At 34.5% G+C, this 70,036-nt stretch overlaps 4 protein-coding genes across 6 annotated transcripts in view; 2 read left to right on the top strand and 2 right to left on the bottom strand.

The window, feature by feature from the left end:
• The first annotated feature begins 91 nt into the window (after positions 1–91).
• LOC110740324 lies at positions 92–3,583 on the top strand. Of its 3 annotated transcripts, none has more exons than XM_021920810.1 (11): positions 92–459; positions 956–1,033; positions 1,136–1,826; positions 1,918–2,058; positions 2,160–2,234; positions 2,336–2,577; positions 2,668–2,716; positions 2,791–2,856; positions 2,939–3,046; positions 3,127–3,267; positions 3,349–3,583. In XM_021920810.1, exons 4-11 carry the CDS (start codon positions 1,990–1,992, stop codon positions 3,433–3,435), a joined length of 837 nt encoding a protein of 278 aa, XP_021776502.1. In that variant the 5' UTR covers positions 92–459; positions 956–1,033; positions 1,136–1,826; positions 1,918–1,989; the 3' UTR covers positions 3,436–3,583. The 3 variants fall into 3 exon arrangements, with proteins under 3 accessions (XP_021776502.1, XP_021776501.1, XP_021776503.1); XM_021920809.1 differs by having other exon boundaries at positions 92–455; XM_021920811.1 differs by lacking the exon at positions 956–1,033 and having other exon boundaries at positions 92–455.
• A 471-nt stretch (positions 3,584–4,054) lies between these two features.
• Positions 4,055–5,709, bottom strand: LOC110740264. Its single transcript, XM_021920746.1, has 2 exons — positions 4,506–5,709; positions 4,055–4,403 (listed from the first exon to the last, which is right to left on the bottom strand). Exons 1-2 carry the CDS (start codon positions 5,469–5,471, stop codon positions 4,296–4,298), a joined length of 1,074 nt encoding a protein of 357 aa, XP_021776438.1. The 5' UTR covers positions 5,472–5,709; the 3' UTR covers positions 4,055–4,295.
• A 24,588-nt stretch (positions 5,710–30,297) lies between these two features.
• Positions 30,298–42,365, bottom strand: LOC110681622 (FK506-binding protein 3-like). The gene is made up of 6 exons (XM_021857776.1): positions 42,351–42,365; positions 38,747–38,886; positions 31,940–32,180; positions 30,951–31,223; positions 30,712–30,849; positions 30,298–30,363 (listed from the first exon to the last, which is right to left on the bottom strand). The coding sequence occupies exons 1-6, from the start codon at positions 42,363–42,365 to the stop codon at positions 30,298–30,300; spliced, it is 873 nt and encodes a 290-aa protein (XP_021713468.1).
• A 24,211-nt stretch (positions 42,366–66,576) lies between these two features.
• LOC110740325 (L-ascorbate oxidase-like) overlaps positions 66,577–70,036 on the top strand; it is a 12,076-nt gene continuing 8,616 nt past the window's right edge. The window contains exons 1-2 of the mRNA XM_021920812.1: positions 66,577–66,967; positions 69,111–69,203. Coding sequence (XP_021776504.1) covers positions 66,668–66,967; positions 69,111–69,203 — 393 coding nt within the window. The 5' untranslated portion in view covers positions 66,577–66,667. The remainder of the gene's footprint in view (positions 66,968–69,110; positions 69,204–70,036) is intronic.

The raw sequence follows: 70,036 nt of genomic DNA on the forward strand, positions 1-70,036 counted from the left end.
TGAAAAATAAAGTGCATGGCTGAACTTGTAATTTCAAACGTTCACGGCAATAATAGAGGAGATTGGCGTTTAAAGTTTGACTAATGGTCAAGCACACTCACTAACGACTGTTAAACCAGCCAAGCCTTAGGAGAGAGAGAAGGCAAAATTCTGAGCTCGAGCTCGAATGGACGAATTGCGTCAACTTGAGTGGATGATCTGAGCTGAGTTGAATGGATAATTTGAGCTGATGATATGAGCTGAGCTGACTTGAGTGGATGATCTGAGTATCGTCAGTTGGAAGATCTGAGTATAGTCGGGTGAGCCTGGACTTGAGTGGATGTTTTAAGTATCGTCGGCTGAGTGGATGATCTGAGTATAGTCGGCTAAGCTGATTTGAGTGGATGATCTGAGTATCGTCGGCTGGGTGGATGATCTGAATTGATGGAGCAATTGATTATTCAATTTGTATCATTGTAAGTATGTGTTCTGCTATTATGTGATTTTATTACATACTGGACTGTTTTGTATTCAATTTTGAGCTTTTAATTCCATATTGAACTGATTTGTATTCAATTTTTCCCTTAGCTAATAAACAATTATATTTTTTATGTTTAAATTGTTCTCTTTATTCTATGCTGCACGTTGATTGATAATGTGCTATGTCAAATATGGATTCCATTAAGTTTATTCTGAATTATAGGAGATAATGTGCTCTGTCAAACATGGAAGAGGCATGTCATCAATGGTAAATTAGAAATAAATTTCTGTTGTATAGACTTCGATCAATTTAGCAGAACTATGTAGGAACTTTGTACATAATTGGCCAATTATAATGTTAATAGGGCAAAAATGGATTAGCAGATACGTGGGGGAAAGTAATACCAACTGAACTTTTTTGGTAAGGATTTATAAGGAGGGATGTATTGTATTGAAATATTGAATTAGTTTTGTTAATAATGTTGTTTTTGTGAAGGATGATCTTATTAACGTAGGCGGTCGAATTAAGAGAAAGGGTGAGGTAATCAAGAAGCAAGGGGAATTGTTTGGAAGGGTATGTGTGACTTTATTGATGAGTTTTATGCTATTTTGAAGATAATCTGCGTTTGTATAAATGAGTGTGTTTGTTATAATTTTGTGTTCTCTCCCATTTCAGCCTCCAAATATGAACTGCCGTATTGAGACCTTTTCTCGAATATGCCACACATTCGATGAGAGAAGAACTCGTTGGGTTAATGAAATGGGGTTAGGTGGGTTATTAACTATTCCAACTGACATACACTTGCCTCGACAGTTAGGGTATTGGATAATGACTCGGATTGGTCCTGTGAATAAGGTGCTTATTGATCCAGATGGCAAACAATTTAGGCTATCTGCTAACCAACTGCATTGGGTATTAGGCATTCCTAATGGGGGCTTAACTATCCCCACTAGTAAAACTATGTCACCTATGTTGCATGATAAGGTTATTAACATCCAGGACAAATATGGTCAACCATCTAAGGCTAGGTCAAAGATGCTTGCCGGAAGAGTTTATACATCTATAGGCATTCCTGTGAATTCCAAGATTATGGAACGGTTGGAGGAAAAATGGGAGGAAAATGAGGAGGAGAAATTTAAGACAATATTCTTGTTGTTGTCACTCGAAATGGTGTTATGTCCAACACAGTCTCCAAGGTTGGCCTGTGATCTGTTTCCTGCTCTTACCTGTGCAATGAATGCTTCCTGTTACAATTAGTGTGAGTTGGTGTTGAATAAGTTGATGGAGAGTGTTGCCAGTTTTGCATGGCGTTTTTTACTCCACTGGTGTAGCCGACGAATGTGGTGGTTGTACAATATTTGTTGTGGTATGTAATTAAAATTTCAAAACAAGCCAATTTATTTTTTGTTTTGTTATGATGCAATTTTTATTGATATTTCATTTGATGGTTGTGATAGGTATTTTATCTTGACAAGTTAAACCAGTTTCCTCTGCAATGGGGTGAATTTCCTAGAGTTAAGGTGTGGAACATGAATAATATTGGTGTTGCAATTAAGCGTGATCGGTTTGCAAGCGGAGGTGACTATGGAAAGTTAGGGGTTAGTGTACAGTTTCAGTGAAAATATTACTATGGTTGTGGTAACAATATTTAATTGTGATTATGTGTGTTAATTGTGATTATGTGTGTTAATTATTGTAGAGTTTAGATGTAACATATGGCGAGAACCATCCCAAGGATGCTAGGGATAGTAATGGCCCTTTGTCTATGGCTGAGGTATATTAATGTTTATTATAATGTTCTTATATTGTTCTACCTTTATTCTGTTTATTATAATGTATTATAATGGAGTTGTATATTGTTTAAATTCATGTTAGGGTTTTGTTCATGAGTTTGTTCAACATCATGGATATGACTATAACACGAGGCGAAGGAAGCGTGGTGATCCAAAGAACTCAATTCCAAATCAAGTAAAACGGAAAAAACATCGTTCTCGATCGTCCTCTGAAGCAGGCCTTGTGGCCTCTGAATCAAGCAACTCCAATACTCATGTGCCATGTGCTGAAGAACCTCACCTCTGTCATGTTATTTCTGCTCGTGATGTCTATTCATTGAATTGGTTGGTAACCATGCTAATTATTATGTACATGTTTTTTTATTGTGTTGTTTGTTTTAACTGATTTTGCTCTCCCTCTGATCTCAATTGAAGGACCATATCTTTAGATTTGGTGTGTCTATTAACTCGACTTGTTACATGGGTAATGTTAAAGCAAACTCAATTGTCATAATACCTTTTTTTTACATGTCACAACGCTTATGGTTTTGTAAACAGTTTCATAATGTATGTATGGGAATACGTGAAGGTTGTACTCTTGTGAGAATGCCTCTCAGTGCTCAGGTTTGTTGTTGTCCTTACCATTAATTTTTAGATGATATTCTATTTGTTTGAAGAGTACTTACTCATTCTGCTGTTTATGCAGACTGAAGAGTTGTTCTGTGGTGGTGGTAATGGATTTCAACTGCTATTACATAGCCTAAACACCTTTTTCCAATCTCCATATAGTCAGTATTTGGCAATTGTTGCACAGGTTAGTTTTGGTTTGTTTTGTCTCAATTTGGTCAGAAAATTGGTTGATTTGGACAAATCTGATTGAAACTTATGGAACAGTTGCATGATGGAGATGTTGGAAGAAGTTGTACTTGGCTTGTTGCAAAATCAGGAACGCTAACAAAAAATGGAGAGCCTACTGAGTTATGTGTCTTGCAAGCTGACTATCCATCACTGTCCCTTCATGTTATAAAGAGCCTTGTAAGTCTGTTAATCGTGTCATGTGTCTTCATAAAGGAGGATGATATTGGAATGCATTATGAATGAATGTGTTTTTTTTAGGGAGGAGCTTCAAAAGAATTCATTGCTGCTATTTATGAGGAATGGTTCAAACAGCTCCCATGTAAATTTCTTGTACTAGCTAAATAAGTTCTTCCCTGTATTCGATAAGTTGAAGGCATTTTTTATCTTGTTTGATAGAATACTATGTTTATTTGTTGTATTTGTTGTTAGAATAACAATTATTGGGCTACTATGTATCCATTCAATGACTAAATTATAGAGTATTGTTACATATTTTGGTTGGGGTTACATTTTTGGGGTGCACCAAATTATAGGTAATTTTGACCAAATTTGGGCTGCTGTTACATATTTGGACTAGCCTGTTACATATTTGGACTGCTCAAATTATAGGTAATTTTGACCAGAATCATTCTATGTCAAAGAAAAAAAGAAAATAGATTTTGACAAATAATATTGATTAAATATGAAATTATTGACAAATACCATTGATTGGCTAAAATCTGACATAATTTAGTGTGATCTTTTTGAGTTTATTTAGCATGAAATTTTTTTTATATTAATCTTAAAATATTGACAAACAAAAATTTAATGACAAGGATTGGTCATTTTGTCTAAAAAAAAGAGTCTACCAAATTTTTTTTTTTAACAAGTTCATATTTTGACCCTTCAAAATTAATATAAATCTTAATTTTTGTATTCTAATTTTTTGATTTGTTAATTCCACCAATTATACAGTCCTATTCCCATTCCCATTATGCTATTATACTAAAATTCATTCAACTAATACTATTATAGTAATGCATAACACACAATGGCAATTACATTGCCTTAATTCATACATTAAACAAATTACTCGAGTCACATAAGTCTTAATTAATACAAACCGTCTACATACGAATTACATAAACTAAAAACGATAATAATTAAGACAATAAGTAGCATCAACACTTCTTTTGAAATAACACCTCCCCCAACAGCAACAGATCCTAGGCATCAGCAGCGGGAGCTGAAGAACCACTTCCCTCGCCAGCAGTGGTAGCCGAAGAACCACTTCCCTCGCCAGCAGCGGCGGATGAAGAACCAGCAGCAGCAGGCTACATCATTATAGATCACACAAAATAATTAGTACTAGGCAACATTTAGATAACAATTTATATTACAGAGTAAAAAAAGGGAAAATTATAGAGTATACTTACCATAAGAACACCTAGGACCCTCGAAGGGCAATCCCCTATTACAGCAACAACAAACTCTCCCGAAGAAACCTTTCTTTCATTCCAAATCACAGCCACGCCACCACATATCCCAATACTCTCGTCAAGGGACCAGTCAACCTCGTTACCTAGAACCTTAACAACCTCTTCAAAGTTCTTCCTACCAACTCTAAGTTCTGTTTTAATGTAAATGATTGGGTTGTGTACAGCAACAACATCAATAAGATTCCCCTTAAATGAAGGACGGGTAACACCATGTGCATTCCATACAACAATGCTCGAGCCTAAGTCAAATGATGGACTACCTTTTTTGAAGCTACAATCAAGTGCAACATCCATGAACCTAAGAAAAGGGTCAATCTTAATCCTACCAACACACGTAGTAATCACTATTTCACTCAATTTGGCATGAAGATAGTACACTTGGAAACCATCACTGTAGCAAGCCAAAGATGTTTCTACCTTCTTAGCAGTTAGGGGGTACACCGGACCTGCTACATCTATGTCCGGGGTAGGGTTAATAAGACTCTCAAGGAAACAAGGAATGACCTCACTAATGAGGCTAGTATCATAAGACACATCTACACTATCACCTTTGTTTAGTTTTTTAAAAACATCAACAATGTTAATTCTACCAACAATGTCAACTAAATTTGGTAAATGTGCGGGAGCAGGGATACCTGATGGAACAATCATCTGCTTTCCATCCAATTCCGATTCCCACGGGCTTTCTGGACTTCGAATGATGTCTCTGATGCATTGATCACTCAGCAATTGGAGTGTGCCACCTTTACCCGTAGGGCCAAAGAACATGTAATTGTTGAAGTTCAATTCAGGAACACCAATGTTGTTGGGATCACGAAAGATAACTTTGTTTGGAGGTGAGGTTACTTCGAAACAACCAGGTGGGTAAACAGGGTTTTTGGGGTCGAATTGTTGTCGAGCCATTGAAAGGAGAGTGTAAATGTTTCGACTGAGAGGGTAAATAAAAAGAGAATTGGAGCACGGTTGTTGCTCAGGTCAATGTTTCAATTTATACTTACAACATGTTCTTCGTTTTAAAATAAAAATTAAAAAAAATTAAAAATATAAAAATATAAAAATAAAATAAATAACCTCAAGGTCTAAGGACACTTGTCCATAATTCTTGTTCATCTCAACTGACACTTGGACACTTGGCTTTTACAAATAAATAATTCCAATGGCCATAAGAAATTTATTATAGTACACATTTTAAATAAAAACCTAAAAACCTTATGAGACAACACAATGTAGCTACATCTACATCTAATTATAATTAAGTACACAAAATTTAGCTCACATATAGGTCACATATTTGTTTTGGCTAATTAGCTACAAAACAACACTAATTTACTAAATAATTTACATAATTTAATTATGGTAATACATTTGGAAACACGGGGTGCTTTGGTGGTCATAATATTCTACAATCATCTCTTGTTTGATGTCTTGGGGACGAATGGTACTATTCAAACCATCCTTTATGTGACAATGGCTAAGATTATTGCTTTCGTCCCATACAAATTTCAAAATTGCATTCCATTCGGTCTCACCCAACCGCATTCTCACTGGCATGTCATTCTGAAATCTAGCTAGGTGTTCACGTGCAAATTGGAGTGGCACATACTACATTATAAATAGTAAGCTAGATATTAAGTTAAAATATTAACAAATTTAAATTAAATTCAACTATATTAAAGGACAGGACAACATTTCGATTTTTGTGTTAGGTGAACATGTTAATATGTGACCAATATGAAACTTGTGCAAAAATAATAGTATTATAAGGGTTTTATTTCAAAACAAATTAAATTACCATTAAACCAAGATCAGTGTAATATCGTTCTACGGATGCCTTAAACCATAGGACCTCTTCATCGTTATATGTCGAGTCGCTACTAATTTCTTGTGGTTCATTATTGTTTATTTCTAACCCGGACCTATATACTCTGACACGAATGGCTGACATGTCACACAAGTAAATCTTCAGATGGTCCCCGATGATTATCTGATTATCGTTTACAAAGCCTTCCCAACCATCTTCAATAAAATACTTTCATTGATCACCCATTTCCACGTTTCGAACAATACAATTCCATGGTTGAGCACCTAGACCTCGGTACACATTAATGTTCCCATTGTGTGTACGAAAGAATTGGCCAACGATGCTGGAATTCGCTGTCATTTATAACATATCAAAACATTATATTGATACTTAATTTATCATTTTTATGTTATATTAGTAAGATAAAGAATTCTGTACTTACCACACATACTCTGCGTGTTTGGTTGACTACTATTTCGAAGCTAGGGTAATTCCAAGTAGCCATCATATTCGCAATTGCCATTAAAATTAAAATTATATGTTATTACAAAATTATAAGATATACAAAAAACGCTAGTAAATTAAAAGCAAATTAAGTTACTATTAATGTATAACCTGTTCCACTCTTACTAGAATTGATTGATGTAGTTGTTGAATTTCAGCTCCCAAACCTCTTATTATAGGCGTAAAAATGAGAGTGTATCGTACAATTATTGCCTTTATCAAAGTTCTTGTACGAGGTGACAATACATTCAGGATAGCTATGTAGGTGGTTTCAATACATACTCTATACCCGAGTATATTTAGTTGATAGTGTTTTTATTCATCTCATGTATAAATCATTTTCTATATTTTCGTAACAATTGATAGGTCAATGTTTCAATCAATTTTATTTTCGAATTTAATTGGTTCAATTAATTTTATTTTAACAATCTTGTGCATCTGCATTGTTCATTATGACCAGAATTTTGAAAAAAGAAAATCATTTAGAAATTTTAACTGCTACCTTTGTATTTGTTAATTTTTGTCGACAAATTTTTTCTTTCACTATTAAGCAAATGGATGTCATTTTAAATCACCGAATGCGAATTTCACCCTCAATCGGTTTACTTTAATAAATATTTGAAATAATTATTTATTGTGGAATTTTTAATCCAATTTTTATGAAAATTTAAAGTTTTAGAAAACAATTAGTATAAGGAAATTTTAATAGTAATATTGTCTTGTAAAATAGCATAGCAACTAACATTTCCTTTTACATTGCTCCTTAATTAGTTTTCTTTCCCCAATTCCCCACCATAAGTTTTCCTTTTGTAAGAAATTTTATTTTTTTCACTCATTAGATATGGTGGGAATCCGACTGAACTTGCTTGTGAATAGACCCAACATAGCATACTTTCCCAAGGCATAGGTCACAATATGACAAAAGACTTGTTGTCCCTCCAAATCTTATCCATATCTTTGTAGATTTTAATTAACATATCCAACTTGTGTACAAAAAATTGAAAATGGTTTTATAAAAGATTTTCTATTCATTGTTAAACAATCACAAATATATTGTAATTTAATTATACACATTGATTTCTTATAATAGGGAGTGAAATCCACCAAACATGTTTTATAATATGTTTATACAAATTAAGTCTTTTAATCCTCACAACCTCCCCCCATCCCCCAAAATTTTTTATTTATTTTTTCCAATTTCAATTGCATAATTTATTAAATCAAACTAATTATTTACATTTTTATATTCCATAATTTTCCTTCCTAAGTAGAATAATATATGTTGTAATTTTTTTGTTTTGGTTTTCAATACCTAATTGATTATTTAATATTTTTGGTCTTTGATTTTTCATAGTACAATTGTACATAATATGTGACGGCTAAAAAGAAAAAAAAATTGGGTAAAATGATGATGCATCCTTTTTTGTTTTATCCACCGGGCCTTACATAAAGCAAAGATGGGAATTGATGAAGTTGGCTAAGAGTGTAATTCAGCTGTATAAAAGGTGATGACATATTCTTGTGAATTGTCATCTCATGACATTTTTTTTAAAAAAAAAAAACAGCAAAATGATTCCATAATTTTGGTGATGGTACATGCAATAGGGATGGTACTTTCCATTGTTTGGCATAAAATTAAGTTAGGGCTTTGAGTTGCAAATGGATTGCTAATATTTTAACTCTTAACATTATTTTTGTTTGATTTTTTTTTAAAAAAATGGCACCTCTCCAATTTTGGTTTTTTTTATTTCTTTATTCATATTTATTAATGTCAAAATACCCTAGAAGATAGAGCAAATTCAAGCTGATTTGTGTTTTTTTAATTTTAATTTATTCAAGCTGATTTGTGTTGATTTGTGTTGATTTGTATACACTAACGAAAGTTAATTGAGATATTACATTAGAAGACAAAACCCTAAAGAGGAGTGATACTGAAAGTGAAAAATCAAGTACTTTAAGCTTTCTTTTAGAGCCAAGCCTTGTCTTGTCATATCAGTACAACGTTGGGGAAGGGCATGCCAACTGAATTTTCTTCTGCATAGGCTCAACCTATGACCTAAAATCTGGATATGTGCTCCCAAGATTTTACTATAGTACATATTCAGATAAGGATTGAAGCAACAATAAAAATAACGATGCGTAATAATTTCATTGACATTTGTTACGTAATATTTTAAATGTACGAAATTTATTTTATATATACAAAAAAACCCCAAAAAAATATATAATATGATATCTACATTTGATCATTAAAAAATATTTTAATGAACCAAATAATATGTATTTTTGGCAATACAAATTATATGCTCAATGTAAAAAATAAAACAATGATTACTTAGTCAATATATTTAGTTTCCAAATTATTTGCCTAGAACTTTTTTTTTTTTTTTTGAGGAATTGTAATATCTCCAAATTATTTGCCTAGAACTGATTTTGTTCATGTTGCACCTTTATATTTAATTTTATTTTTTTAAAAAAAAAAATATTTGTTTTAAGTTGTTAGGATAAGTAATGGTATGATATTAACAGTTAGAGTAGTTATAGGCCACGAATTTTTATTTTTTTAAATCAAGTACTATATGCTTGGTTTTTAAGGCAACACATGGGGTTATAGTTAGATAACAACTACATGCAAAAAGTTGTCCAAGCTGGGAATCCTTGTATCAAACATTAGCAAATAAATCTACAGCATGCATCATTCCTTGGTGGCAATCCATCCATTCTTGAAGTGTAATGATGACCATTGATGAATTATGCTCAGCTTTGTTGATGAATGCTAAGTTCATATACATATTGAGATTTAGGACATGTGTAATCAGTTACTAATAACAAGATGTTAAGTTTGCATTGACCTATTAAAAATGTCATTGACTCAATAATTGGTTTTAGGTTGACAAATCCAAATTTTAAAGTTTATGTTATCGATTATTGATTGTACACCATTAGTTCTGATTTAAAATTGCTTTCATAAACAAGCACGTCAATCTATGTTAGGTTTAGGGTTTAGGGTTTGGATTTATCGACGTTGAACATTTATCAAACAACGTAGAATTCTTTCAAAACTAATAAGGTTAAGGTTTACAATTGTATTAATGGTTTAATGACCAAACATGCAATAACCCAGGGTTAATCGATCGTTTTAATGTTGGTATCGGCGTTAGGGTTTAAAATGTCATTGACCGAGTTAGAGTTCAATTAATTGAAAGATACAATCTAGGGGTAAACGATCGTACATGTTATTAGTTTAAGATACTGTTAGAGTTAAATTAATAGAAATTGTCTTATTATTTGTAATTTAACCCGGGTTTAAAATCTCATTAACCCAGTTACAGTGAAATCAATCGAAAGATACAATCTCAGGTTAATCGATCGTATTAATAGTTGATGTGGGTTTAAGATTTATGTAGTATTGTAATCGTCTTATTAGTTATGATTAAAGGTTTACGGTTTAGGGTTTAGGGTATCGGGGGTAGGGTTGTAGGGTTTAGGGATTATGACTTAGGGTATAGGCCTATAGGGTTTTTGGTCTAGGGTTTAGGGTATAGAATCTAGGGTTCGGCTCATCTATGTTTTAAGGTTTAATGTCAAGTGTTTAGGGTTTTTAGTTTAGGGTTAATGGTCTAGGGTTTAGAATCTAGAGTCTAGGGTCTAGGATGTAGGGTTTAGCGTTTATGGGTTTAGGGTTCAATATCTAGTGTCTAAGGTTTAGGGTTTGTGATATAGGGTTTATAATTTAGGGTTTATGGTTTAGGATTTAGGGTATAGGGTGTTAGGGTTTAGGGTTTACGGATTAGGGTTTAGGGATTAGGGTTTATGGTTTATGGTTTAGGGTTTAGGTTTAGGGTTTAGGGTTGTAAATAAAAGATTAGGAGGTTGTGAACAACATCTTGTTTGCCATGTGGTTGGATGACATTACATTGTTATAATGTTAAAATAAAAAATAACAAGTATCCTTTATATACATACTTTTAAATGAAGTGAAGATACTAGAGAAACTCAAATTCCTCAACACAAATTTGAAAATGGATACAATTCTAGATTCCATTTATTCAAAACTTGCAAATTTACAGATACACATAGCATGAAATTCCACCCTTCCAATGTAACATTGTATTTTGATCCTCTTTTCCCTACCGACGAACCCAAAATGGATTTTAATTCAACGACATATTTCTTTGACGACTCAGACTTATCCATGATTAATCAATGTCCAGTAAGCATGTTAGTAGATGAATTGTGCAGTACCCCAGAAACAGGTGTTATGTACGGGTCACCAAACCGAGTTATGAAATTGTCAGCTACCGATGAGGCCCAACCAGCCTATACGCCTGTTCTGAGGGATATGGATTCTTATGGATGATGGGGCGCCTCCATTTTCATGAAATGGTATTTCAATCAAACCTCCGAGTTAACGCCAGGTTTAATACCAAGGGATTTAGTCCATGTGTTTGATTTGAAAATACTAATTAGGCCAGAAGAAATCCCAGTATACACCCTCCCATTGAAAACGAAAGAAATTTTACTTGGTGCCAATAGACACGCTGTCCATGTAATGAATGTAGAGCATGGAATTTTACACATTCAAATTAACGTGCATTCATGCATAATTGATTTGAATGATATTAGATTTTTCAGTGTCTCTATTAGTTCAGAAAAGGCAGCGTTTTTGAACTCAAATAGAAGCTTCGGAAGGGATCAAAGGTCATTTTCTGGAACGATAGGAGTGTCCACAGACCCTCCTTTGCTGAGAATGTTGCAATTTTGTTGGAAACTTACTCCCCTATGATGGTTATTGTAACCGAGGCTAGAACTAGCAAGATGCAATTGGCCTACATCACGAAGCAGATTAAGGGTGGATATCTGGTTGAGGCAATTGGGCCGATTAAAGGGCTGGGTGGAGTTCTCGTTGTATAGGACAATCGTACAATACCGCTTTACCGTCATAAACAATCTAGCCTATATGGACACGTGTTATCTACAAAAATAATTGTACGTTAATATATGGACACATGGTATTTACAATAATAGTTGTCCGGTTTTACTTGAATTTGCATGAACTAATCCTTTTTTATTTTTTTGTTGTTGTTTAATTAATGTATCCCGATTTGATTTCGAAGCCCAATGTAGGAGGCGTACACGGTGAGGAGGACACGGACAACGATGAGTACGAGTACTTCTAGTATGTCATTAGGTAGATTTAATATAGTTGTACCTTTAAGCACCTTTTGAACAAGTACGGTGTCTTAAAATAGTTGTTGAACTTTTTAATATTATTTTTAATATCAATGTTAGTTTTAATATCTAGTTTTAATAACAATATTAGTTTCAAGAAGTTTTTGAACAACTACGGTATCTTAAAATAAATAGTCATATTAATAAATATGGTGTCTTAAAATATTCATATTAATATGAATATGACTATGGTTAAATTTACAATTAAATCTTTTGATATTATCTTTTATACTGTACAACTATTTGATAATATTGGTAGGTCTCATACAGAACCAATTACACATGCTTACAATTTAAAAGGTGTAAAAGCATTTTCAATTCAAAAGGGAAATTATTAATTGTAATGTAACATTTACATCAGTTTCGCAAATAAAGATGATGGATAGTTTTATCCATTGGTTTTTAAGTTGAGCAATAAAGCAAACAAATGAGAAGATAAAGTTGTCAAGGGTCAAATTCAGCGGGAGACAAGGTGATGACATCTAATTGTGAAAGGTCAAATCCATCAAAAAAATATATATATATATATATATATATATATATATATATGTATATATATATGTATATATGTATATACATATATATATATATATGTATATACATATATATATGTATATATATATATATATATTTGTAAAAGAGATAAATAATCCAAAATTTAGGGGATGGAGGTAAGTACCTATTTACATGCAATTCTCGAAGTTGTAGTTTCCAATGTCTAAACAAAATTTGTAACTATATGCTTGGTATAAATTTTACATTTATATTTTCAGCTTTAGGTTAGGGAGTATAAAATGAAATGGAAATGACCCAAACTCCATACACCAATTTGGCTATTGATAAAATACATACAGATTATAATGTACATAAAGATTGTAATGTTCTTTTTAGTTACTTAAATGATCAATTAATATGTTTTAATTCATAAGTTACTTATAAATTGTAATGTGCCGGTAACAATATTTTAATTCATAAATTACTTATAAATTGTAATGTGCCGGTAACAATATTTTTACTTAAAGTTAAAAACACGACGTTAGGATTTAAATTTTCGTAAAATTTTAATAGATTTGAATGATTTGCAAAATATTGTAATCATCAAAGAAATAATTTTCATTTGGCTTCCAAACATATTATAGTGTTGCTAATATTAGATCGATAATAAACAATAAATTTAAAGTTTGATTTATTGAACTAATAATCTTAGTTAAAGGGACCCAAAGCCAACGCCATCCAGACATATTATAGTGTTGCTAATATTAGATCGATAATAAACGATAATTTTAAAGTTTAATTTAATGAACTAATAATCTTACTTAAAGGGACCCATATCCAACGCCTTCCAAACATATTATAGTGTTGCTAATATTAAATCGATAATAAACGATAATTTTAAAGTTTGATTTATTGAACTAATAATCTTACTTAAAGGATTTAGTCATTTGTTTCAACAATCTTTAGTAGGCAGTAACACTGGAACTAATCTTAACCGTACCCTACGCTAATGTCATTAAATTAATATCATTAACCCTACACTAGTATCATTAAATTAAGTATTTCAATATAAAATAAATCAATGAACCATACAGTAATAATTGTATTGTGAAAATTTTCCCGCCTTTAACCCTCCAATGTGTCAATTGGTCATTGGATGTCCTTTACTATAAAAGTCATGATGGTGGGAAACTTTATATTCACCTCCAAAATATGAAAAAATCCTCCACATCTCTCCTTAGTGTTTCCATGGCTTCCCAAAACAAATCCTTTTCTTCTCATTTGGGACCCAAATCAAATCAAACACCCAAATTTTCAAAGCCTCTTGTACCATCCAAATCAAAACCAAAGCCTCCGCATCCTACCAAAAAGAGGAACACCAAGCGTTTCCCTCGGAAGCAGCAAAGTCTGAGGGTTTGGAGCTTGAATCATAATGCCTCTATGAGGATTATGGAACATGCACCAACCCACCAGTCTTCCTAAGCTGCTAAAGCCAAGGTAAAGCAACAGATGGCTAATGGCTTGGTAGTCGTCCAGGAACTGAAAGCAAACAATGATGCTGCTGTAGATGGGAATGCGGGTCTTGTGGTTGAGCAAGATGTGATGCAACATGAAGTCGAGGAAGAGGGAGCTGTAAACTGCCACACAATTATTGTGAAGAGTAAACAACAGTATGACATGGGAGTTGTTTATGAGGTGAGGGATGATGAAACATTTGAAGCCATTTATGGTGATTATGCTCCCCGTTTGGATCTCACAATCCCGGAGATTATTCTGAAGAAACAAGGCTTGATAATTGCACCAACGGATACCGCTGCTAGTGTCAGGATCCGTACTGGTGACATCATTTCTGTGTAGGGAGTGGTAAAAATGAATTAATTTGTTTGTTTTTCTTTAGATATTATGTTGTTAATTTTTATGAAGTTGTTTAATTTTTGTTCTTTTTTTATTGCGAAAGTAATTGTTATTTAATTTTTTTTGCTAATTTTTGTTTTTTTTATAGTCAAAGTAATTGATATTTAATTTTTTTTCCTACTGTGAAAGTACTGGATATTTATTTATTTATTTTTTTTCAATGTTTGAAGGATCCCACGAAGAATATAAACACTAGGTTTAAGTTCTCCTACATCAGGAACACTTGTACTCCTCCCCACGAGGTGAGGGTGTACGGGAAGCTCACTTCTAAGCTATGGAGGTTGTTTGACAAATGGGTTGCTGAGGTCAACAGAGACCCGAACTGCTTGAAGTTAATGCATCAAGACAGGAAATTGAAACGCAATGCCACAATTGGACAAGCAGGGATTAAGAATGCGGACTATGTTTATGCTTTCCCAGAGTCTTATTAGTTGCATCTGTGCATGGTAGTATGTACTAGTTATTGGTTAACATTTTTTTTAAGGATTGTGTTAGGAAGAGGCCATTCCTATTTGGCCCAATAGGTTTCCGCAGTTCTTTAGGTCTGGCGTTATTAGCCTTCTTTTAGGGATGTTTGGGTTTAGGTTTGATTGGGGATGTTAAGGTTGATTAGTTGCAGCAGTGGAAGCATGTTAATGTATTTTTTTTAAAATGTATTGCGAATGCACCATGACCTTGTAATGAAACATGACTAGAATGATGGGTATTTTGATCACTAATCCAGCGTATATTTTTAAAGTATTCTTATTAAAAATATGAAAATAAGTCGTGTGTGAAAATTAATTCATATTGCATGCTAATTAATTCTAAACATAAAATTAATAGTGGAAATAAAAATTCAATAAAAATTCAATAAAAAAAAAAAAGGTAACGGCTCAAATACGATATAAATGACTAAGTGTCATATGGACCTAATTAAACAATATGTCATGAATAATTAAACAATAATTGCAGAGTAAAGCTAAAAGCTAATTAACTTTACTATTTTTATAAATTAAACACAATAAGTCATAAAGTTTGCAAAATAGAGCCATGGACTAAATCACTCGACACAGCGAGATTAGTCATTAAACATCCCAAAGTACACATCCCAAAGTTTTAAGACTAATATAAACATACACTGCTGTGACAGAGTAAAGCAAAAAATTCGTCCTCCTAGTCCTTCCATACTTCTAATTCCAAGTGTGCCACATTCTGTAAATGGAAATATCTTCTTGTTAAAGAAAACATATGCAAATAATTAGCTACATCCGTATAGAAGCATTGCATTATAATACCTTAAGTTGTTCTAATTCCAAGTGTGGCCATACAACTTGTCATATAAAAATTATGATCAATGTTGGGTTTGGATTCATGCCATACAACTCAACGCGAACTTTGTCATCGACTTCAACCTCCTCATCGCGAACGAACTCTAGCATTCCTTTCTTGATGCTGCAAGAAACAATCTTAAGATTTCGATCCCTCCTAATGTGCATTGTGGCTTCATACTTCTTAGTGTTATTATACAATGCAACTTTGGTTTCTTTTCCAAGGCCATTGAAATATGCTCTGGCAAAGGCTAGAGGGACGTTCTAAATCAATTAAATAAATAAGAAAGTAAGATAGGATTGTGTAACAAAAAATTATCAAACATGTTCAAATGTAACAAGAAATCAATTAAAACTTACAAGTGTTGGTTTCCAAACATAACTGTACAGGAACTGGAAATTGAAGTGCGGTTCTTCAACGTCCGTACTCGATCCCACTCCATTTCCAGTTATTTCCATGTCATCCCTTCAAATCCTAACCCGATATATCATGTCCACAATGTTGTGTAAGGTCAACAAAATTCGATCTCCAAGTTGTAAGTTGTTTGATCTTACAAAATCGCCCTAACCCTTGCTTTAAAACGTCTCAACACTGCCATCACCCCAAACAATTTCTTTTAATTGGAACATGTGTTTAGTATTATCACTTCCGCGTTGTAGAGTCAAAACCATCTCTCCACGGTTCTTATCCCACGTGGTCCACAGCTCATTAACCCCACGAGTTACACGATTCGGAAGAGGCTGACAAAGTAAATAGCAAAGGAATCACAATTCACAACAAAGGATTATAATTAAAAACAATTTAACACAATTAAATCCTTTGTTTTTATGATAATTTATATAGAAAAGCTACATATTATATGTTAAATTACATAGCAAATCAACTCACCCCATTTTTTAACCGCCTACGAGTGTCGATCTCGAATTCAAATCGGTTAACGGACATTGTAGCTCCTACTTAAATGATCATAATTGAACATAATAAGAACAAAGGATTAGTCCAAAAAATGGAGCAAAATTGAAAATAATAAGAACAAAGGATTAGTCTAATTTCAAACAAAGGATTAGTCCATATACAAAGGATGTACTCTATTAAAATTTAAAAAATAGTAAAAATAAATCATAGTATGTCCTTTTGTTAAAATTAAAACGAACAAATCAAATTAAAGAACAAGGGATTATAATTAACAACAATTGATAAGGACGCACAAATTAGATGTCATTTTCTAAAAGTTTAAAATTACATATGTCATTTTCTTAAAATCAAAGAACCACTAGAACAGAATTATACTACCAAAAATAGCAAAATAACTGACAAGTCCTTATCAATTTCCCAAAACAGATCTAATAAAATACCAATTCAAGATAGGACAAGAGTGTCTTTAAACAAAATAATGTCTTTAAACATATAAATTGAACTATCACAAAGACGGAAAGCACAAAATACGACTTCAAACAGGACAAATTCTCAAGAAAATTAAACAAAAATAACAATTATTCATAGGAATATGTCAAATGTAGAATTGATCTCATATGGGTTAATTAAAATCAGCGTGAAACTACAAATTAAAGCAAATACATAATTAGAGCACTTCAGTCGCATAATTAAAATCAATGCATGTAAATAAAGTAATACAAGAATGAAAAGGCTTGAGAAATCGGCGTTATACCTGCTTGAAGTGAACTAAAATTAAGAAGCAAATTGTATTTTGAGAGAGAGATATATTTGATGATGAACAGGGGTTAGGGTTTGGATTTCTAAGTGTAGTAGTGTTGGTGTTATGTTTGAAAGGCAATGAAATTATAAGAGGGAGCTGAATAATTAATTGTGTAATAGAAACGTTACTTTTTTAAAAAAAAATATTTTAATTTAATTGAAACACAAGAAGTTGCGAACAGAGGTAATAAAATTTTTTAGGACATTGAATTACGGTTGTGGCACTGTCCCAATGGTCCTTACATAGCATAACTCTCTTGACATTACCAACAGCGAAGGTTCGATTCCCCCCAACCCCCTCCTTCCATTTTTTTTGCCATTTTGTACTTCAATTTCGCAAATATTCTTCCAAAATGGAAATTTGCTTCTTTTAATTTGTAATAGTACCAAGCATGAATGAAGGTCTCCATTTTAATATTTTTAAAAGATTTATGACCTAACCCCGAATACGTTCACCCAAAATGAACCGAAACCTGAAGTGACCCGATCCAATTTCACCCATATTGATTGAGCCGAATCGACCCAACCCGTAGTGACCCGACCCAAATTCACCTGTATCCTAAGTGAAGACGGTGAAATATCGAATTACTAAGTTTAGGGCTTCTTTATTTCCTACGTAATTGATACTCATGTTTTTTTCCTTTTAACGATTTTACTATTTTGGTGACCCGACACAATCTTAACCCGAAAAGTCCAGATTCGAATCGACTACCCGACCCTAAGTTTGATTTTCAAAATCTTACCCGATCCGAACATACCCGATCGGAATTGACACGACCTGAACTTGATCTGACCCGACCCGAACATGACCTAGACCCGACCCGAACATGACCTGAAGTGCTGACCCTATTTTGATCTGATTCCCAAATCAACCTGACGCGACTGGAACCCGACCTGAACATTTGCAGGCCCGAACTTGAGCTGAGTTGAATTCACCCGACCCGAACCCAACCTGAATGACCTGTGTGCCAGGTCTATCCCACATCACATTAATATCTTTTCGTATGATCATTGCCCTACAGAGTAACCTTTTACTGTGTAAATTATGACTGAGTAACCCCTGATTGCGAATATCTATTGATTAACCCCCAACTGATTGGGTCGTGTCGGATAGACTCAAATCTTGGTTGACTAATTTCAATTCAATTCAATTCCTTTCTGTTTGGTTAATGTGGATCGAGTTGGCCAAATAGATATCAAAATAAGGTTATTATTAAACTAGAGTTTTTAAACTAGAGTTTTTACCTTTAGTTGGTTAATATCAGATCATGATTAATTATTACGATATAAGTAGTTTTGCTTCTCTCATTTTGTAATTTTTATGTTTAAGACAAATTGAAATTGAATAATGAGGTAGCCATATATTTGCAATGGTGGTTTATTTAGGTCGATAATTAATGGTGTGTGAAATTCAAATAATGTGAAAATCAAATCGTTTTAAATTATGGTAGGTATGATGTAATTCCGGGTCAGACCATATCGGATGGGAAGCTTTAACTTCTAGGATGGTATGTGTGTTAAGCTGGTTTGCAGGGATTGGAGAAGGTTGTGGTATAGGAGGACTTGGGATGCTGAGACAATTCCGAAGGAGCTAACCACAAAGGACTGGGCCTTGGACTCTCTGATTGACAGTGACGGGAGTGAGTTCTGGAAGGGGATGTCCGGGAAGTGGTGGGCTTACTGTGATGGGTTCCCCTTGTTGTTTGGGGAAGAAAAATGTTGATCAGGGTTGGATAGGACTAGTAGGAAGGGGCGTAATCGTAGTGAATTCATGAATTCTATTTTCTGTAGTTTTTATATATATATTCTGATTAGTTATTTTGTTTTTATTAAACTGTTTTTCAGTAATTAATCTGTTTATAAACTTATTTTGTTGAGCTTTATTTGTATATGTAATTAATATTTTTATAATAAAAAATTAAGGATTTTTTTAATTCTGTAATATTTGTAATTAATTCTATATTTTTAAATTATATACTACCTCCGATCCGGTCCAAATTAATTGCAACTTTGGGGTATTATTTGTGAGATATAAAATTTTCCAAAGTTGCGAGTAATTTGGACCGGAGGTAGTTTGTTACTATTTCTAATTAATATTTTAAAATAAACAAAATATTAGTTTAAATTAAAGTGTACATACTATACAGTCACAAAAAAACTTATATTTGAATTTTTTAAAGGACTTCGTATCACCGTCGTGGCACCGTCCCAATGGTTTGTTACTATTACGACTTTGCTGTTGTAGGGAATATTTCAAGCGTTAACCCTAGCTTGAACCCCAATGTGATCATACACTAAAGTACGGTGGCGTCCAAAGGGAAAGAAACTAGAGCAAAAGAGTCGCCAACAAGTTTTTTTTAGGAACTTGTAAACCGTTCATGAGGTGAAGGTTACACCCCTTAACGATCCAAGAGATTGTCAACTCCATAAGGTCTTGAACCAAATAGAGTTCGGGGTTGAAGGTACAAATCCAACCTAAAAGAGATTGAATCTGCCCTAATAATAGGCCTCTACTTTATTCTGATCGTATTCATGTGCGCTTTCTGACTAACATGCAATCAATAGGATTAACCCTAAACCTGTTTATCTATGTTGGTTGAATATTAATGCACAAATAAATCTATTTTTGGCGATCACTTGAATTATAATCAAATTAACCCTAAACAAGATTATTAATTATCTTATTAAGCGTGATTACAAGTACAAATTTCTTTTAAACATGCATAAAAGGCGTGATCAAGCAATAACAATAAATATAATCAAGCAACATAATAATAATCATAAAAATAATAATCATCATCATAAAAATCATAATTGTGTTAACAATCATAACAATTAAAATAATCATGTTAAAGCATAATAGCAAGATCCTAGGCATGATACTAACAAGATTAATAACAAACCCTAGCATGTCACTAAGCAATAAAAATCAAAGCTTTAATCCTAACATGATACTAACAATCATAACTATTAGGAAGAACAATAAAAGGCATCATACTTTTAGTCATACTTGATATTAAAGTTACCCTAGACATGATACTAGAAATCAAAATAGCAATCTAAGCATATGTACAAGTGAATATAGTAACTCCCTAAAAACAATGAAAAGTCACAATAATGTAGGAGCTACAATGGGAAACAATAAGGCAAAAGGAGTTACAAAACTTAATATAAGGGATGTAATAATGTTAAGGGGGCAAAATTATGCATTATAGACATTCATAACTATATTTCATAACAAATTCATAAGTTTTCCAACAATACTAGTTACATTTGTTGTAAATAAATTAAAGGAGTAGTTAGTACGGGTCTAGATCCTCTATTACACTGTTGTGTCCCATTTCATGTACCATTCCTTTATTGGTGCATATTATTTTAAATATTTATTTCCTTTATTTAATGTTTAATGGCAAATAAAATTTATATAATTTATATTCTAGTTTTTATCTCTCTTTAACTTTTTCATCTATACAATTACATTTTATTCAACTCGTTATTTTTTTCTTGTATACTACCCTCCATAACTTCTTTTTTTATTATTTTACTTTTTTGCTAGCTAGCTTTTATTTACGTGTGTTGGGTGTATGTTTACAGCATTTTCAATTTCCTAAAGGTTTCGATTTACATCAAGTTGTATCTGTATGAAATTAAGTTGGTTTGGGCCTTTTTTAAAATAAATAGTGAATTTATATAAATAATGAATGTTTATAATAATGATTGGTTGCTCGTATTGTTTTACTATATCTATCAAGAGTTCTTGTAAAGTTATGGAGGCAAGATAAAAGAACAATAAAAATAAGGGAGTTGAATTGAACGTGATTGTATATAGGGAAAAAAAAGAATATATATTTTTTTTTTGCTACTAAAAATTAAATATAAAAATGAACATTTAAAATATTGAGGACCAATAAAATTAAATGGTATATGGAATGAGACACCATAGTAGGATAGAGGATTTGGACCCACACAGTATAAAATTATTGAAGATAAAAAAGATAATCTCAAAAACAATGAAATAATATTGGTGCGTCATGATGCAAATTACTAACTTGATCGAAAACGAATTTCCGGCTCAACCAAGGTACTTAATTGTATTCGCCGAAACGAACCGTAAGGTTAACACATCACTTCCACACAAAAACAGAGAATGTGTCTAGACTATTGTGCTTGGTGTATATTTCAAGTGTAAAAATCAGAAGAAAAAAAAAGAGGCTTCTTCTATTTATAGAGAAACATGAAATAACATAGAAGAATCCCAAGCATCAAGGGAGGTGAATAATCACCTTAAACATCCTCTTAAATGGGGGGTTTATGAGAGGTACTTATCAAAAGAATAATACTGGTGATTAATCACAACATCCTATAAATTGGGGGTTGTAAAAATTACTCAAGAAATGACATGTCGTCAGTCCTGTTGACACAAGGCGGGCTTATGTCTTCCCATTGAGTTTTAATATACCTTTTAGGGCTTGGATTATTTAGTTCACCTTACTAGTATAATGCCCGTGCGTTGCACGATGGTGATAAGTAATTTTTCTATATTTCTTTTTATATATTTTGTTGTTGATATCATTTTAAAATAACTTGGCTTGCTTTTATTTATTTAAAATTGTTGTATAAATATTAAAAAACATGATAGTACTTTTTTAAAATGATTATTATTTAATGTTGCATCATAAATTAATAATAATTACTACAATGTTAAGTAAAATATAGTAAAATGATGGTTAGACAAAATAGATTTAATGTTTCATTATTTATTGTGCTTATATGTTTAGAGTGGAAGCTAAAGAAATGTATATAATTAGCTATCAATATCTAATACTCCCTCCGTCCCCGATTGATAGTCACTTTTGCTATTTTTGGGCACCCAAAATGTTAGTCACATTTGCTTTTTTCAAGTACCACTAATATTATTTTTTTACCAAAATTCTCTAACATTTGCAAAAATATTTGTGCAAATTTAACTTTCCAATGTAAATTTTACTTTCCCAGGTACTTTAATTACTTTCTCTCTTTACTTTTTTGCATACCCAATGTAAATTTACATTTTCAATGTACTTTCCTTAATTCTCCTTAATTCCCGTGATTTTTTTTCAAAAGTGACTATCAATCGGGGACGAAGGGAGTATATATTAGAATAATTCAAAAGTAGTACAAAGTATATAATAATATTGATGTCAAAGTCAAGTTTTGTGTTTTAGTTTTAAACCCACTTAATCCTAAAATCTAGCAAGTAAAGAGGGCAAAAAAAAAAAATGATGATATCATAAGAAAACATAGAGGGAAAATTTTATTAGGAGCTTGACACTTAAGATACTTTAAGCAATTGATGACATCAACACGTTTTGTTTTAGTAATTGTTAACAAATTTTTGCTCATCTGATTTGGTCTGATCTGATTGTCTGATTTGACCAAATTTTGACCTTTTACGTATGATAATCTACAAAAAAAATATATCAAGTGGAATCTTGTTATTAATATGTAATTTTTCATAATTTTTTATAACAAAATTATAGATATATAGCCATAAAATATTGCACATAAAATGATGATCATATCTAAACTTATTTTTTCTAGATATGATCTGAACTATTTTTTTTTTTCCTGATCTAATCTAATTTTATTTTTTCTGAAATAAGTAAAAATAAGTTGAACTAAACAAGACTTTAGAGGATTGATTTGTGATTTCAAGGCAAAGGCATTACACAAACAATTAAATAATGGAATGAAGTACAGCCTCACAAATTCGACAAAAAGCAACACATTTTGAATTTTTGACAATTTTGCATAACAAAAGAAGTTTATTTCTCCATGTACTTATCAAAGCAATAGTAATTACAACGTGAAACATTTTTGGGGTGCGTTGAGATTAAACTTGTTGATCGTGATGCACGAATTAATGAAATGACTATTAGCAATTCACTACAAGCCAACAACTCTTCCATATATGCAGCTGTGTATTGATTAGATTTTTGACAAAATAATAAAGAGATTAACATAATGATAATAAATATACAATAGATTTTAAATAAATGGCTTGATCATGCAAAAAAGTAGCTTTACCCCTTCTTTCTAATAGCTAGAGAGCATTATATATGAGGATACTTAGCATGAATCATTTTATAATTGGTACAACTAGTGTGTAATCCGGGCGTTGTACCGATTGCTACTTTAATTAGAACTTCTGATTATCAATTATATACATTTATTTTCATATTTATAACATAGTTTATGATTGACTTAGATGGTTAAGTAACTATCTTTCTTATAAAAGGTTCGGTGTTCGATAGATAAATGGTGGCAATGATAAGAAAAAAAAAAATCAAAAATAATACAAACTTTGACTGATCCGCCAAAAATAAGTCAATCTTTTGATTATTTCTTAATAATAAAAACTTTAAAATGTGTCCGCTTTAAACAAGTTAGGACCGGTTTATGACTTGATTAATATGTATATGGGACACGTGTTATTCTTTGATTGGATAAATAATTTAATTTGATTTTATATTTTTTGGAATACTTTTAATTTTTTAAAAAAATAAAGTAATATTAATTATTATTATTATTGTTATTTTTTTAAAAAAATAAACCCCTCCCACTGTACATCCATCCAACCTCTCCTGCCGTCCCTGTCAGAGTCACGTTCCCAGTGCTCGATCCTCCGGCGACCTCCGACTGGCGCACCAACCATCTTTCTTGCGCCGGAAACCTCGACCCCACATCCCGACCCCTCTCATTACCTACCCCAACTCCCACAACCCCCATTAAAATCACTAAAAACTCCCATCCCAAACACCCAAACTTTAATTCGCTCTTCCTCCCACCCCTAAACCGTAGCGGCTAGGGTGTTCGAGGGTAGGGGAAAGGACAATTATGGGTTTCGGGGGTGAGAGAAGGAGTTTCGTGGAGAGGGACGATGGTTTTTTGCTTGGTGTTTCGGGGGGAAGGGGAGGGCAGACCGGCGAGGGAGAGAGGTTGAGCGTCGCCAGGGAGTGGGGTGGGGGAGGGAGGGTTGCTGCGAGGAGAGTGCGTGGTGGTTGTTTGGTGAAGGAGGCAGGGGAGAGGGGTGGTCAAACTATTATGAAAAAAAACATACCAAATTTTTTTAAAGAGTAATCATACTTAATATTTTTTTTAGGAGTTAATTAAAGTATTAAACGATTTGCTATTCAAAAAAAAAAAAAAAGTATTAAACGATTTTATTAAAAAAAAAACTAAAATGTCAACCGGTCTTTTAGGTTGTAGGTTAATTATCTTCTTTAAAGCGGATGACCCTCAAATTTTGTATTATTCAGAAATAATCCAAAGATTGACTTGTTTTTGGCAGACCGTTAAAAGTTTGTATTATTTTGGACAACACAAAGTCTTATATGTGGCTGGCCACACCGTGTGGCCAACCTCTATAAGGGTTACTTTACTAGTGTAATGGGGGTTACTTGGTCAGTATTAAAGGGGTAACTTCTTCATTGTTATAGAGTTACTAGGTCAGTGTTATAGGGGTTACTCCACTAGGTGAAAAAAGGCATTTAACAGCGGTTCAAACCCGGTCTAAGGCACCGATTTGAACCGCTGCCTATGTGAGGGGTGCCAAAAACCAAGTTTTTGGCTTCGGTTCAAAACCGGTGCCATAGGGTGGAATATGCACCGGTTAACCGGTGCCATAGGGTAAAATAGGCACCGATTAGCCGGTGCCTAAGACTGCTCTCCCGCCAATTTTTTTTTTGGTGGTAGATATTTTAGGCACCGGTTGCTGCCTAACCGGTGCCTATTCACCTAATTTTTTTTTGTTTTTTTTTTTCCATCGTGCAATAATATTTAAAAAAAAAAACCTGTTTCCAGCAATAATAATAACTTGTAATTCCAGCAATTATATTAAATATAATAATTAATAATATTATTATTATAATAATTAATAATATTATTATTATAATAACTAATAATAATAATATTATTAATTATTACAATAAGATACAAAAATAATATTAAAAACAAGAATTCAATAATATATATAGATATAAATATTCCCAAACGCAATACAAAAAAAAAGTTGCTTACATATACAAATAATAGTAAGTACATATATAATGAATAATAAGTTATATAGTTCAAAAGTTAACATAAATAATTTACAATTACAATGCCATTTACATGTTGAAGGTGATAAAAGACGCCAACATGTCACGAACTTCATTAAGCTCCTTGATTGTCAACGGACCATCCTTTTGGACTTTGCAAAACTTGAAATACAAAAACATTATTTTAAAAATAATTAATTAGGCAAAACAATATGTATTTTATCAAATATTACCTATATGACTTCTATAAAGCCCATTTCCTACATTACTTATCAAATGAACTATTTCTTTCTCATAACATGTCAATATTGGATAGTTGTATGTGTGTAAACCCTAAAATTGTATAGGAGAGCATTTTATTAAGTTTTATGACGCTTTTTACTAAAAATGGCCCGAATATGGCCTATATGACTTTACTTTGCCCATTTACTACATTTCTTATTAAATAAACTTTATTTATCTCATAACATGTCAATATTATCTAGTTATAGGTGTATAAGGAAAGAAATCACATCAAAAGAGCATATTAACACAAAATGGCCCTAATATGGCCCATATGACTTCTATTCAGCCCATTTTCTACCTTTCTAGTGAAATAGCCTTTTTGTTTCTCATAACATGTCATTGTTGGGTAATATTAGGTGTCTAAGGCTAGAAATCACATCAATATAGCTTTTCAATAAGTTTAACAATGCATTTTACTCAACATGGCCTAAATAGGGCTTATATGACTTATATGTAGCCCATTTTCTACATTACTTATCAAATGAACTAATTCTTTCTCATAACATGTCAATGTTGGGTAGTTGTATGTGTGTAAGCCCTAAAATTGTATAGGAGAGCATTTTATTAAGGTTTATGACGCTTTTTACTCAAAATGGCCCGAATATGGCCTATATGACTTTTTGCCCATTTACTACATTTCTTATTAAATGAACTTTATTTATCTCATAACATGTCAATATTATCTAGTTATAGGTGTATAAGGAAAGAAATCACATCAAAAGAGCATATTAACACAAAATGGCCCTAATATGGCCCATATGACTTCTATTCAGCCCATTTTCTACCTTTCTTGTGAAATAGCCTTTTTGTTTCTCATAACATGTCATTGTTGGATAATATTAGGTGTCTAAGGCTAGAAATCACATCAATGTAGCATTTCAATAAGTTTTAGGACTTACCTCATCAAGCTGTTGAGTGTCCGTACAATGAAACACAATGTCAAGCATGAATCTCATCATATACAAAGCACAATCAAGTCCATTCTCTTGTTGTGCGCACTAGCATATGACAAACAAATCACATCAGTGAAACATGCAAAGGAAATGAGCAAATATTTACTAACATAGATTTTCAAGATAATCACAATATCATGTAAATTACCAATGGTGTCTTCCATGTTGGACCCTTTGGAGCACGACAATGTAGCTTCTTCATAACACTGTAGTAAAAAAAAGTACATTCAAATTTGATTAGTCGTATGATTACTAAATTAGTTATTATTAGCAATAATCATCACTAGGTTGCTATATATATTTACTTTTGCAATATAGACTTCACGAGCCACTTCTCCGATGATCGAGCTGAATTAAGGTGATAAATTGTGTTACTGGAATTACAAATCACCATGAGGCTCCAATGCTCCCTACATAAGTTCACAATAGACAAGGTAATTAATATTTAGGAGTCAACATATAATGAGGCCAAATCGATTGAATTTGACATGGTTAGACTTACTCTCTATAACATGGGGCGAATATGAACTTGTCTCCCGCACGCGTTGATTCCCTTATACTGTGTTCAACATAGTACAACACGTCATGGGGGTTGCCTATGATTCTAGTAGTGGATAACTGCTCGGGGCATAACCACCCAACTTTACAAGGAGAATCAGTGTCAGTTAAGTGCTCCTGTAGTGCTCTGCGTGCATGAACATTGAATAATTTATCAGATGTAGGATAATCACCATCAATTTGAATAACTTGAAAAAAGTATAGATTATGTGGGCATTGAAGTACCTCATGAATGTTTGAATGAGGGAAATGTTAAGCTTTGCACCACGTAGAAATTCCTTCACATCTTCTTTGCTGATCCATACAATTGCATCCTCATCATAGTGGAACATTGCCTTAGGAAGTGCAACTTCCATGGGATCGACCAAATCACAAGCACGGTTGTGAAGAAAGGTCATGTCAGCAGAGAGCGATTGAAGAACAATGTCTTCAACAAGTGGAGTAGGTGGCATGGGTGAACCTTTCGAAGAGTGCAACTTCGACGCTTGTTCACTCTTGGACTGTTGTTCACTTAGCTTCTTCTTAGGTTGATCAATTCTTTTAGGCTTCTCCACCCTCTTTCTCTTTAAAGTTTTTCTTCCATTCGAAATCTGAAATAGTTTGAGAAATAATAAGTTTCAACTCAAAATCACTTATACATATGTAATTATGATATGGTTTGAGAATGTATAAGTTAATTAGTTGAGAAATGAAGAAAATAGGCAAGTGAGTAGCCATTTCGGCTCAAAATGGCTTTATTATGATGAATTGGACCCAAAAACTTAGAACTTGGCGATTTTTATGTAATTTCAAATGACAAAAACTTATAAATATGTGATTATGAATTGTTTTGAGATGCAAGGAGTTTATAAGTTGAGAAATGAAGAAAATAGGCAAGTGAGTAACCATTTCGGCTCAAAATGGCTTTATTATGATGAATTGGACCCAAAAACTTAGAACTTGGCGATTTTTATGTAATTTCAAATGACAAACACTTATAAATATGTGATTATGAGTTGTTTTGAGATGCAAGGAGTTTATAAGTTGAGAAATGAAGAAAATAGGCAAGTAATTAGCCGTTTCGGCTCGAAGTGGCTTTATTTTGATGAAATGTGGCAAAAAAATTAGAACTTTTCTTCTTTTATGCAATTTCAACTCACAATCACTTATACATATGTAATTATGATATGGTTTGAGAATGTTTAAGTTTATTAGTTGAGAAATGAAGAAAATGGGCAAGTGAGTAGCCATTTCGGCTCAAATGACCTTGATTTTGATGAATTGGACCCAAAAACTTAGAACTTGGCGATTTTTATGTGATTTCAAATGACAAACACTTATAAATATGTGATTATGAGTTGTTTTGAGATGCAAGGAGTTTATAAGTTGAGAAATGAAGAAAATAGGCAAGTAAGTAGCCATTTCGGCTCGAATTGGCTTTATTTTGATGAAATGCGCCAAAAAAATTAGAACTTTGCTTCTTTTATGCAATTTCGACTCACAATAACTTATATATATGTAATTATGATATGGTTTGAGAATGTATAAGTTTATTAGTTGAGAAATGAAGAAAATAGGCAAGTGAGTAGCCATTTCGACTCAAATGACCTTGATTTTGATGAAATGATGAAAATTGCTATAAAAAAAATTTTAAAAAATATGCAACTTCTGCCGCACCGGGACACCCGAGGGAGCCGCCCCCGGAACAGCGAAGGCAGCCCGCCCTGAGGCCACAGCAGCCCCGACAGGTGGCTGCCAAGGCTGTAGCAGCCACGGCAGGTGGCTGCCAGACTGCTGCAGCCTCGGCAGCAGCCTGCCTGGGCTGCTGCAGCCTCGACAGGCGGCTGCCATGGCTGCTGCAACCTCGGCAGCACCTGCCTGTGCTGCTACAGCCATGGCAGCGACCTGTCGAGGCAGCAGCAGCCCAGGCAGGCTGCTGCCAAGGCTGCAGCAGACTGGCAGCCACCTTCCGTGGCTGCTACAGCCTTGGAAACCACCTGTCGGGGCTGCTGTGGCCTTGGCGCGGGCTTCCTTCGCTGTTCCGGCAGCGGGGGGGCTCCCACAGGTGTCCTGGTGCGGCGGAAGTTGCATATTTTAAAAAAAAATTAAAAATTAGAACTTGGCGATTTTTATGTAATTTCAAATGACAAACACTTATAAATGTGTGATTATGAGTTGTTTTGAGATGCAAGGAGTTTATAAGTTGAGAAATGAAGAAAATAGGCAAGTAAGTAGCCATTTCGGCTCGAATTGGCTTTATTTTGATGAAATGCGCCAAAAAAATTAGAACTTTTTTTCTTTTATGCAATTTCAACTCATAATCACTTATACATATGTAATTATGATATGGTTTGAGAATGTATAAGTTTATTAGTTGAGAAATGAAGAAAATAGGCAAGTGAGTAGCCATTTCGGCTCAAAATCAACTTGGCGGACCTTGCATATTGTAAATATATATATATATATTTGGCGGTTTTATTTTAAGAGTGTCTAACGGTTTAACACTGACAAAAATTGAGAACTAAATAATTTACCTCCTTATTAATCAACTTCACCCATGCACGTGGCCAATCAACGAAGCTACCTACAGCTTGCCAAAGCGTTGTTATCTCAACCTCCTCTATCGGTACAGGTAGTGGGATGTCTTCGAACCCCACAACCACTAAATTGATCCCAACCGAGTAATGATGTGGCCCCGCCGTAGCACCTGTCGTCGGTTGGGCACTACCATACGCCACCAAACTCAACGCCGTACTATTTTCATGCCCCGGGGCTAGAAGTGCACACCGGGTGTCTTCCTACACAAGTATATATATAAAAGAAGATAGTTAAATAGGACTTTTACAACAGCATAGATAATATAACAAAATTCATTAAGGTAGAGGGTTACAAATCACCTGTAACTATGGAAATTCATGCGGTGTTTGATTTTCAAGCTCCCTCGAGTCCGCATGTGTAGGAGTAGGAACCTGCAACAGTACATCAATCATTGCACCTGAAATCTCAATTAACTCTGTATTTTAAAACTTTTAATAACCCAATTGATTTTACCTCAGGTGGCACATCTTCACCACGTATCTCATCTCCTCCATGTCTATCACCTTCTCCTTGTCCTTTTGGTTCAGAACATGAGTCGACCGGGGTACTCGTGAGGAATTGCAAAGTCGGTAAGTTCATCAGCTTCGCCCAAGCATTCAATTCACCAACTAACTCATTGCGTACTTGTTCCTTAATTGATGCCACCTTGGCATCCAACTCCCCCGGTGAGTTAACACTGGCTCGAGATCTCCCTATTTTGTGTATTCGAGACCCATCACCTTATTCCGTCCAAGCAATGACCCTCCCAAACCTACTACTCGTCCTGGATGATATGGCCTTCCCAAAGCCATGGTGAAAGGGTCATTCTCCACACTTGGTTCAAATTTTCCCTCCACCATCTCTTGAGTGTGCTCAAGCTATAGCATAAGGAAAAATGAGGTCAGTAAAACAGTTAATGGTTTGTACAGTGATTTAGATGCAAAAGTGACTTAATTTCAACAATTCATAGGTAACTTACAAGCTTATCCGCTAGTTTTTTGGCTTCCGAACCCTTGATGACCCATTTTCCGGTTTTCTTATCAAACGAATGGAGAGAACAAAAGAAATCACCGGCACGACTCACCAATGTAGTGATTGTGGAACTAGAGGGTTCCTTCGATGCCACTAGAAGCGCTTTAGTGTATAAACCCGAACCGACCCACTCAGGTCTCTTTTCACCAAAAGTCTTAGGACCCATACGATGGACGTATTCCTTATTTTCTGCATTCTCTTGATTTTGCTCTCGAAGTTCCTACAAAACAAAAAATGTTAGTCTCATTACTACAAAAAGTGTCAAGCTATTATTCAATTGAGATCAGATTTACATAAACTTACAATGGCTTTCTTTTGACTCTTCATTCTAACAAACTCTTCCCAATCATCTTTTGACACGGTCGGCCATATTTGCCACGGGAGACGGTTATCCTCTTTGGCATTATTCTTCTTTGTTTGCACCTTCTTCTTCTTGTAGATCAACCGATTAGTCAACTTGGTCTTAAAGCCTCTGAATCTTTCCCCTAATAAAGATTCAAACACCCTTCTTCTCGGGATCATTAGGAATAGAAAACAGCCTCTGCAAGCACAAATTAAAACCGATTATTAGTTTCTATTTAGTAACAACCATAAGGTTAAGGTATCTTAAATTGTCTAAATGTGCTAAAAACACACTTACCCTTGTATCATCCCAAAATGCTTGAATCAAACCCGGAGGTACTTGCCGCATTACAAGTGTAATGGGGATTTTCCGTGAACATAAGCCAACTTGATTAGCATATTGTCGACGCCATTTGGGCCCGGGTTAGCCTTTTTTGTCATACTCCAAGACCATGGGACCGTCCGGTTTCTTAAAGCTTCTCGTCGGACCCCTTGTTTTTCTTTCAGCCGGTGCCTTTCCCCCCTTCCACCACCTGTGTTGTTTTCATCTTGTCCTTGGCCTTGACTTTTAGGAGTCGAGTTCTCACCAACAACCTCACGTGCTGTATTTACAAAGGTCGGTGCACGTTCAACTGCAATTTCAAAATCGTCAAGCCTACGCTCAAACTCATCTTGAGCCTGATCCTCTGGCTCACCCAAGTCATCCTCCTTATTCACATCATAAGGCACATCACTATCATCGGAGTCGTCATCCTCGTACTCGTCCTCATACTCATCATCGTCAATGTCCTCTACCAAAGGAGGATCATGATCGTCCGCCATGAGATATAAGCACCTGTCAAAGCAATCATAAAACAATATTAGTGTATAGTAAAGTATATGCATGATAGTTATTATGGTTATGTAGAAGATATTTAAGCCATTTTCACCTACTTATTATGGTCCTATAACCTTGTATATGCATGATAATGAGTACAAAATGCCAATTTCAATCTACATATGGAAAATAGGTTGTTAGAATGAATAAATGTTAGTTCATACACAAAATAAAGGAGTTGGGTTAAGTAGAAGCTATTTATGCCAGTTTCACCTACTTATGGACCTAGCTATAACCTTGTATATGCATGATAATGAGTACACTTAGGCAATTTCAAACTACAAATATATCATTTTCGCCTACTTATGCTCCTATATACATGATAACTAAACTATATTTGCAATGAAACCATTACTAACTTTAAATCAAACTACCTCATTATGAAATTCCTTCGTTGTGGTCTGATCGCATATAACCTGCTTCGTTGTCTATGTCATTTAGTACAACAGGTCTAGGAACAGTGAAAGGTGATGAATCATCAAACGCATCATATTCTTCCTCATCCTTAACATCTCCAATGCCTAGGATTCTTCTTTTTCCAGCTAGCACTATAGACCATTTTGAATCCATTGGGTCAGTTACGTAGAACACTTGCTTAGCTTGAGATGCAAGGATAAATGGTTCCGCACTATCATTCAAGTGGCCAAGATCTACAAGAGTAAAGTCCTCATGTTTGACGTTACGCCTGATATTATCAACCCACTTACACTTGAAAAGAGCAACCGTGAAGTCACAATAATCAAGCTCCCATATTTCTTGAATTCGACCATAGTATGACAACTCTGCACCGACAGGTGATTTATCCTTAGAACTTGCAAACTCCCTTGACGATGCCACAAGAGTTATACCACTGTTTTGGGTGGAGGAAGATTTCAAATCACGAGCCTCGGTCCAAAAAGTGTACCCATTGATGTCATATCCCTCAAATGAACGGACATCATCCCTAGGACCGTACGCAAGCCACCGTACTGTATCGGTCACATTAGTATCATTCAATCCACTCATTACTCGTTCACGAAACCAATAAACAAATTTCTTATTATGCAACTGCATAAGTGCCCTTTCACCTTTTGATGGAAATTCGGCACGCAAACAAGCCATGTGCTCGTCTAAATATGGGTGCACATCTGAAACATGGTGCAACACATAAAGGTGTGCTTGTAAGAACTGATCTCGGTCTGGTGACATTCGTTTCGACCCAATTGTGCCATGACCATCAAGTCTACCTTCATGTCGAGAAGTAGGAAGACCAATAGGTTGAGCAAGGGCTATGTAGTCCGCCACAAAGTTACCTATCTCCTCACCCACTGTCCCTTGCATTATACTTCCTTCAGGGTGATCTCGGTTCCGTACTTTATCTTGTAATGTACCCATGTGTCTTTCAAAAGGGTAGCACCACCTCATGAACACTGGACCGCATAACTTAATCTCACGCACCAAATGAAGAACCAGATGAACCATTATGTCAAAAAATGAGGGTGGGAAATACATCTCAAATTTGCACAAAGTCACAACCACATCTGCTTGCAAAGCATCTAGTGTACAAGGATCAAGAACTTTGCTACAAATTGTATTGAAAAACGAACAAAGGCTTGTAATAGCTTCCCTCACGTGTTTCGGTAGAATACCACGGATTGCAATTGGTAGGAATACTTGGATCATAATGTGACAATCATGGGATTTCATACTTGTCAGCTTCAATTCTCCATTTAAGGTTACAAATCTTTTCATGTTAGATGAGTACCCTGATGGAACCTTAATGCCGTACAACATACACAAAACATACGTTTCTCTACCCTTGATAATGTATAGCAAGCCGGGGGTAAATAATTCTTTTCATCCTTCCCTTTACCCTTAACTTTCTTCTTTGACGCATCTTTGGCCTTTCCCTTTCCCTTGCTCTTCTCCTTCCCTTTTTTCGAACATTTTCATCTTTTATTCTCGGCTCCTTCCCCTTTCTAACCTTTTCTTGAGACCACAATTCTGGACGAATCCCCATCTCTTTCAAATCTAACTGTGCACCCTTTCCGTCCTTTGTTTTGCCTGGGATATTCATAAGCGTCCCCAAAAGAGCATCACACACATTCTTCTCTATATGCATCACATCAAGACAATGCCTAACGTCATGTTCTCTCCAGTACGACAGCTTCCAAAAGAGTGATTCTTTCTTAAATAGAGCAGCTGAGACCACAGTTTTTTCTGATTTTCAAAACACCGTTCGTATCCCTTTCACCTGAGCACTAATCTCAGCACCAGTCAATGGTCTAGGCGCAGTATCCTCTTCCACGGTTCCATCGAAAGCCTTTTTCTGCCTACGGTACGGGTGATCACGCCTAAGGAACCTTCGAGTCCATAGGTAGACATCTTTGTGAGAATGAGTCAGGTATACGCTTGATGTGTCATCAATACATACACTAGTAGAATAAACGTAATGGCAAGCTGTTCAAACCCCCTAATGGGAAGCGGTTTTGAACCGCATGGGCTTAGGTGGCTTGCCATTAGCCATTTAAATGGCAAGCGGTTCAGAACCGCTTGCCATAACTAGAGAAAGGGCAGCGGTTTTGGCGCCAAACCGCTGCCCATTATGGGTATAAAAAATAAAATAATTTTTTTTTTTTTGGGTTTTTTCCACAAAAATTGATATATAAACCAAACATATGTAAAAACATTAATATTTTTATTAATTATTTGTTGTAATATTACATTTACATTAAAAAAATTAATAAATAAAATTAATACAAATAATAAAAAAAAAAACTGATGTTATAGATCAAACTTCCAGCCACGACCACCAACACCACCGTCTAGCACCACCACCCACCACGACCCCCACGAGCAGCCACCACCATCAGAACCCCAACTGATGACCCCCACCCACCAAACCCTCACCGAAACCCACCAAAACCCACCACGACCCCCCACCACCCCTCATCCACCAGAACCACCAACTAACCCCCACCCATCAAAACCCTCACCGAAACTCACCAAAACCCACCACGACCCCCCACCACCCCTCACCCACCAGAACCACCAACTAACACCCACCCACCAAAACCCTCACCGAAACCCACCAAAACCCACCACGACCCCCTACCACCCCTCACCCACCAGAACCACCAATTAACCCCCACCCACCAAAATCCTCACCGAAACCCACCAAAACCCTAACCCAAACCACAACCCTCACCCACACAACCAGACCCCTACCCAAACCACGACCAGACCCCACCCAAACCACGACCCACCACGACCGTACCCACACCAAAAATAAATCTAAAATCGAAATTTAAAAAAAAAAATTCGACCCACCTTAAAAAAAAATCATCTAGCCCACCACGACCTCCACCCACCCCCATGAAAAGCTTGAAATTAAGGTTTTAAAGTTCAAATTCGACCATAAAAACTCTAGATCTAGAGTTTTCATAGTCGAATTTGACCTAAAAAACTTGAACACCCAAACGCATGCACGAATTTGCTTGAAATTGCACTCGAAATTTGCTCAAAATTGTCCTCAATCTGCTCAAAAACTTGGTGTTTTGGTTGAATTTGCTCGAATTATTTTGGTTTTGGTTCGATTTTTTGGAGATGAGAAAGAACAAAGAAAAAAAGAAAGTGAAAGAAGAAAGGATTGAAGGAAAGAGAAGAGGAGAGAGGGGGAAAACGGGAGAAAGAAAGAGGAGAGAGATAGAGCACCAAAAATGAAAGAGGAGAGAGAGAGAGAGAGCTGAGTAAAGAAAGAGGAGAGAGAGAAATAAAGGGAGGGGTGCACGGTTTTAGGTTTTTTTTTAAATGGCCAGCGGTTTGGCCTTGAACCGCTTGCCAATTTAACTAATGGTAAGCGGTTCAAGGCCAAACCGCTGTCCATTAGTTAAAAGGGAAGCGGTTCGCGCCAAAACCACTGGCCATTACACTTCCCTCTTTTTTTTTTTATTAATCTAATGGGAAGCGGATTTTGTAAACCGCTTGCCTATAACCGCTTCCCATCACATTTATTCTACTAGTGATATGGGGCATGCTTTTTCCCCTTTGACCTTGTACGCACACAAGTTGCCATATGCAGGGAAGTCATTAATGGTCCACATAAGGGCTGCACGCAATGTGAACATCTCGTTCTGATGAGCATCGAAAACGGAAACCCCTTCGTCCCACATCTTTCTCAAGTCGTCAATAAGCGGCGCAAGGTAAACATCTATGTCGTTTCCAGGTTGATTAGGACCAGTTATTAGCAATGAAAGCATTACATACTTACGTTTCATGCACAACCAAGGAGGCAAATTATAAATCACTAAAAGTACCGGCCATGTGATGTGTTGGGTACTAAGTGTGCCAAATGGATTCATCCCGTCCGTGCACAACCCAAGCCTTAAATTTCTGACTTCATTACCAAATTCCTCAAACTTCAAATCAATGTTCTTCCACTGTGGAGAGTCAGCTGGATGCTTCAGCATTCTTTTTTCTTTCTTCCCTCTGCATGCCACCTCAACTTTTTAGCGTCTTTTGGTATTGAGAACAGACGCTTAAACCTTGGAATAATGGGAAGATACCACAAAACCTTAGCAAGAGGTCCCTCCGTGCCAGGATTGCAACTCATGCGCTTGTACCGCGACCGCTTGCATCGTGGACACTCCTGCAGTTTTTCATACTCATTTAGATACAAAATATAGTCATTAGGACATGCATGTATCTTCTTATACTCCAAACCAAAGGGACACATGAGCTTCTTTGCGTAATAATAAGACTTAGGAATTTCATTCCCATCAGGCAACATATCACTTAACGCGGTCAACAAAGAAGTAAAACTGATGTCCGTCCACCCATGCTTCGACTTAATGTTGAAAAGTGTTAACACGGTCGATAGTTTGGAGTATTTTTTGCACCCGGGATACAAAGGCTTTTTGGAAGCCTCCGATAATAATTCAAACACTTCACCTTCAACACCATGCAACATCTCATCCACTTGTTCATCCTCGACCTCATCCGCCTGATCTTCATCGGCTTCATCCTCGCCATTATCAACAATATACTCATCATTCTCGTATTCCTCGTCCACATGAATCTCATTGCTTCTAATACGCACATCATTCCGATCAAGATCCCCACTATACTCTCCACTTTCTCCGTGCCAAATCCACACATGGTATAATTGCCTAAACCCACGACATAATACATGATCTCTAATGATTTCAACACTATCGACCACATTCACATTATTACAATCAACACAAGGACAATAAAGGCCTTTGCCTCCCAGTGTGCGTTGATAAGCTAAAGCCCTCTCGCAAAACTCTTGAACCCCATTCCAAAATTCCAATGTATCGCGTCTACCATACATCCAACCACGATCCTTCTCCATTTAGTAAATTGTCTCTAAACATATATAGCACCATATAATTATAATGTGTAAGTGCTACATATTTTATGTAAATCAAATTCAAGTACAAAACGTGAATATACCATTCATATAGTGAAAAAATGCATGTTTCCAAAGGGTCCTTATCACTCCAACCTAACCCATCCTTGAATGTCTACTCTCACTAGTGAATGTATGTCAACTTTCCAATTTTAAGGAAAATCCGGCAGCATTTCCCCCTAGTTCTCCAAGTACACGATGTAGATAATTAATTACCCACATATGTACCCAGAGAACATAGTGAGGAAATGGTAAGCCAAGATGTTCCTTAAAATCGAAAAGAAAACATACATTCACCACCTAAGTGAGAGTACACATTCAAGAACAGTCCCAACCGGGGACTATTCAAGACTTTCTCCTAATGAGAAAGCCTTGAACGGGTATCTAAGCATATGATGATGCAATTTAAGTATTCTATATATTGTTGTATTTATTTGCAATTAAACAATACACAAGTTGAAATTTCATGAATAAACTTTTATTAAATGGATAAATAGAAAGAAATATAGCTAAGTAAAGTTTATAAGTCATACCAATATAGCAACTACCCACTTGAGCTCAATATGTAGTCCTCAAGCTAATTAAACTCGTGCTTCAATTCACATATGAATCTATATATTAAAAAACAAAAATTAGCAACGTCACTAATTCTCTAATATATTCACGAATCTCTAATGTATTCACAATTCTCTAATTTATTCACAACTAATTAAGTGGCAATATCACTATTTCTCTAATTTATGCACAATTCTCTAATTTAATCAAAATTCTCTAAATTATTCACAAATCTATAAAGTAATCACAATTCTCTAATTTATTCATAATTTTTTAATTTATTCACAAATAATTAGAAGCAAGGTCACTAATATACACATTAAAACATACAAAAACTCAACTAAGGAACAAGGTAATGCAAAATTACTAATATATTCAAGTTACGACTACTTTCATCTGGATTTAGTTGTCACGTTTGTACAAATAGTACTAAGAGTACATGTATAAGCATGAAATATTCAATCGAGGATCAAGAGTCAAAGCATTCAATCACAATAATTTGACTAAGAAATCACCATCTGGAACAAAAAGAAAAGTGCATGGAGAAAAATAAACTCACTCTTTTTCACCAAGCTTCACTGTAGTTCCTCCGTATTCAGGAAGGAGTACGGTATCCCCTTCTTTGACAGCAACAGGAATATGATTCCCCGTCTTGTCACGAAGGCCAGGTCCAACAGCAAGAACTTTGCCAGAATTCAGCTGAAATCGGATCCAAGCAACAAAATTCAGTAATAAATCCTTAAACTGATTCAATTATCAAAAACCAAACTCCCCAAAACAAGGCATCATAAACAAATTTCACAGCCAACAACAGCTTGGAAATAATACTCAATCAACCTATGAAGAACAAACATACAATTAATTTGCATAATAACCCCAACATCTCACAAATCACAATAATTTAGATGAATAGCAGAACATATTGCCATTGTAATCAGCAGATATTTTAATCAACAATAAAGTCAATCAGAATCATAAAACCCAATAATGTAGCACAATTTTAATCTTACCCTAAATTAGTTGGAGGTGGAAGAAGCTAAGGGAATGAGAGAATGAGGAAGACCCTCGCTGGTGGAGGTCGACAGAAGGTGGTGCGCACTAGCGGAGGCAGCGCGGAGGTGGAGGTCGACAGAAGGTGGTGCGCACTAGCGGAGGCAGCGCGGAGGTGGAGACGGTGCGCGCTGGTGGAGGTGAAGGCAGTGCGCGCTGGTGGAGGTGGAGGCAGTGCGCGCTGCTGTCGTTAATTGTTTCGAACAGAGAAGGGCGGTGGAGGCCGGCCGTGAAAGACAGAGAAGGGCAGAGCAGGGAGAATTAACGGCGGTGGTTTTCGACTCCTCTATGGCCGGTGAAGGTGGCGGCTGTGGTGGAGGGAAAAGGGGGAGGCACTTCAAATACTCTGAAAGAAAACGAAAGAAGGGATGAACGAATGAAGGGAAGGAAAGAGAAAGAGAAAGAGAGGAAGAAAAGAGAAAGACGCAGATTTTTTTTTTTTTTTAATTTGGCACCGGTTTGAATGGCGCCGGTTCAAACCGGTTCTTTTTTTATTTTTGGCACCGGTTCAGCTTGAACCGGTGCCTTTTCTCTTTTGGTAAAATCTCGCCCATTTCTAGACTGGTTTTGGGCACCGGTTTAGCCTGAACCGGTGCCATATGGGGGGTGCCTAATGCTTTTTTCCTACTAGTGCTCGGTCGGTATTATAGGGATTACTTAATCAATGTTATAGGGGTCACTTTAAGTGGCCACACGGTGTGGCCGGAAAAACACAAGACGGGTTGTTTTGACAATTTCTCCTAAGAAAAATCAGTCTTTATTCCAAACTTATATTGTTAATGATAATTTACATATATCTTGTTTAATTTTCACATATAGATGTTCATTCTAAGGGGTCTTTTGGTTGGGGGTAATCAGGAAAGGGAATGGGAATCAACTGGCCCGATTCCCTTTGTTGATGTTTGTTTAGCACTTTTATTCATTCTCTTTACCCTCCCCATTACCCCAAATCCTTCCAACTTCATTCCCCACCACCCCTAGGTATTTCCATTCCATTCCCTACCCACCTTCACACCATCACATCACCACCGAAAAACCATCCCAGACCACCGTCGCACCTCCCCGACCACCGCCCTCCCCTCCCCCGAGCCTCGCCAACCTCCCCTTTCCCAAAAAAAACCTCCCCTAGCCCCGCAAAACCCTAGCCCCGATCTCCCTTGACCCTGAAAACCGCCGCCCGGCCCTCCCACCACCCTCGAAACCCTAGAGCTAGGGTTTCGAGGGTGGTGGGAGGGCTGGGCGGCGGTTTTTGGGGTCAAAAGAGATCGGGGCTAGGGTTTTGCGGGGGTAGGGGAGGTTTTTTCGGGGGAGGGGAGGTCGTGGCTCACGCTGCTAGCGGTGACGAGGGAAGGGGAAGGGCGACGAGGGGATGGGAGGGGGAGAGCCGGCGAGGGGCAGGGGAGGGCCGACGAGGAGTTTGGTGGCTGAGAAAGATGAAATGTGTGGTGGTGTGGTGGTGTGGTGGTGGGATTGATTCCCTTTGTTTTAAAAACAAACAACAAAGCAAAAAAAGGGTATTTTCATTCTATTCTTCTCCTTTCCCTTTGTTCATTCCATTCCGATTCCCTCGTGCGAACCAAACGGCCCCTAAGTTAATTTCCATTTGTAAACTGATTTTTCTTAGAATATTATTATAATGGATATGTTACTAAATTAGATTCGTATTCCAAAGATGCAAGTTTGTCATTTTCATTCAATAAAAGAAGATTTGTTTGGAAGTGACATATATGTTCACTACATTGTCTGGAAGGACTTTATGTAGGTTAAAAGTGGTCTAATAAGACCTTATAAGGGACCATGACATCAGAATCAAGGTGTTGATTATTAAGTTCGGCATTGACCTGTCACGTGACTTAAAAAAAAACCCTGTTTTTAGCACGTTTTCCCTCCAATTCCTTATTCTCTCTCTTCTAATCCCAAATTATCACTCTCCTAGTCTCCTCTACTATTTTCTGACGCACAATCTATGAAGGAGTGAAGATTAAAGAGTTAGATTGAAGTCCATTAATTATTTCTCCTCGTCTATCAAATTGGATTCCAATTAGAAAGGAGAGGACTTTGTTGGCCCAAGTATGAATATCCTCTTCTCTCTCATCTGTCATTTTCATTTCCTCTTTTGTACATCAATTTTTTTTCTTTTTTTGGTCTTCAATGGCGAAAGGGAAAAAGGGGCAAACGTGGGAAGGAATTTATGTTTTTTGTCCAATAAATCTATAAAACTAGGTAAATCAACTAAATTGAACTTGATATTGTAATTTGCAAACGAAAATTACGGTTTTTGCTTAATTTTGTGATGTTTATTTTTGCGAACAAAATTGAAGACAAAAAACATAAATAACTTAATTGAAATATGTTGACTTCTATTTTTGTAAAAAATTTGTAAAGAGAAAGGATTACATTTAGGAACCCATATTTTTGAGGAGAGAGAAAGAATATGGGGAAAAAATCTGGGCAAAATAAGGGAGTTGGAGGGAAAACGTGGAAAAAAAAGAAAGTGGGGGTGGGGGTCATTTTTGTAAGTCACGTGATAGGTTAATGCCGGAGTAAAAAAAGTCAATCACCAGATTATGACCTCAAGGTTCTCCTGCACAACAAAATAAACTTATAAAGTCCTTTTAGATCACTTTAAACATATAAGGTCCTTCCATACAAAATAGTGAACATATATGTCCCTTTCAAACAAATTTTCCTTCAACAAATTGGGTTTATAGTGTAATTTTGCCTAATAAATAAATGAATTTAAGGAGAAAGATGAACTTCAATGGAGAAACGAAGAACTTTCATAGAGAATCAAAGAACTTCCATGGAGAAAGATGAACTTCAATGGAGAATTTGAACTTCAATGGAGAAAGATGAACTTCAATGGAGAAATCGAACTTGGCATGGGGTTCCAATGGAGGAGGATTATTAATATTCCTACCTTTTGAGATTAACCATGCCCTTTATTTAATTTTTCAATTGTATCTTAGGATTTTTGTTTAAATCGATGGCAAAGCCGCTAGAAACATGGTGGTAAAAATAGTGGTTCACGAGAGAAAAACTCGACAACTTTAATGGAGTAATGATAACTTGTTATTTGATATGATTTTAGAGTGATTTCGAACCTTGTTTACCTGGTATATTGGCATTTTGGTTCACTTATACTCTATTTTTGTTCAACTTTTGTGTATCCCTTGCTTCACGGGTTGTTAGTGTTTTGTTGAGTTTTTAGGTTCAAAGACGACCATTTGAGGCATTTGGATGATAAACCGAGGTTAGAAGCCGAAATAATGGAGCGAAACCGAAGAAAAGTGAAGATAAATCCCCTAGAGAGTCTGCAATGGCACGTCCGTGCAGGAGTGCCCCAGCACGACCAGAAGCTACTGCCTACTGCTTTAAAGGCCTGAATGTCCGTGTAGAGTTCAACACGTCCGTGCAGGATATTCAGCACGTCCGTGCCTGATCCTGCACGTCCGTGCAGTTTGCTCAGCCCAAATTAGTTTCAAAACTGACTCTACTGAACAAGGCCTGCACGTTCGTGCCATATTTGGCACGTCTATGCAGGATGCCCTGGCCAAAACAGTACATTCTGCCTCCCTGCTTTCAAAGGTGCACGTCTGTGCCTACCTCGGCATGTCCGTGTAGGTATGGCTGCACGTCCGTGCCAACCTCAGCACGTCCGTGCTGACCTGTAGTCGTGCCCGACTCTTGTTTTCTCCGTCTTTTTTATTTGGGGTCTTTATAAATAACCCCTTGAGCTCATTTGTACGGCATCCAAGTTTTTAGTGCTTCCTCTTAGGGCCTGTTCTCATTGACTGAACTCAGCTGAGCGCTGAGCTGAACTGAAATGAATATTTTATAAGGGAAGGAAATTAGGAGCTGAACTAAACTTATTAGAGTTGAACTGAACTGAACTGAAAATAAACGTATGAGAACAGGCCCTTAGTTTGTAATTGTAGAAACACAAACATTCTCAAATCATTAGTTAGATTATAATTATTAGCTTGGAAATTTCATTCTCAATCATTGTAGAAGAAAAGTTCCACCATTGATTTTCAAGTTCAAGCTTCTAGTAATATTTTTTCTCACTCTTCTCTTCCATTTTAATTGCTTTGATTGTTAATTTTCTTGCTTAATTCTTGTATGCTTAAATTGTTATTTAGCTTAATCTTTAGTAAATTCTTGTTCATGAGTTACTTGAAACCCCTAATTGCTTTAATCTCCATGGATTGTGAGTAGTCTAATTTTCTAGGGTTTGGGTAAAACCCTCAATGTAGTCACTAATTACTTGTTGCATGTGTTAATTTGGTAATTGTTGGGTGTTAATTAGTTGAGCTTAAGTGGTTTAATTGCTTAGTTCTTGTATATGGCCATTGCTAGAATTATTATCTAATCTTTCTCAACGAAGGATCGAGAGATGAACTTGAGTTAGCTCCCTTATGCTTAATTGACTTGAAATGCCTTGAGAATAGGAATTTCCAGTCAAGGGAATGTTTTCGTCATCGTGATTATGCTTTAACGCTTGCTTTATGCTTTGTAACCACAAGAGTAGGTTGTATTCATGATTCAAGTAATCCCTCTAGGTTGAGAGAGTAGTTGGGTGCTTTAGATGGCTTCCCCTATATTATCCCCTTAATTTATCATTGTTTGCTACATGCTACTTGTGATTTGTGACGAAATTGAGTGGTATATCCGAGCCCTAGAACTCTTTAATTATTGTTAATCACCCCTTAGTATTAGTTGATTTGAATTAGTACATGCTACATAAAACCAAACCAATTTCGACTTCATTTAGTTTGTTTAAACGGTAGTATCTCGGTGGTTGATTCAACGCCTCTCTTAGGTTCGACCCTTTCTGACCCTTGCTATTAGCTAGTGAGAACAAGATAGGACTTTATCTTTGATAGGCTCGACGACGGCCTATCAAGTACTATTAGTTAAAATGAAAATGGTTGGCAGAGGAGGAATAAGAAGGGCGAAGATAGAGGTGGGTCGTGGGTTGGGATTGGGGGAAGAAGATGGAGTTTGGTTGTGGATGGAGATCTGAGGAAAGAGATGAAGGAATAGCAAGAATGAGATCAGGAAAAAAAAGTACAAAAAAAAATTAAAAATTGACAAAGTACTAAGAAACTACATCTTTAATCAATTATTCCCGGTCAATTTAACCACACGTTGTTTTGAAAATAAAAAGTACTTTCTCCGTTCTATTAATATTGCAACAATGGACTTTTTGCACTATTCATCACTCTTGTTTGACCATATAATACGAGTTACTCCCTTCCTTTTTAAATACTTGCTCCATTTCTCCATGCACGGAGTTTTAGGAGAAATTGGAAAAAGTTATAAAATATGGAGGTAGTGGGGTTGGTGGAAGAATAAAAAATTATAAAAAGCAAAAGTAGTGGAGAAATTGGAGAAGAGAGAATATGAAATTAATAAAATATGATATTTGTTGGGTCCACTAGGTGAGAGAAATGAGTTAAATATTGTAAAAGCTTTCTAAATAAGGAAATGGAGCAAGTATTTAAAAACGGCCGAAAAAGGAAAGTGGAGCAAGTATTTAAAAACGGAGGGAGTATACGTTAAGCAAAATATAGTCAAGTGAGATCTTGTTGGATTCGTCTTATAAAATACTTTCACAATATCAAATTTTTATAATTTTTACTCTTACACAATTATAGATATTTAGCATATAAAATATGTTTTGGGATGCGTAATTTCTTTGTTGTAATATTAATAGAACGGAGGAAGTATATACATTACGGAGTACTTGCTAAATGTAAAAGGTCGGAGGCAGTGATTGCTAAAGACTGCTAGATAATTTATGGTTATCAAATTCCATGACAGATAAAATTATATATAACATTTTAAGATATGAAGCATCACTTCGTTTTTTTTCAATTTACAAATATTATTTTAATTTATGAAAGGTATGAATGATAAACACAGTTTATATATGTAATCGTAAACTATATGGCACTTCCAATGTGACACAATGTGCAAAAGCGTCCTAAAAAATATTAAATTCAAAATAAAAAAAATAAAAAGGTGAATATCATATTTTCTCTTAGTATTATGACATATATATGGTGGGCTGGCAAAAGCTAACTCGACCTGAAATAACGGGTTAGTATTGAGGTTTTCGATCCGAAAACTTCAAAAAAATTTGGTGGCTCCCTACTTTACTTTGTCCCTAATAGTTGTCCCTAATCGTATGTCAATTCTTACTTACTTTAAGTGTCAAGCATACTCAAAACATGATTATGTAGGCGTGCTTTGAACAACGCATACAAGATGCCAAAAAGTTACCTTTGGTGATCCCCTGAATCCCTTTTTTGTAACAACTTAAGTTTTTGTACCTTTTTTGCTATGTTAGCCAAACATTAAATTAGTAACTATTATTACTACAATCTCCTTATATTTGTATTTAATTACCCCATTAAAATTTGTCTAAAGCAATTTTATCCTGCTAAATATTTTTTCTAGATTCGCCACTATATATGTCAATTATACACAAACTCCCTCCATTTTTTTATAAGCTAGATTTGAGATTTTTCAATATTCATGCATCATCACTGACTTAATTTTTTTACCAATATATAATATATAGATGTGATCATATAATATGTTGTTGGATTTGTTATAATTAATTTCTACTTTTATAATTTAATTTTTTTCATAATTTTTACAAATCTCTCATTAAAATATTGACGGTCAAAGTTGTGTATCGGCAAATGTGCAAATTTGACTCTAGCTTATAAAAAAAAAGAGTATTATATATGTGTAATATATACGCAATATATAATATATAATGTATAATGTATAAAATTATATATTAAAGTTTGTGTTTTTACCATCTCTAGTCCTTCTATATATTGTATGTAGTTTATGGAGACTTTAGGATAAGTTGTGTATCTCTTCATAACTTGACTGTAGGAATTAAGCAATTGGGTTTACTTAATGATGCACATACCTCAAGTACCTTATTATAACTATATTTATATTAACAGATAATTTAAGTAATAAAAATATGAGTTTGTATGAGACAACAAGATTTTGTATAGCGGAGTATCTCGGTACAAATTCTCAATAAGGAAATTAGGTTAATATGTAATCAAATTTTAATTTATATCTCTTAGTTCTAATCCACTTGAAAATCTTTATCGAGTGAATTATGGGATGGTCAATTGCCCACCATGGTCTTTGATGGACATGGACTTTAGATGAAAAATTCTTAGAAAATAATAATTTGACAATTAGTGTCCAGAATATCAGCACCGTTCATTATGCTAAAAGGGTGTTTGAGAAGGGGCTTGCTGTGAGAGAAGATGCATAATTATCCATATATGGAGGCCGCTGTAGAAGGTTCAACACTCATAAGACACCCATTGTACATTTTAATCAATGTCACCTGAACCTTTGATTTGATTTGGAGTTCATTTATTTTATTCGTTTCTATTATTGTGACATCATGAGTACATTTTTAGGTGGGACTATAATTTAATGTGTATATAGATTCATGGCTACTTCTACAACTCTAGACCTTGCCTTTCTATATTAAAAAATTGATCGACTACTTTTATTTATTAGGTTTCGTCACCTTGGTACTTGCTAATAATAAGATCTATATAAAAATTGGGTGAAATACAGAGAATGGGGTCCAAATCGATGGTATCTTGAATGGATTGAAGATTGTGAAAGTAGGTGTTAGGATTATCGTGTGTCTTGTTGCTAATTCCTTTAATGCAATCAGGTTCTATAATAAGGTTTCCCAAAATAAAAATGCATCATATCATAGTGCGGAAAATGATTGGGGTTTTATCTTAATCACTTTATTCTTGTTAGAAAAAATACTAGGTCATAACAAGACCCTACAACCATTGTCTCTCGTTGTTGGGACTTTTCCCTCATACATCTTGAAACCAATAAAGCGGTAATTCACAACTTCGATGAGAAATTGGTCATTAGGTCTCGTTGATTTGCAAAAGTGTTCAAGGCCAAATTAAGGGGTTTGCCAAAAGTTCGCGGTAAAACACGGTAGTGATAACAAGGCCAAGGTCTTCTTGAGTTCCAAACAGAATTCCAAATGATATCTAAAGTTCGTCACAAAAATTTTGTCTCTCTGGTTGGGTATTGCATGCACCGACAAGTACAAGATGATTTTGGTGTATGAATTCATAGATATTGGGTTTTTGAATAGTCATATTCATGGAATCAGGAATCCTAGTCTTAGTTGGGAGCAGAGATTGGATATATGCATCAAGGCTGCCGAGGGCATTGAATACCTTCACGTTGGTACCGGGAAACAAATAGTACATAGAGATGTTAAGAGTTCTAATATTTAATTGACAATAATATCAATGCAAAAATTGCTGATTTAAGCCTATCAAGAGCGCCCCGCATGACCATCTTGAATTCTTAAGGTTGGTACCGGAGTAAAGAGGAGTTATAGGTATTTTGACCCCAACTCTTTGAAGATCATTGGTTTGGGGTTAAAATATCTTTCTATGCATTTTTACTTAAGATCATTGGACGATAAAGTGACATGATGTTAAAGGTTGTTGTATGATGATATGACACTATACCGGTTCAAGAAGGGATACACGTGGCACATATACAATTTTATAAAAGCCTACATATGAAAGCAAGAATCAAGTTAATGATTTGTTTATAAATCGTCCAAGCAGTTTTCTTTATCAGTGTAAATGATAAAGAAATTAAAGACCCGTCATTATACACGACCAGATGAAATTTTAAAGCTTTTTCGTTTGGTTGTTGTTATTAGGATTATGCCTCCTCACTTGAATGGGCCCCTCCTTTCTTTATTCTTTTTCCTCTTTTTTAACTTTGGCCCGAACTCCTAATCTCGTGGAATTACGCCACATGTCTTACCATCTTAACTACCAATAATTTATGTTCAAGTCTTCCACATAAATGTATTTAAATGTAGGATACAAAATTGCATCTAAACTTAAAAACAAAGAGACACATATTATTCTTTATATTCTCTTCAATATTCAATATTACATTCCAAATTATTAATACTTCAAATACTTTATTATTTAATACTTTATTATAAATAATAATAATAATAATAATAATAATAATAATAATAATAAAATTACTCAAAGTAACACGAGACAATGCTCGGCACACTAGTTATTATATATATTATAAAATAAATAAAAAAAAAAAGTCTATCACAAAATCATATCTTTAGGGCCGTTTGGTTGGGGTTAATTATCAAAGGGAAAGGGAATGAACAAGTATCAATCCCTTTGTTATTGTTTATTTATCCATTTTTGTCATTCCCTTTTGTTAGGGTAAAAATACCCCTTACAAACTAGTAGAAAAAACGTCATTTGTAACTGACAAAAATGGGCTTTTCGTAACCAACTTTGTCAATTACGTATACAGGGGTTACAAATACTACTGGGCTTTTGTAACCAACACTGTTAGTTACAAAAAGTCGGGCAATTGTAACGGACTTTCTAAATGTTAGTTACAAATACCCCATTTTATAGCCTAATTTGACAGTTTATTGTAACTATTATTTAAATTGTTAGTTACAATTAAGCTATTAACATTTTAATTGTCCGTTACAAATGCTTATTTTCAATATTAAAAAAAAAAAACCTAGCAAAAATGCTAGGTTGAGATGTCTTGTTGAACCTGAACCTAACCCTTGCCCATGAACTAAACCCACTCCCATTTCCCTAACCGCCACCTACTCTCCCACACCGCAACCATCCTCACTACCACCACAACCCATCGCTCCAACATCGTGACCCACACCACCACCTACAGCAGCCACTACACGAAAAGAACCGCCACATCGCCCAAAAAGGTGTCCAGAAATTAACACAATCAAACAAAAATTGACAAGAACAATTGTCTCAAAATGAATAAAAGAAAAATCAGATTTAAGCTAAGATATAACAAACCCAACATAAAAAATATTGTAAATTAAAGTTAAACATAAAAAAATCGTCAAAAAATCAAAAACTCAAAATTATACAATTATCTAAAAAAATGTAAAGTAAAATTACAATTTAATTATAATCATAAACATGGATTAAAAATAAAAACAAGAGTAATTAGATCTATAATCTAACCTAAATAAAAATCGATTCTAAAAATGAAAAACCTTGAAATCATAATGCTTGTGGCTCGAAAATTATTTTGTGGGTGCTAAACATTCTTATCGGCGTTCTTGGGTAGTCGACGAAGTACAGTGGAGCAACGTGGGTGCTCATCGGTGGAAGGCGGAACAACATGGGTGCTAGACGGTGGAAGGTGGAGTAACAGGGATGCTCGACGGTAAAGCAGCCATGGAAGCTTGGCTCGCAGGTGAAGAAGTTGCAACAATGGTGGAATTAAAAGGAGAGATAAATTGGAGTTTATTTAAGAAAGAGAAATGAGAGATATATATGAAGTGAAGAAGGGGAATTAGGAGAGTTGTTAAAAGAGGGGAGGGAAAACAATGGAGGCGGCTAAGTGAATGAGTGAATTAGAGTTAGGTTTAGGTTTTCCAACTTATATATGGGCCTTTAAGAGTTGGGCTTATGTTTTACAACCAATTAGGAGATACGTTGAGAAGAAAAAAAAATAGGCGGTTATGAGATGGTGAAAAATATCCTTCTTATTTGTAACCAACTATATGTTGTCCGTTACAAATATGATGTATTTGTAACCAACATTATGTTGTTCGTTACAAATAGGCTGTATTTGTAACTAACATTATGTTGTCCGTTACAAGCACTATCCTTTTTGTAACAGATATAGCTAATGTTGGTTACAAATGTAATATTTGTAACTAATAAAAAATTGTTGGTTACAAATAAGGCGTTACAAATAGCATTTTTTCTACTAGTGACACATGCTCCAATCCCGTAGTGACATGTGGCCCAATCAAAGGGCGACACGTGTACCTATGAGAAGATGACATGTGTCAAGCTCTAGAAGAGCACCTGAAATGAGAGAAAAGGGTCTTCTTACATAAGGCCCAAATCCCGAGAAAGCCGCAAAACGGCACCAATCCCTAGACACGTGTCACTACTTGATTGCGCCGCCAATCAAATCACGTCGTTCTAGGGTAATAACCCTAAAGGGCACAGTTTCCCACCCCTACATATACCCCAATTATTTATGATGGGAGGGGTGAATTGGGACATAACATTAAACAGAGCATTAAATAGCTCAAACTTTTCTCTACTTTCTCTCTCTAGCTATTCCGATTCCAGGTTACTAACTTAAACGTCGAAGGCGAATATTCCGTCATCGGAATATTCGTGTTTTGTAGAGCGTGACCAGTGTCCCAAGGGATTCCAAAAAACCCCACAACACCTTTTCGTATTTTTATTTTTGAGTTTACCCATTTTTATTCCAAATTGATTCCCCAACCCCTAGCCTTTTGCATTCCCTTTCCCTACCCACCACTTCACCACCAACCACCACCTTCTAACTTACCTCCACCACCCAGCCGCCCACCGCCGCTACTCTCTGGCCCGCCGCCGCCTACCGACGCACCTCCCTGGCCTACCGACGCCCATCCCCGATAAGCCCCCATCTCCCTCGAAAATATTCCCCCGTCACACAACCACCCTCTCTTTCTCACTTTTCCAGCCATTCCATAGCCGAGCCACCCCGCCTCTCAGCTTCAGAATTACAAGAAGGAAGTTGATAATCAGCTAAAAATTCTGGAGATTAAAGAGATTGAAAAAAGGTTCGGGTTTCGGAGTGGCGGAAGGTGGTGGAGGAGAAAGAGAGGGGCAACGAGGGGGCGGCGAAGTGGGTGGTGGGGTGGCTGGAAAGTGAAAAAAGAGGAGGTGTTGTGTTTGTAGTGGTGGTGATGAGATGGTGGTGTGGTGTTTAGTATGGTGGTTGGATTCGCTTTGTTTTTTTGTAAACAAATAACATAGCAAATGGAATGGTTTTTCATTCCGTTCTCTTTCATTCCCATTGTTTATTCCATTCCGTTTACCTTGTGTGAACCAAACGGTCCCTTAGTTCTTTAAACCCTTTAAAGGTTGTTGATATATATCCTATGTTGTGATCTTTAACGTGTCTCAAATGTTCATGCATTATTACCAATTTTATTATTTAATTACCAAAAACTTAAGAGCTTAAAGCATTCACAATGAAATTGCAATATAATATCTATTACTTTGGCATTGACGCTTTGCTTTTGCTAGCCACCTTTGAAAATTTATCAAGAAAAAACGTGATTCCCATGAACCAAATATGTACATTGAATATACAGAATCAAAAAGAAGAAAAAAATAAAAAGAAAATGCCAATTTGACAACATGATTATCCTTGCTGGGCCAGCTAATGAATCAAATCAAAGTTGATGATTGCAATGTATAAAAATGAGAAATGTTTAATTAATAAGTAGGCTGATTGTAACGAAATAAGTTATCTTTTAGCATTTGCTACTATTGTTAATTTCCAACACTTTTCTTTTATTTATAAAGATACTTTTCTTATCTGGATTATATCATTACTCTTAGAACGAATATCAAAAAGAAAAAAAAAAATCAAAAAGAATAAAAAGAATTAAATCCCTATTATTAGATTTGCCCAATAATTATACTTTTTTTTTTGGCTTAAATTAGTTTTAAGATCCTATCAACTTTTCATAATTAATTTAAAAGCATAATTGATGATAAAAAGGGGCCTTTATAATAGTTAGGGCTTGTTTGGCATTAGTTTTTGTTTCCAGTTTTCTGTTTTTTTTAAAACCAAAAACCAAATACAGGAAACAAGAAAAAAGTGTTTCCACTTTTCAAAATTATTATAATTTTAATAAGTTTATATAATTTTTGATTCATTATGGGACACATATCATATACTTTTAGAAAACAAAAAATCAAAAAACAGAAAAACACAACAATGCCAAACGAACCCTTAATAATTTGTGTTATATTTTCTAATCACTTAGTTAAATTAGTGAGATAATGTACACTGTTAAACGGTGCCCTTATTTTACTAGATAATGCCCGCATTTAAATGTGAATGGACAAACATACCTTCGTGTGTATTCCAAGTTTTTCTTCTTAATAAAACAATCAGTCCTCCGAAAAAACCACCACCATCGGACACATCACCGGAATTAAAATCTAGGAGGAAAACACCTAATTTTTTCAAAATTCTAGAGGATAAATGCCTAGAATTTTCAAAAGTCCCTAGGAGATTCGAAAATTCTAGGCGTTTCCACCCATACAATTTTCCAGTTTTTTTTTTTTTTTTTTTTTTTTGTGTTTTTTTGCTTTTTTTTTTATCATATCTTTTGATCCATAAATTGGATTAAGACAAATAATATATCGTTGGAAAGCTCTAGAAGTCAAATTTTTAACCCAAGTGGAATCAGATCAATATCATTTCTAGATCTTAAGATATGGCTAAAATATTAAGTTTGGTCCAAAATCAATACCCTTGCACACTATTTCCATCATATAATAAGATCTAGAAATGATATTAATTTGTTTTCAAATAGGTTGAAAAGTAGACTTTCAGAGTTTTCCAACGATATATTATTTTCCTTAATCCAAAATTGGAATCAAGAGTTATGATAAAAAAATAGAAAACACAAAAAAATGGAAAATTTTACAGGATAAAATGACTAGAATTTTCGAATCTACTAGGGTCTTTTGAAAATTCTAAGCGTTTCTCCCCTAGAGTTTTGAAAAAAATTTGGCGTTGTCCCCTTCCACAAAAAAAAATAAATAAAAATCGATTTTTATTCTGGTGATGTGTCCGATGACCTAGTTCTCGGTTGGTGGTGGTTTGTTGGGAGGAGAGGATGTTAGATTGGTTAACAACATGGAATACACGCGAGGGTATGATTTTCTATTCATATTTAAATGTGGACATTACATGGTAAAATAAGGGTGTTGTTTAGCTTCTCACTTCATCTTGGATCAATTAAACCGCTTTTCGTTTATAAGCTGACATAGATTACTTGCAACACTTACAAAAACTAGGGTGACTTGCTAACGTGTGTGATGCGCACTGTATCTAGCTATGTCCAGGGAGTTTTTTCGGTTGGCAACCCTACTCACGAGGGAAATATGTAAACATATATTTTTAAGGGTATAAATATTCTCATACTAATCTTATAAGTTAGAAAAAAAAGGCAATTTAAATTTTTGAGGGTAAATTAGTAATAAAAATTTTAGAGGGTATAGTTGTCCAAACACGCACTATTCATAAGAGTTATCTCAATTTTTTTTTATAATAATACAAAATCTAAAACTTTTTAAAAGGCAAGGAAACAATTAACATTATTGAGGGAAAATACATAAAAAAATATTTTAGGGGTATAATTGTCCAAACACTATTCATAAGATTCATCTCAAACTTCTTAAATACTAGGGCAGCCAAAGCGCGCTTTGCGCGCGGGGTGGCCAGCCTGGCTTAATTTTTCTTGGTTTGTGTTTGCACTTGACAAGGAGTTAATAGAGGAATATCTCTCTATTGCTTAGCCTTAATTTTTCTTGGCTTGTGTTTGCACTTCACATGGAGTTAATCGTCCGCTGCCAAAGGGTCTTGTCTTTTATGGTGTAGAATATTCTCGGAAATGTGATACAACATGCTGCACCCTTATTTATTTAAGTAGTGAAAAAACACGACGTGCTAACACTTTATATAGGAATTTATGATATTAATATATCTTTTGCGCTCATGGACCTAATTGGAAACAAAAAGGTACATCATATAGCAGTACATGATGGTACATCACAATACATATATTATAATAGTGGCATTAATACATAATATTATTCAAATACACATGATTTCACAATGCTAAAAAATTAACATATATTCAGATTATGAATTCGGACAAAATGCTTCTAACAATTTGGTTTTGCAGTAAATTTACCCTATGCAACCCATAATTCCCTTAATAATTCCCTTGAATTCCTTCTTGCTTTCTTCTCCTTTTCACTGTAGTCTATTTGGTTTCCTTTCTTATTAGTACATCTACTTCGTCACAATCATAGATTAATTTCATTAGTTTCAATGTCCTTTAAACACAATTATGTGTAAGTCGTTATTTCGACCTTCACAAAATATAGAAAAAAAAAACTCCCACATAATAAAGCAACAACCTTTCATTGTCTAGTGACTAATGTTGTCATGTAATAAAATCATAACCCCCTTTAAATAAAATATAATTTTTTTTTAACTTTATTATCCCATTCTGTAGACACCTATTTGTGTCTCCCCAAAACCAAACCCGGTGATGAGTACCTTTCACGTCGAATCATAATCGAATGAAGTGAAAGTGTGGAAAGTCTAGTGTTGCGGATAGTTTTAATTTCTTTTCTTTTTTCTCTGTTTTTGAAAATCTATTTTAAGAAAATATCCAATCTAGTTTGGTTGGTCCATGATATGGGTCCGTTAATAGTGTAGTTGGATAGGCTTGAAAAGAGCTTTCCAACGATATATTATAACCCCAATTCCGATGAATAATGAGAAAGTTATGGCCAAATTACTAAATTAGGCCCGGATTGAACCTTATATGCTGCCCAATGATCTAGAGGAGGGTCTAATATGGATTTATCATTCCTAATGCAATTAGGAATGGTTTTAGTCTTCTAGATTCTTCTAGAAGGTTCTTTTCATTCCTAATTCAATTAGCATTGATAAATTGACTTTTGTTGACTTTTTAGAGTTTTATTTTGACTTTTTAGAGTTTTAATCTGAATAAAAGAATGTTTTTGAGGAAAATATGATTTTATCCTCCCGTACGGTTAATTTATATCTGATTTTAGAAAACGATTATTAGCGCCTAACGCCAGCATTAGCGCCTGAAGCTAATGTCAGCGTCTGGCGCTAACTTCGTTTTTTCGCGTCAGAACTCTAGTTCGATTTTCTATCTTTTTGGCTGATTTTCTCTATAAATAGCCTCCTAAAAACTCCGTTTTCAATCATCTATAAGAACCCAATTCTCATCTACAATCATCAATTCTCTAATTCTTTCTCTATTTAAGCTAGAAGCTTCTCTCTCTCTTTTCTAAACCTACCCCTCTTTTACAAACAAAATTCCGCACTCACAAGACCTAGATACACCTAGCATTATTCGAAGTTGCCTTCGCCCTAGCGTGAAAGGTTTTGATTTCTGAGGGTTTGGTCCCAAATCTCTATTTCAATTATTTAATTTAATTGTTTGTTTATTATTTTCCTTGAAGTTACTAACGTGTGTATTTTATTATTAGAAAGAGGTACAAGGCATCCAAGTAAGTGCTTTAATTGATATTATGATGTAGAAATCATGTCTAGGTTGTTGTTATGATTCCTAATGTTATGTTAGGGCGTTTTGATCTTCCTAGTATCATGTTTAGGGTTACTCTAAAATCAAGTATGATTAAAAGTATGATGCCTTTTGTATTCTTTCCTAATATATCATGTTAGTATCATGTTAGGGCTATATATTTAATTTTTGATGTTTAGTGACATGCTAGGGTTTGTTATTAATCTTGTTAGTATCATGCCTAGGATCTTACTATTATTATGCTTTAACGTGAATAGTATGATTATAATTGTTATGATGATTGTAGGGAATATTTCAAGCATTAATCCCTAGCTTGAACCCCACTGTGATCATACACTAAAGTACGGTGGCGTCCAAAGGGAAAGAAGATAGAGCAAAAGAGTCGCCAACAAGTTTTTTAGAAACTTGTAAACTGTTCACGAGGTGAAGGTTACACCCCTTAACGATCCAAGAGATCGTCAACTCCAATAGGTCTTGAACCATGACTGGTAGTTCGGGGATGAAGGTACAAATCCAACCTAAAAGAGATTGAACCAGCCTTAATAATAGGCCTCTACTTTATTCTGATCGTATTCATGTGCGCTTTCTGACTAACATGCAATCAATAGGATTAACCTTTAACCCGTTTATCTATGTTGGTTGAATATTAATGCACAAATAAACTATTATTGGCGATCACTTGAATTATAATCAAATTAACCCTAAACAAGATTATTAATTATCTTATAAAGTGTGATTACAAGTACCAATTCCTTTAAACATGCAATAAAAGGCGTGATCAAGCAATAACAATAAATATCAAGCAACATAATAAATCATCATAATAATAATTATAATCATGTTAAAGCATAATAATAGCAAGATCCTAGACATGATACTAACAAGATTAATAATAAACCCTAGCATGTCACTAAACTATAAAAATCAAATATGTAGCCCTAACATGATGCTAACATGCTATATTAGGAAAGAAAATAGGAAGCATTGCAGGAATCACAATTGTCATATTTGATATTAGAAATTATAGTTGTTATCCTAAACATGATACTAGGAATCAATAAAACATCCTAACATGATACTAGGAATCAAAATAACAATCTAAACATGATTTCTATATCATAATATCAATAAATCAATTAAAGCACTTACTGCCTCGTACCCCTTTCTAATAACAAAATACACGCGTTAGTAACTTCAAGGAAAATAATAATCAACAATTAAATCAAATAATTAAAATAAAGATTAGGGACCAAACCCTCAGAAATTAAAACCTTTCACGTCTAGGGCGAAGGCAAATTCGAACTTGGCTAGGTGTGTCTAGTGCTAATGTATGAGGAATTGTGTTTGTAAAAAAGTGGGTTTAGAAAGAGAGAGAGAATCAAGAAATTTTTGATGAGAGTTGGTGAATCAAAACGGAGTTTTTACGAAGCTATTTATAGAGAAAATCAGCCAAAAAGATAAAAAATCAAAACAGAGTTCTGACGCATAAAACGAGGTTAGCACCAGACGCTGACATTAGCGCCAGGCGCTAATGCTGGCGTTTGGCACTAACTTAATTATTGACGCGTTTTCTTAAAATCAGATAGAAATTGCCGTACAGGAGGATAAAATCGTTTTTTTCCTCAAAAAGTTCTTTTATTCTGATTAAAACTCTAAAAAAGTCAACAAAAGTCAATTTATCAATGCTAATTGAATTAGGAATGAAAAGAACCTTCTAGAAGAATCTAGAAGACTAAAACCATTCCTAATTGCATTAGGAATGATAAATCTATATTAGCCCCCCCCTAGATCATTGGGCCGCATATAAGGCTCAAACTGGGCCCAATTCGGTAATTTGGCAATAACTTCCTCAATACTCATCGGAATTGGGCTTATAATATATCGTTGGAAAGCTCTTTTCAAGCCCTATCCAACTACACTACTATTGGACCCATATCTTGGACCAAACAAACTGGATTGGCTGTTTTCTTAAAATAGGTTTTCAAAAACAAAGAGAAGGGAAAAGAAATTAAAACTATCCGCAACACTAAACTTTCCACACTTTCACTTCATTCGATTATGATTCAACGTGAAAGGTACTCATCACTGGGTTTGGTTTTGGGGAGACACAAATGGGTGTCTACAATGATGATTTATGATTATTTTAATTCTGATTATTATGTTCCTTGATTTTTATTTTTATTGCTTGATCACACCTTTTATGCATGTTTAAAGGGAATGTGTACTTGTAATCACGCTTAATAAGATAATTAATAATCTTGTTTAGGTTAATTCGATTATAATTCAAGTGATCGCCAATAATAGGATTTATTTGTGCATTAATATTCAACCAACATAGATATACAGGTTTAGGGTTAAACCTATTGATTGCATGTTAGTCAGAAAGCGCACATGAATACGAGAAGAATAAAGTAGTAGCCTATTATTAGGGCATGTTCTTTCTCTTTTAGATTGAATTTGTACCTTCATCCCCGAACTTCCAGTCTTGGTTCCAGACCTATTGGAGTTAACGATCTCCTGGATCGTTAAGGGGTGTAACCTTCACCCTGTGAACGGTTTACAAGTTCCTAAAACTTGTTGGCGACTCTTTTGCTCTAGCTTCCCTCCCTTTGGACGCCACCGTACTTTTAGTGTATGGTCACAGTGGGGTTCAAGTTAGGGATAATGCTTGAAATATTCCCTACATATTCTTCATTTAATTTCTAATTAATTCATGGGTATTAAGAAAAATTAGAAAATTACACATGGGAGTAAGGAGGTAAAAAAACATTTTGAGGGGTATAATAGTCCGTGTACTATTCTTAAGAACAATCTCCCACTTTTTATAAAGTATAGGGAAAAGGTAAGAAAAAAAGCAATTAACATTAATGAGGACAAATAAGAAAATAAATATATTAGAGGCCGGGTATAATAATTGTCTAAAACTTTTTTAGAGCAATCATACTAATTCGGAGGCAAACAATTATCATTGTTCAATTTGCCTCTACTTTAACAAAACAAAACAAAAAACCCTAGCCTCTTTGTCCTCTCTTCTCTCTCTAAAACCCTAGCCTCTATTGTTGAATTTTGAAGGGGTTTCCATTGATTTTTATCGGTAGAAAGCCCTTATATATTGTTTGTTTTTGTGTGTTTTTTCTATTGTTTTAGGTTTATAATAATTCTTCCTCTTTTAGGAGGAATATTTCTCCCTTGAAGGACAGGGTTTTTCTTCTTCTTTAGGAGGATTTGGCTCCTTCGAAAGACTGGTTTTTTCTTCTCTCTTTTGAGGGAAGATTTGCCTTTTATTTTATGGATTACTATAGAGTTGTTTCATGGGTAAAATTTTAAGCGGGAACGAAAAAGAGGTTAATATTTTGATTACAATCTAGCAAATCAGACGGAACGACTACAACAAATCGATAGACCCCCTCGCCGATGAAGGCTGTGAATCACAGCGATATGAAAGAGGGTATGAAGAATGTATGATTTGCAACAACGATCCTAGCTTTGCACTAGTAGAAAAAATAAAAAAGGCACCCCCTAATTGCCACTGGTTCAGTCCAAACCGGTGGCAAAAATGGCCTTAAAAATTGGTGGGAAGTTGAACCAGGATATAGGGGTGTAAATGAACCAAGCTGATCAATAAACTACTCGGGTTCAAGCTCGATAGAAGCTCGTTCATGTTCGTTTATTGGATAAATGAGCCGAGCTTGAACAAATTTTGAAGCTTGTTTAATAAATGAGCTTGAACACGAACATAGATATGCTCGTTCAGATAAGCTCGTGAACAAATTGTTTATTTATGTTTGCGAATTACTCGTTTATTTTATATTCATGAATTATTGATTTATTCACAATTGTTAATTTAATTCTTAAGTTTTTTTAATAATTAAGATTTAATTTTAGGTTTATAATTAGGATTTAATTATTATGATATTTTTTTAGATTTTCAAATGTCAAAGTACAAAGCTCGTTTATTACTAAAACCATGCATGAAATGCTAGCTCATTTATAAACGAGCCGTTCACGAACCATTCGCGAACATATAGTGTACTAAATGAGCCAAGCTTGAACAGATTTTTGTGCTCGCTTGAAAGCTCGGGATCGTGGTTGAACTCGCCTAAGTTAATTGAACTTGAATATGAACAAGGTAGTACTCGATTCGGCTCGGCTCATTTACACCCCTACCAGGATATATGGCACCGGTTCACTTCAATCCAATGGCAAAAACATAAAGGGCACCGGTTTGAAGTGAACCGTTGCCATTAAATATTAAAAAAAAAACCCCGGCCCATTAAACCCCCCCAACCCTAACATATTCGCTAATTCATTTCTCCTCTCAGCCGTTTCTCTTTCTCTCTCCTCCTTTCTTCCTCTTTCTCTGTCCTATCCTCCTCTTTCTCAATCTCCTTCTCCTCCTTCTATTTCTCTTCCCCCATCTCCTTCTCCCTGGTGTCCTCTCCTCCCTGGTGTCCTCCTCCCTTCTATCATTCGAAGAATTCCAACAAGCAACATCGTCCTCCTTTCTTTCAATCGATTTCTTGGTTTTTTTTTTCGATTTCTTTTTTTTTCGATTTTTGGATTTTTTTTTGGATTTCATCTTCGATTGATTTTTATTTTATTTTGATTTCAAGTTTTTTTTTTATTCGATTTTAATAGGGTTTTTTCGATTTAGATTTATTTTTCTTCGATTTCTGGGTGTTTGTTTTTCAATTTCAATTTTGAGTTTTCTGGGCTTTATTTTAATTGATTTTTCTGGTTAATTGATTTTTCTGGGCTTAATGTTAATTGATTTTTCTTGGTTTCTTTGAATTTTTTTTGGTTTAATCCACCAAGAACACATGCATGAGCAAGATAGGGTTTAATTGATTTTTTTTTTATTTTAATCGATTTTAATTCGATTTTTTTTTTATTTTAATCGACTTTAAGCGATTTTTTTTAGTTTAATCGATTTTAATTCTTTTTTTTATTTTCTGGGTTTTAATCGATGTTTTAGCTTTTTTGGTTTGTTTTAATTGATGTTTTAGCTTATTTTAATTCGATTTTTTTTTCTGGGATTTTTTAACTTATTTTAATCGTTTTTTAATTTTAATCGATTTTTTTTGTTATTTTAATCGACTTAAATTCGATTTTTTTTTTTAATTTTATGGGTTTTTAACTAGTTTTCGATTTTGTTTTTATTTTAGTCGATTTTTTTTTTCTTTTAATCGATTTTAATTCAATTTTTTTTATTTTGTGGGTTTTTTTTATTTATTTCGCAGCTAATTCATTTTAATCGGTTTTTTTGGATGTTTGAATTGGCGCAGGTATACTATTGCTTTGCAAGCCCAAAATAGTGCACATAATCGAAGAATCAAGAATCAAGAATCAAGAATATTGATTTTGATGTTGTTTGGGGTTTTTTTGATTCTGTTGTTGTAAATTTTTATTTATTTATATTGTAGTTCTTTTTTTTTTATTTATATGTTGTAATTGTTTAATTTTATAGATCGTATATTGTAATTTTTTCTTGATTATATACTGTAAATTTTCGGTTATATTCAATGATATTCGATTAATATTTGTTGTTCTTATTTATTTTAGTCAATTGATTTTTAAGTGAAAAAAGACACACCAAAAAAAAAATCTTGATTTTTGGGTTTTTTTGTGGCAAAAACTTTGAAATAATTTTTTGTGGGCTTTTATGGCACCGGTTAACCGGTGCCAATTTCGATTTTTGCCACCGGTTTGAACCGGTGGCTTTTTCACCCACTAAATGGCACCCCCCCACATTGGCACCAGTTCAAACCGGTGGCATTGAGGGGTTTTGAACCGGTGCCAATTTCCTTTTTTCCCTTAGTGTTGCTTACAGAATGTTTTTATTTAATTCAATTATTATTTATTTATTAAATCTAAATCTCTTTGTAGATTTCGTATGACTTTATTTATGAATCAATTTTATTTAAAAAAAAAATTGTCTAAACAATATTCTTTCTAGAGGGACCTATTGATCAAATGCCTCTAGTTACTTTCTAGACCATTGCTCGTGCGAAAATCCTAATTTTGCATGGAAACATGTTATATACTAGTATTACAGTATTTTTGCATGTAATTACTCTCTAGACCATTACTTAAGCCAAACCACACCACATAACACAATTTAAAATGATGGTTGGTGGTTCAAACCTCAAACCTCAAACCACAAATGACCTCCAACCATATTTATAATTTAGGTTTATAAAAAGATGTAAAAATAGTATAGCATTACCATGCCATTATACGAATGTTATGTAATCACATTGAACGGAAAACAACAACAACAAAAAAATAAAAATAATATATATATATATAGGGGGAGGCTCTCGTGAGAATTTTTCTTATATGAGAATTTTTCTTATGTGAGAACACTTTTTATGTTCTAAATTTTTACTCGTATGTTCTAAATTTTAAATCTGATATTCTAAACTTTTTCCCTGGTGTTCTAAATTAAAATCAGATGTTCTAAATTAATACTCACATATGTTCTAAACCATAAATTAGTTAAGTTAGATGTTATAAATTTCGAATGACTTATTCCGAAATTTTAACTTATATGTTCTAAATTTTAAAACGTGCATGTGTTTTAAGATTTTTAGTTATATGTTCTAAATTCGAAAGCATATGTTCCAATTTTTACTCACATGTTCTATGTTTTAAATTATATGTTCAATATTTTTACTCCCATTTTCTATATTTTATACCAAGTGTTCTAAAATTTTTATTCACATGTTCCAAATTTTAAATCAGATGTTCTAAATTTAAATCATATGTTCTAAATTTCATAAAGCAATTTTTGTAAATTTTTACTCACATGTTCTAATTCTTGAATTAGATGTTCTATATTATTGCTCACACACATGTTCAAAATTATTAGTCATATGTTCTAAATTATTATTCATATGTTCTAAATTTAAATTTTAGTCGCATGTTCTAAATTTTTACTCGTATGTTCTAAATTTTTACTCACGTGTTGTAAATTGTAGATCAGTTCTCATATAAGTATGAATTCTCACATATGAACCTATTCTCACCGGATCCCTCCCCTATATATATATATACACATATATATATACACATATATATATATATGTATATATACACACACATATATATACATACATATATATATATATATATATATATATATATATATATATATATATATATATATATATATATATATATATATATACACTTACTTATATACTAAAGTAATCATCGGAGGGACACTTGGCATGATTTTGTGAATAATTTTCCCTCTAAAATGCTTTACTTTTTTTTTAAAAAAAAAAAAATTCTATTCAAAAAATTAAAATTCTTTTACTAAATTCTTTCAAAAAATAGACATTAATAAATTCAACGGAAATTTCATGAAATGCCCTTGAGTAATTTTTTTATTCACCAAATACCCATCAAAACTTTCAAATTCACTAAATACTCCTGAGTTTAAAAAAAATTTCACCAAATGCCCTTAATGACTAACGGCGGTTAACATCGTTAGTCATTAATGACTAATACGCCACGTGGCAGCCTCTAATTGGTTGTTGTAATATAAATAAATTAATTATTAAAAAAACTTTAAAAATATATATATATAAAAAACTTTAAAAAAAAATTAAAAAAATACCCCTACCACCCCCTAGACCCACCCCGCCCCACCACCAGCCTGCCAGACGGCGCCGGTGGCGGCCGCCAGCTCCCAGCCGGAACCGGCGCTGGTCGCCGGCGAGGCCAACCCCCCCACCCTCAACACCCCCTCCCCTACCCCCAGCCCCCTCCGTTTCCCCTTCCCTTAAACCCCTCCCCATCCCTCGAAACCCCCCCTCCTTCGCGGCCGGCGTCTAAACCCCCTCGCCGGCGAACCTTTTTCGCCCCACCCCCCGCCATCCCCACCCCCTTTCCCCCCTAAACCACCACCCAAAAAACCAAAAAACCCTTTAATCGAAAAAACCCCAAATTGAAATCTAGGGTTTTGATTTGGGGGTTTTTCGGTTTTTAGGGTGGTGGTTTAGGAGGGAAAGAGGGTAGGGATGGCGGGGGGTGGGGCGAAAGTGGTTTGCCGGCGTCGGGGAGGAGGTTTGGGCGCCGGCCGCGAAGGAAGGGGGGTGCTTTCGAGGTTGGGCAGGGGTTTAAGGGGAGGGGAAACGGAGGGAGAGGGGGCTGGGGGTAGGGGAGGGGGTGTTGAGGGTGGGGGGGCTGGCCTCGCCGGTGACCGGCGCCGGTTCCAGCTGGGAGCTGGCGGCATGGCGCCGTCTGGCAGGCTGGTGGTGGGGCGGGGTGGGTCTAGGGGGTGGTGGGGGTATTTTTTTTAATTTTTTTAAAAGTTTTTTTAATAATTAATTTATTTATATTACAACAACCAATTAGAGGCTGCCACGTGGCGTATTAGTCATTAATGACTAACGGTGTTAACCGCCGTTAGTCATTAAGGGCATTTGATGAAATTTTTTTAAACTCAGGAGTATTTAGTGAATTTGAAAGTTTTGATGGGTATTTGGTGAATAAAAAAATTACTTAGGGGCATTTCATGAAATTTCCGTAAATTCAAATTTTTTAAAAAAAAAAAAATTACAAAAGTCATTTAATTTCAATTAACTTTATTTCAATCAACTATTAACTATTATTATTAGTAAATCATACTTTACAAATCTGTACATTGTACAGGACCAAAACTAGTAATAATAATAATAATAATAATAATAATAATAATAATAATAATAATAATAATAATAATAATAATAATAATAATAATAATAATAATAATAATAATATTAATTGATGATCCTTAGTGTGAGTTATTGTTGCTTAGGGCATGTACCTGAGTTTTTAAGCTCTACTTTTCCTTGTGTATCTGTCCTCCTAGCACATTTGAGGCAAATCAGAGCATAATCGATTGGACCCTTCGTTCTTCCTAGGAGCATATTGTTACTGCTTTAGGGATTGGGTTTGGCGATTGGCAGTAGTGGCTTGCCACCTTACCATTTGCGTTTGGAGGCCTTGGTGTTTATTTCGTAAAAGATATTCATCATTATACTTTTCTTACATCTCGATTATAGTCTGCTGGGTTGCAGACTAAGCTTCTAGGTCATGTTGGTACTGTTGGTCTTGGTCGAGCTTTTGAAGATTCATTGAGTCTTTTTAATCGAACGGTAGAGTTTGACATTTTAAGTAATCCTAGTGAGGTCGCTGCCCCGAAACTCATGAAGAAATTGGCAGATATATATTTCACAAAGGTTACCGCTTTTGCACAATCCACACCTTTTCTTTATCTCCTTGACAATCAGGCTTGTGGAATTTGCAGCAGAAGATCACACATCTGCTTAGGTTTGGACGACCCTATTTCGGGGTTGGATCAAACATTGAACGAAAAGACTTACCGATGTGTGTTGTGCTACCAGGTTGGTGTTATATTATTGTTTGTATTGACGTCGTGCTCTGCTTGTTCAAGGGTTTAATTGGGGATATTTTCGGTGATCAAGCAGTGTCGTGTGCTGGTATGGTAAGTATTAAGCATCGACATAATGTTGTTGGGGATACCCTTGTTGATGCTTGTTATCGATTTGAAATTTCAGTGAGAAAGAAGGTTGGCATAGGGTTGTCTAGAGGGAATGACAGGGCCCTCAGACTACAAATGTGTTTCTTTATTATTGGGATCTGGTCGCAATGTCTATGTTGACTTCACATGGCCTTTTCCTTTGACACAATCTAGGTTATCTGACTTTATTCCTGGACGGGTTGTGGTTGATGCGGCTCATCGGAAGCGGGTCAAGTACGAATCTAGTTGTCAGGCGATTTGATATGATTTCATTCCTTTCTTTTTTTCTTCACTTGGGGAACTAGAGAAGGAGGTTTTTGCATTGCTGAAACGGGTTGAAATTCTCGACAACGCAAGACATTTGGGCACAGGGCACGTGTTGTTGCTCATAAATTTAGTAGGATAGGATTTGCTATAGCTAGAGGAGTGGGGGCCCAGATTGTATCTCGGCTTCCCACTATTTTTTTTGTAGGTTGGATGACTTCGTATGTTTTATAGCTATAGCAAATCTAGGCCTATATTTAATTATTTATAGCTAAAGCGGGTAAAAATCATACGTTAAGAGTAAGGTAAAATCAAAAGGGTTGCAAATAAAATGGTAAATATAGTCGTAAGGAGTCTCGATGCACATCAGTAATACTCCAACAACCGCCTAATGATTCCTTTGATTAAAACTCTTTCTACTAAAAAAAAATGTTAAAAGAACTACTAGGTTATTATTGACATATTGCATTATGATAATAGCTAATTAAGGCTTTTACCGGAAAAAAAAAATCCAAATCCAAAACCAACTTAGGGTGTGTTCTCTTCACCTTTAAAAAAAAGGATAAATTAAACAAAATAAAATCATCATCAGTCAATAGCCAATGAATGATTTTTAATAGAAGGTAAAGGTTAACTGTCAATGTAGCGATTAATAGTATGAGTGTTTGGTAAAACTAGCGATTGAAATGTCAAAATACAATAAAAATACATGCATAATATTCATATAGTAAATAAAATTTGTCAAAAGATACTTGCTAGCTTTCAAAAATAATACGTAGTAGTATTAACGTTTTACAAAAGATGTCTAAACGGTACCTCTATTGCTAATCGCTACATGAATCGCTACCTACCAAACAAACTTATTTTTTCCTACTAGTCTTTTGACTTGGTTCAACGCTAACCGTACCGTTACCTGAAACGCTACCGCTAAATAGAGCCCAAGTAGAAAGTCAATAAGATTACAATAAATTCTCATATATAATAAGCTTCCTTTTTTTTTTTTTTTTTTACAAAGATCTATATAATATGCTTAATCACTTTTGAATATAAATATCAAAGTAAAATTAACCCGATATATTACTCGTTATACCCTCACTTACAGTTAATTGTAAAAAATAAATAAAAACTAGCGTGATTAGTTAAAGTCTCGAATTCTACCACAAAATTTACAACGATTGTCGTGTGATGAAGAAATTATAAAATAATTATGCTTAAGAATGAGGACAACGGACGAATATATAAAGTCATAAAGTAGCACAACACACTAGCTCACCAGGCTATATATATAAGATCGACGTATGTGTAAACCTTAAACAAACATTTTTATTAACAAGTTGGTGTGTTAATCATTTCTTTGAACATCAACTACTATTATTATGAGTACGTTTCCTTGTTCCTTGGCCAACTCAAGGCCAAGGCTCGTACTATTCCTCACGCTATGGTGTAGCGTGATATCGTCGATGGTTGTAGGATCATCGGCGAGGGTACACCATTACAAATGGGACGTGGAGTACATGTTTTGGTCACCAGATTGCGAGGAGAGGGTGGTGATGGGGATTAACGGCCAGTTCCCTGGACCAACCATACGTGCTAAGGTCGGCGACATCATACATGTTGACCTTACCAACAAGCTTGGTACTGAAGGTGTTGTTATTCATTGGCATGGTATTAGACAGGTAAACCTACTATACATTTTGCTTGAACTACTTTTTTGGTTGGTCCATGTTGGCCTTTTCATTTCCGTTGTAGTAATAGGTCTCACGTTTGACATATTGAATCTTTGTTCTTCTTTGCTTATTCAAATAAGTTTTAAAAATATAATATAATATTTAAAGCAAAAATAAGTTAAGTTCTGCAAAAATAATTTCGAATAGTAAAAAAAGTTTTTTAATAGCATAGGTTAAAATTAGCCAAGTTAATTAAGTTGGATGAGCATTAACGAATTATACATTACCTAAGTTTGATAAAAGTTTAACTAATCAAAGTTAAGGAAAAATAAAAAGTTTTTCTCATCAACATTATATAAATAACTTGATTTTGTTGTCATTTTACTGGTTGTTTCAAAAATACGCGCACGATTAATCTGACTAGTAAACCTATTCGTTCAAATAAAGTATATTTATCATTCTATATGTGTTACAAAGGGCAAATCTGAGAGCATATAAGTTTTTTTTTATGCCACATAGTATATTATGGCCAATCTTGCAATTGAGCAATCGGATCTCGACACAATTTGTTTGTTGAGATTTTGTCCATTCACATCTATAATTATGTTGTATGTATTCTTTTATACTTCTTTTGTCAGATAATTGTCATTATAATAATATAGTTTGAAATGGGATTAGTACTTACATAGTTACATTATTAAAATATGGGTGGTGGACTGGTGGTGTTGCAAACTAGGGGGAGTGAACTGATCAGATCGATTTTGATTCCTATCCCATTATGCACAACTTGGTTTTGGTATGGAGAACGGCAATCTATAATATTTAATAATGAAAAATTAATGTTTTTTTTTCTATTGGTTTTCTCTTTTTTTACCCTCTCTAGGAGGAACAAGAGCGTCCTCTTTAATACCATCTGAATTTATCTGAAATGAGATTACTAAACTTGATTAAAACTTATCAAACATGATTACCGCAATAAACAATCTCAGGAAAGCATATTCTTTGGATTTGATTCATACGACTTGATTGAATCTATTACACAATAGATATTGTTGGACCTGAATGAAAATTAAATGAACTTATCCGAACTTACTAAACTAAACACTTAGTTTTGCTAAGTAAAGAGAACAACCTTTATTTAGAAATGTAAATAATTATTTTGATGTCTATAAGTAATACCAAAATGACTATCTATTAACTATTGAAAATTGTAAGGAAAAAAAACTAAAACATTGTATAGTCTTTTACGCACTTAGCTAATATAGTTCATCAATTATACCTCTACTTATTACATGATAGTGATGAAGTTGACATAAAATGAACGAAGATTATTAGGGCCATATTAGTTGACCTATATCGTTACCTAGCCTTTTTGAAATACATGCATCAATATACTCGTCAAAAATTTCATCATGGATTCTTTTTATAACAGCTTAGTAACTATTTTTGTGGATGATTACATGTAATAATCACTTTTGGTTCTTGTAGTAGACTTCACTTAATTATAGAATCAAAACTTTGATTTATTGATTAATATTACACAATTTTATATCAAATTATTGTGCTATTCTAATTCCTAAATAATGGTGTGATTTCTTTTCATAAATTAAAGTGGGTTTACAATCTTTACACTTGATTATGATCATAATTTCAAAAGCAATCCTTAATTTGGTCCAAAATTAAAGCCGTGAATAAAGGATATTTATAATTATAAGGAGTTTAATTAAGTTTAGCTTTCCCACTATGTTTTGGATTTATACGTCCATACATACTCAATCTTAACAAAATTTCACCTATTATTTTAGACTTTTGCATACTTTAATCTTGATAATGACTTAGTACCACACCTACTTGTATTAGCTTAGTTTAAGTATACATGGAAATTAAAGCTATGATTTTCAAAAAGAAAAATGAATAGAAGTTTATTTAATGTTAAAAAACACATGTAGTATGGACAACATTTGGACATTAGCATGAACATCCCATATAAAAAATTATGGAGTTTGGAATCTTTGCATGTGCAATGCTTATAGCTTGCAACTTTAATTAACATTTAACAATGTAAGTAATAACCAAAGCTAATGTTTAATTTGTACAAATTTCAAGATTTTTGTTGATTAATTAATTAGGGTTTATTTCTGTTTTATTTCAGCTAAACACACCGTGGGCAGATGGGACTGCATCAATTTCTCAATGTCCCATTAATCCTGGACAGACTTTTGCTTATAGATTCGTTGTTGACAAGGTAATAGCATTTTACCATCTTTGAACTATTTCTTCCTTTTTGGTTAATCTTATTTTCTGTCTGAAATTAGTTATCAATGTTCTCAGTCACCTCATGAATATAATTGAATTATCATTATATAAATATGCACTTTAATTATACTAGTTGTGTCATTGATTGCTATCAATGACTAATCGTCTCTCAATAACTAATCTTGTTAGAGATATTGGAAAATTTTCTGATATCTCTAACAACATATCTTGGATTAGATAATAAACACAAATTAGCATGTAATGTTTTTTAGTTATGAGTACAAATACAATTTTTAGAGATGTATATAGACATTAAATAACTTTTCTAAAATGATCCTGGTATAAAACTGAGGATTATTCGTGCTAAAATTACGCATTAATCAATTAATACTCGACAATTCTAAATCTTTTCTTTTCAATCTTCTTTGACCCTACGAATTTAGGTTGTTATTAATCTAATATGAGTAATATTGACAAACTATAAAATAATTTAGTTTATAAAAGAAAGTATCCTAATTTCATTCTACTAATGTTAAAGGTGGTCATACCTACTATCTATGATTACGCGGTTGAGCAATGAGCATATTATAGAGTATTCCATTTATCTTCGAAGGCAACCAACCTAATCTATTTGACTTGTATCTCAAGATTGCAATTAATTAGAATCAGAATTTATTAAAGTATAATCGACAATTAGCAATTGTTATTGGTGATGTACGTACGTGTAAAGATAAAATTCCATGCATGTGAAAACTTTATAATAGTATAAATTGTTGTTAATCTAATTATAGTATTTTTTGACTTAGATCTAATTATATTTGT

This window comes from Chenopodium quinoa, unplaced genomic scaffold (genome assembly GCF_001683475.1).
Source record: "Chenopodium quinoa cultivar QQ74 unplaced genomic scaffold, ASM168347v1, whole genome shotgun sequence".
Classification (NCBI taxonomy): domain Eukaryota; kingdom Viridiplantae; phylum Streptophyta; class Magnoliopsida; order Caryophyllales; family Amaranthaceae; genus Chenopodium; species Chenopodium quinoa.

What these genes read in the sequence shown, in the direction of transcription:
- LOC110740324 (XM_021920810.1), top strand. Translation starts at nt 1,990, where the DNA reads ATGAATAATATTGGTGTTGCAATTAAGCGTGATCGGTTTGCAAGCGGA. An exon ending in GTGACTATGGAAAGTTAGGG is followed by an intron (nt 2,059 to 2,159) that starts GTTAGTGTACAG and finishes TAATTATTGTAG; the next exon opens with AGTTTAGATGTAACATATGG. An exon ending in TAACTCGACTTGTTACATGG is followed by an intron (nt 2,717 to 2,790) that starts GTAATGTTAAAG and finishes TTTTGTAAACAG; the next exon opens with TTTCATAATGTATGTATGGG.
- LOC110740264 (XM_021920746.1), bottom strand. Translation starts at nt 5,471, where the DNA reads ATGGCTCGACAACAATTCGACCCCAAAAACCCTGTTTACCCACCTGGT. An exon ending in GGGTCCTAGGTGTTCTTATG is followed by an intron (nt 4,404 to 4,505) that starts GTAAGTATACTC and finishes ATAATGATGTAG; the next exon opens with CCTGCTGCTGCTGGTTCTTC.
- LOC110681622 (XM_021857776.1), bottom strand. An exon ending in GTGAAGCTTGGTGAAAAAGA is followed by an intron (nt 32,181 to 38,746) that starts GTGAGTTTATTT and finishes TTGCTTTGACAG; the next exon opens with GTGCTTATATCTCATGGCGG. An exon ending in TTGTAAATACAGCACGTGAG is followed by an intron (nt 31,224 to 31,939) that starts GTTGTTGGTGAG and finishes TTTGTTTTGTAG; the next exon opens with GAACTTCGAGAGCAAAATCA.